Here is a 72,089-nt window from a genome sequence, read left to right on the forward strand (position 1 = left end):
TCTGGGGAATTCCTGGTCTGATTAGGAGAGACGGCATTCATCCTACTTTGGATGGTGCGGCTCTCTTATCCAGAAATCTGACCAAGATTGTTGGTGGAACAAATCCATGACAAACCAGAGGTCCTTCCAGGACAAACCAGAGGTCAGTCCATGACAAACCAGAGGTCATTCCAGGACAAACCAGAGGTCATTCCAGGACAAACCAGAGGTCATTCCAGGACAAACCAGAGGTCATTCCAGGACAAACCAGAGGTCATTCCAGGACGCAGAGCTGCAGTCTTACACACTTCTCTGCGCTTCCATTAGAGCAGTTACCCACCCATAGCTTAACCCCAAACCTCACTGAGACTGTGTCTGCCCCACCTAAATTAATGAAATCAAAAGTAAACAGAAGAGGAGTTAAACATCATAATCTAATACAATCTAACACTAGCACTGCAATAAAGCAACAAAACAGGAGAATTAAATGTGGACTCTTAAATATCAGATCTCTGTCATCTAAAGCTCTACTAGTAAATGATTTAATATCAGATAATCACATTGATTTATTTTGTCTTACTGAAACCTGGCTGTGTCAGGAAGAATATGTCAGCCTAAACGAATCCACTCCCCCGAGTCATATTAATACTCACATTCCTCGAGACACCGGCCGAGGAGGTGGAGTTGCAGCCATCTTCGACTCAAGCCTATTAATAAACCCTAAAACTAAACTAAATTATAACTCATTTGAAAGCCTTGTTCTTAGTCTTTCACACCCAACCTGGAAAGCACTACAGCCAATTCTCTTTGTTATAGTGTACCGCGCTCCAGGCCCATATTCTGAATTTCTATCTGAATTCTCAGAGTTTCTATCAAGCTTAGTCCTGAAAACAGATAAAGTCATTATAGTAGGTGATTTTAATATTCATGTGGACGTTGATAATGATAGCCTCAGTACTGCGTTTATCTCTTTATTAGATTCAATTGGTTTCTCGCAGAACGTGCATAAACCCACTCACCGCTTTAACCACACCCTCGACCTTGTTAAGTCATATGGCGTTGAAATTGAACATTTAATTGTTTTTCCACAGAACTCTCTTTTATCAGACCATTATTTAATCACTTTTGAATTCTTATTACTAGACTATACACCATCAGATAAAAGTGTGTACACTAGATGTCTATCCGATAGTGTTGTAGCTAAATTTAAGGAAGTGATTCCATCAGCATTAAATTCAATACCATGTCTCAATATAACAGAGGACTCGTATGCTAACTTTAGCCCTACCCAAATTGATCATCTTGTAGATAGTGCTACAGACTCACTGCGAATCACACTTGATTCTGTTGCCCCTCTAAAAAAGAAGTTAGTAAAACAAAGGAAGTCAGCTCCATGGTATAACCCTCAAACACGCAAATTAAAGCAAGCATCGAGGAAACTGGAAAGGATATGGCGTTCCACCAAACAGGAAGAATCTCATTTAGTCTGGCAAGATAGTCTTAAAACATATAGGAAGGCTCTCTGTGATGCCAGAGCAGCCCACTACTCATCATTAATAGAGAAAAATAAGAACAACCCTAGGTTTCTATTCAGCACTGTAGCCAGGCTGACAGAAAGTCACAGCTCTATTGAGCCATGTATTCCTACAACCCTCAGTAGTAGTGACTTCATGAGTTTCTTTAATGATAAAATCATAACTATTAGAGACTAAATTAATCACCTCCTACCGTCAACTGGTACCAATTTATCCTCAAACTTAGGAACCTTAGAAACAGCTGTACAACCTGATATATATTTAGACTGCTTTTCTCCTATCGATCTCCACAAATTAACCTCACTGATCTCCTCATCTAAATCATCTACCTGTCTCCTAGACCCTATTCCAACTAGACTGCTTAAAGACGTTTTACCTCTAGTTAGCACCTCTTTACTGGATATGATCAATGTGTCTTTACTAACAGGCTATGTACCACAGTCCTTTAAAGTATCTGTAATTAAACCTCTTCTTAAAAAGCCCACTCTTGATCCTGAGGTCCTAGCCAACTATAGACCTATATCTAACCTTCCCTTTACCTCCAAAATACTCGAGAAAGTAGTTGCCAGTCAGCTGTGTGACTTTCTACAGAACAATCATTTATTGGAGGATTATCAGTCAGGATTTAGAGTGCACCATAGCACAGAGACAGCACTAGTGAAAATTACAAATGACCTTCTAATGGCATCGGACAAAGGACTTGTCTCTGTACTTGTCTTGCTAGATCTCAGTGCTGCTTTCGACACCATTGACCATGACATCCTATTACAAAGACTGGAACATTTAATTGGCATTAAAGGAACTGCACTAAGTTGGTTTAAGTCCTATTTATCAGATCGATCTCAGTTTGTACATATCAACGATGAGTCCTCCATGCACGCCAAAGTTAGTCACGGAGTTCCACAGGGTTCTGTACTTGGACCAATTCTATTTACCTTATATATGCTTCCCTTAGGCAATGTTATTAGAAAACACTCCATAAACTTTCATTGTTATGCAGATGATACCCAATTATATCTATCGATCAAGCCAGACGAAACAAACCAGTTAACTAAACTTAAAGCATGCCTTAAGGACATAAAACCTGGATGACCTGCAATTTCCTGATGTTAAACTCAGACAAAACTGAAGTTATTGTACTTGGCCCTGAGCACCTCCGAAACAAATTATCTAATGATATAGTTACTTTAGATGGCATTGCCCTGGCCTCCAGCACCACCGTAAGGAATCTGGGAGTTGTCTTCGACCAGGATATGTCCTTTAACTCTCACATAAAACAAACCTCACGGACTGCCTTCTTTCATCTACGTAACATTGTGAAGATCAGACACATCCTGTCTCAAAACTGTTACCTCTAGACTCGATTACTGCAATTCCTTATTATCAGGCTGCTCCAATAAGTCTCTTAAGACTCTCCAGTTGATCCAGAATGCTGCAGCACGTGTACTGACTAGAACTAGAAAAAGAGATCATATTACGCCTGTATTAGCTTCTCTGCACTGGCTGCCTGTAAAATCCAGAATAGATTTTAAAATCGTCCTCCTCACCTACAAAGCGCTAAATGGTCAGGCCCCATCATATCTTAAAGAGCTCATAGTACCCTACTACCCCACTAGAGCACTGCGCTCACAGAATGCAGGGTTACTTGAGGTTCCTAGAGTCTCCAAAAGTAGAATGGGAGCCAGAGCCTTCAGCTATCAAGCTCCTCTTCTCTGGAACCAGCTCCCAGTTTCAGTCCGGGAGGCAGACACCGTCTCTACATTTAAGAGTAGGCTAAAGACTTTCCTCTTTGATAACGCTTATACTTAAGCTGCTATAGGCATAGACTGCCGGGGGACTTCCTATGACACACTGTCATAAGGAACTTCCTATGACACACTGAGCTCCCCTCTCCTTCTGTATATACTCATGTCCCATGTCCATGTTGTTACTAACTTCATTCCTTCCCGGGAGTCCTTGTGCCTCCTTGTCTCGCAGCTAACCGTGGAGCGGGGTCACACCTGGAGCGAGGTTATACCTGGAGCATGGGCACACTTGGAGCAGGGTTTCACCTGGATCTTGGTGGTCTCCGGTATTGTGGCTGCATCTGCTGCCGCGTCGGTGCCTGCTTGATACCAACTGCTACCATCCCTAATTAACTACGTCTGTACGAGGGACTACCAATGCTAACGAGGGATTTCCAACACCTAATGACAATGTGGCAGCCTGGAGAATAACACTTCTCAATCACTGCCAAAGACATCAAGAGCTCCCAGCAAGCATGCTGATGCTGCAGGAACCAACGCACGGGCATCGATCACAGGGACGTCCCACACCAACACACATGGACGTACTGAGGAGAGATGCTGGACAGTGCTGGCTTTCCGATAGTTGTATTATCACTCTTTCCATCCACCACTATTGGTTTTGTGTTATCAGCCCTACTTGTATTAGTTATTACAGCTGCTAGACTGCTATTGTGGCTGCTTCTAGATCTCTCTCTCTCTATCTCTCTCTCTATCTCTCTCTCTCTCTCTCTCTCTCTCTCTCTCACTCTCTTTCTATCTATCTATCCCCCCAGCCGGTCTCGGCAGATGGCCGCCCGCCCTGCGCCCGGTTCTGCTCCAGGTTTCTTCCCAGTAATCGGGGAGTTGTTCCTGGCCACAGTGCGCTTGGTGGATCCTGTTGGGTCTCTAAACTCTGGTGTACGGTCATAGACCTGCTCTATATATAAAGCGTCTTGAGATAACTTCTGTTGTGATTTGACGCTATACAAAAATAAATTGATTTGATTTGATTTGATTTGATCACCCATGAGCAGATGAGGGGTCATTGAATGTCGATTCAATGACCCCTTGAAAGGCTGGTATGGTCCCTGATGCTGACGATAACACGGGACTGGCCTATTAGATTCTTTGGTTCTGATAAGGTATAAAGCAACAGATGTTTCTGCAGCTAACAGAAGTGACTGCAGCACCACAACAGTTGGCACAGAGCTGTTTGTGACGTGATCATATTTCATTTACAGATTTAAAGGTCGGTAAACACTCATTTAGGGAGGGCAGTTAATGTTCAGTTTAGCCTGTTTGAGAGGTTTTTACAATTTGCACTCAGTTGTCATTTTTTGCCTTAAAGAATGTTGAATTCAACTTCATCAACTTTATCTTATTTCATTCTTGAAGCTTATGTGCATGTTGTAAATTTAAAGTACTTGTATTTTATGATAACTGCAGTGTTGTACATTGTTATTGTTATTGTCAACACATTTCTCATCGTGGTTATCTGTAGTAACAGAAGCTTACATGAACCTATGTACCTTTTCCTGTGCAGCCTGTTTGTAAATGAACTGTATGGTAGTACAGGGTTGTTTCCATTCCTTCTGGTTCAGATCCTCTCTGACATCCACACTGTTTCTGCTCTGCTCTGTTTCATACAGATCTTCTGTGTTTATTCATATGGAAATATAGAAATTTGTAGTTTAGCTGTCATGTCTTATGACAGATATCTTGCTATCTGTTATCCTCTACAATATAACACACGTATGACATTTAACAAGGCACTTTACTTTATTATTGTCGTCTGGTTTTACTGTTGTTTGAGATTCTTAATCACTTTATCCTTAAACATCCGTTTAACACTTTGTGGAAACATCATTAACAGTTTGTATTGTCAGAACTACCTTGTTGTTAAGTTGGCGTGTTCTGACATCAAAGTAAATAACTATTATGGACTTTTTAGCACTGTTGTCTCCATCTTAGTCCCTATGCTTCCAATCCTTTACTCTTACATGAAAATTCTCAAAGTGTGTTTTTCTGGTTCTAAACAGACCAGACAGAAAGCTGTCAGTACCTGCACACCTCACCTTGCTTCACTGCTCAACTACTCTTTTGGGTGTTTATTTCAAATAATTTAGGGTAGGTTTAATATGACCAGTGTACCCAGAGTGATGCAGATCATTCTGTCGCTATATTTTCTCATCATGCAGCCACTTATGAATCCTTTCATGTTTGGATTGCAAATATCAAAAATATGGAATACATGTAAACATGTCCTCTGATGTAAAATGTTGGCCTGTCGCAGAGATACTATGTGGATGTTATAACAAAAGTTTCAGTGAGTATTTTACAATATGTCGTTTTAAAGTGTTGATTTTGCAAAAAATAAAGCCCAACACGGATTATTTTGGCATATGATGAAATAAAATAGATCCAGCAGTGAATTTTAAAAACATGGAAAGTATGACATGAGCTCAAAGAGGACTCAGAGGGAAATATTGAGTAGTTGATTGTATTTCTTGTATTCATTTCAGACATCAACCTCTTATATTGTTATATTGATAACAAAACTCATGATTAGTGGCTAATTCACAGGAGGCCAAAGCAAAAGCACTGCGTAAACATAACAGGTTTTTCTGTGTTAGGCAGCCAGTTAGTGCTTTCATCATCACCCTTAACATAAGGATGGAATAGGCTGTTTCTGAAAGGTGAGCTGATTATTCAATTCAATTTATTTTTATATAGCGTCAAATCATAACAGAAGTTATCTCGAGGCGCTTTATATATAGAGCAGGTCTTAGACCATACAACATTATGTAACACAAACAACTTTTTTTATCAAACCTCTTACTGGGTAATGCAGGATGACAACCACTCCACCTGTCTTAATCTGTGAGTAAGCGGGGTTTCCTAGTCTTGTCTGCAGGGGCTGTGTTCTAGCAACTGCCTAGCAACTGTGGGACCTTCGCACAGCCGCCACCAAAGCTATAGCAGTTGTAACTTTGTACACCCAACAGAAAGTCCATCATCATATGGACATATGACCTGCCCTTGTTCGTCAATAGGCCGCAAGTATGCAACTGCCCTGTAAGCTCCTTCTGACGCATCACAGAATACATGGAGGTCCGTAGTCATTGCAGCAGGGTCGGTGTATGGTGGGTCGTAGCACCGAGGAATCTCCACTTCGTTCAGGTCACATAGCTCGACTTTCCATGTCTGCCATCTTTCCAGTAGGTCCTGCTGCTGGATAGGGTCATCCTAACCACGCTCAGTATTCCAAAACCTTGGTTGTGCATGGAAGTAGGTAACCCAATGGATCTTATTGGGATGCAAGCACCTTGTATATGTGTCTAAAGGTGGGCAGCGAAGATTCCTGGGTTCTACTACTGCCACTAATACTACTACTACTAATACTACTGGCGGTACTGGTACTGTTTCTAAAACTAACACTAACAGTGCTACCTTTGCGACTGCTGCTACTAATACTGGTATTTAACTAATAATACAACCTGACTACCATTACTGCCACTAATACTGCAGCTTGTACTACTATTACTGCTGTTAATAATATTAGCAATAACTATTCATTGTTAGACTGTGTGCATTTCAACTCTATTCAGGGCTTACACAGACATAAAATAAACTATAACTGCAAATTAAATGAAGCTCCCAAAGATCAAAGATTTCCTTTCATATTTATTTATTAACATTTTTGTTAACTTTTTTGATGATGATTTTGAACTTCCTCCGTCATCCGACAATTTTGAAATCAGGACATTAGTTCCTTTGACTGACTAAAGTGTGCAAAATAGCTCAAAGTGTGTTCGAGGGTTAATTACAGTATTCCCTGCTGACGTGACATGACTGAGGTGGGACTGTTGTGTTGACGTGTCCTTCTCATGGAGAGGTATAAACAGCAGACATCATTGCAGCCCGTTAGCTACTGCAGCAGTCTGAAACGCAGCAGGCGACACATTCTGGGCTATGTGTCTGAATGTTTCTGTGTCATTTAAAGAAATCAATTTAAATGTATTTATACATTCAGTGAGGCTTGGGGAGTAAATGGTAAGTATTTGCTTATTTAGTTGTTTCTTTGTTTTGTTTTTTGCGCTCGATCATTTTAAATGAAAACAATTGTGAAGCTCAGCAAATATGAAAATGTTGCTTGTGTCGTTCAGAACAAATGAGTTTTGAAAAATGAGAATAAACCTTTTTACAATTTGTTTTTGTCACCTAAAACTAGAATGATGATAAATTCAACTTTATCTTACTTCATTCTTAGCACTTATATACATGTTGGAACTTTGAGGTACTTGTATTTTATGATAACTGCAATGTTGTACGTTGTTATTGTTATTGTCAACATATTTCTCATTGTGGTTATCTGTAATAACAGAAGCTTACATGAACCTATGTACCTTTTCCTGTGCAGCCTGTTTGTAAATGAACTGAATGGTAGTACAGGGTTCTTTCCATTCCTTCTGGTTCAGATCCTCTCTGATATTCACACTGTTGCTGCTCCGCTCTGCTTCCTACAGATTTTCTGTTTGTATACATACGCACATGTAGAGTATCTAAACTTAGCCGTCATGTCTTATGACCGATATCTGGCCATCTGTTATCCTCTACAATATAACACACGTATGACGTTTAACAAGGCGGTTATCTTTATTGTTGTGTTATGGTTGTACTCTTTTGTGAAATTCTTAATCACTTTATTCTTAAACATCCGTTTGACAATGTGTGGAAACATCATTAACAGTTTGTATTGTCATAACTACCTTGTTGTTAAGTTGGCGTGTTCTGACACTCAAGTGAATAACTATTATGGACTTTTTGGTATTGTTCTCACCATCTTAGCCCCTCTGCTCCCAATCCTCTTCTCCTACATGAGGATCCTCAAAGTGTGTTTTTCTGGCTGTAAACAGACCAGACAGAAAGCTGTAAGTACCTGCACACCTCACCTCGCCTCTCTGCTCAACTTCTCCTTCGGTTGCTGCTTTGAAATACTTCAGAGTAGGTTTGATATGACCGGTGTACCCAGAGTGATGCGGATTATTCTGTCGCTGTATTTTCTCATCATACAGCCACTTCTGAATCCTTTCATGTTTGGATTGCAAATGACAAAAATACGGAATACATGTAAACATGTCCTCTGTTATAAAATGTTGGGCTGTCGCAGAGATACTACGTAGATGTAATAACAAAAGTGGCCTTGAAATGTTCTGATTAAAAAAACATGCCGCTGAATGGAAAAAATGTGACAGTGTTTATACTGGTGATTATAATGTATTATATACTGTATATCCACATGCCCAGTGGTCATGAATCCAGAGACAAGTTGTGTTTACACAGAGCAATATACATGTATACTTCTAATTAAAAGGGCAAACATCTTTAAAACACAAGAAATAAAATGTGTTAATTTAAACGATGCATGTATAATTATTTTAAAGCTGAATTGACTTCATCAAGTGAAAAAGATATTAAAGAAGGTGGTGCTTTTATACAGCTGGTGGTGACTTAGATTCACATAATCATTTTCAATGCTTTTGCTTTTGCAAATATAGTATATAAATTGATAGTATATAGGGTGCTCCAGAGAAGACGTATTTCTGTAGGTCAACCAGGAAGTGATCATCTCCCTGATTCCCTCCACTAACAGTCAATGCGATTGTATTTTGGATTATTGCAGAAATGATTCTCTGTGGTAAACACATGTTTATGATACTGGCACGTTTTATTCATCAAGATAATCTCCACTAATGAACACCAGATGTAAAACGCTAACGTTAGGCTTTAAGCCAACTCCACCACGGTCACATGAGCGTGAGTATAAACACAGCGAGGCTGTAAAGGAGGACGAGTCGGCGTGATGACGTTTAGTCGTCTCATTTAGACACTCGTTAACAAATCGTCTTTTTTAAGACACTTGAAGGCTTCACAATTTACCAGTGGTTTATTTCTGATGTATTTTATATCGTAGAACAAAATGTCTAACGCACATGTGTCCCACAATGCATCTCGATTTTGTTACCTGCGCACTGTAGCGTCTCAATATCAGCTGTTTCTGGCAGCGGCGCTCTAGCAGAGTGATGTGGTCGCCAAAATGTCCAAGAATAATGTTTGTGTGAATATATGTGTACAGGAAACAGCAGAACAATCAAGTGTGCACCCTTGGTCGCACTACTGAAGAACCGTTTAGGGGAGAGGGATATGTCGAGAGGTGTTTTAACTCCTTAGTGAATCAGGAAGGGAGCGGAGAAATGTTGGTGTGTGTGTGTGTGTGTGTGTGTGTGTGCGCGTGTGTTTGTGTGCGCTGCCCACCGTCAGTGACAGCTACTCCGTCACATTGTTGTACCATAGTTCTGCACCTCTCAACTGTGACCAAAAAGTTAAACAAAGTCAATGAAATAAATAGTGCTTGATAATATTTGTGTGATGGTAATAAAATAACTTTATTATTCACTTTGATGGATGAGTAATGATGAGGGTTTCTTAATCTCATAAATTCATGGGATTGGGATCTATGTTAGAATAACACATAGAAATGTGAGTGTGTGTGTGTGTATGCCCACATTCAGTATTTCTGTGTCTACGTACATGCATATATATCGATGCACATGCATGTGTTTTTGTTACTGAACTCATTTTTGAAATAAATTGTACAATAGTTGTACACTTGAATGTCTGCTTGCAATAATTTTTCCTAGACTTCTGCTTTCGGAGCTAGTTATTAATTAAGTTATTACTGACTCACTCACTCATCCATCTTCAACATCTTATCTGGGTCGGGTTGCGGGGGTGCAGCTCAAGCAGGGGACACCAAACTTCCCTTTCCCGGGCCACATTAACCAGCTCTGACTGGGGGATCCCGAGGCGTTCCCAGGCCAGTGTGGAGATATAATCTCTCCACCTAGTCCTGGGTCTTCCCCGTGGCTTCCTCCCAGCTGGTCGTTCCTGGAACACCTCCCAAGGGAGGCGTCCAGTGGGGGGAGGGAGCGGGGGGGGGCAAAGGAGCAGCGGCTCTACTCCGAGTCCCTCACGGATGACTGAGCTTCTCACCCTATCTCTAAAGGAGACGCCAGACACCCTCCTGAGGAAACCAGTATTATTACTAAAACAATATGTAATATGATAAAGAGTAGATATATTATATATTCTTACAGTTACAACCGGCACTTTGAGGGCAACCATAATGCTGATGTGGTCCGGGATGAAATTGAGTTTGACACCCCTGATCTAACGTATCTGACTAAAAACCCATTGACCTCCAGACGAGGGAACAGGAAGTGAGATCATGCTGACTCATTTCTGGGGTTTTAGGACTCATTACACTGCACCACTCTATTGATATCTGAGCCTTCGCACGGCGAATAAAGGCATCAACCAATCACGTTGTGCATTGTAAATTTACAAGAAAAGAATCTGAAATTTGTGAGAAAGAAAACGTGTATATTCTCTGTGATTATAAAGTTGTAGATTTGCAAGAACAAACTTGGAAATTTGCAAGAATATAAAGTCATAAATTTGCAAGAAAAAAATCATAAAGACAGAGCCGTTTATACGTCCACCACAGTACAGGCTTACAGCATACAGCTTAGTCCAAGAATAATGGGCTTATTAGAAGATAATAAAAGTGATGAATTACAGCCAATATCTCCATTATTAAAGCCGCACACAGCTAGCAGGAAGCTGGCGGAACCAGAGATGCTACCGCAGCGCCCTCTAGCGGCTGCTGTCAGAACAGCAGCAGAGTTCAGTCTCTTTACTTCTGAACTGTTTGGTGTCGCTGGTTGAACTGTTGTCATTCTGGGCTGTGATTGGCCGTCATGGCCAGGAAGATGACCTGGAGGTGTCTTGTTGGTATTCTGGTGTATTTAAAGAGTATAAAGCAGCAGCAGGCGACCAACACTGAACTGTGTGTGAGCTGCTTGTCAGATTCAAGGAAACGGGCTGATGAAGCAGCCGGAGATTTTACAGCGTCACTGTTTTTCAATATGAGGTCTTGAATCATGTTTATTGTGAGTATAAACAAGAGAAGCAAAGCTTTAAGAATTCCCGTTTTTAAAGAATGATGTTGAATTCAACGTCCTCAACTTTATCTTATTTCATTCTTGAAGCTTATGTGCACGTAGGGACTTTGAGATATTTCTATTTTATAATAACTGCAATGTTATACGTTGTTATTGTTATTGTCAACACATCTCTGGTGGTGGTTATCTGTAGTAACAGAAGCTTACATGAACCTATGTACCTTTTCCTGTGCAGCCTGTTTGTAAATGAACTGTATGGTAGTACAGGGTTGTTTCCATTCCTTCTGGTTCAGATCCTCTCTGACATTCACACTGTTGCTGCTCCGCTCTGCTTCCTGCAGATCTTCTGTCTGTACTCTTATGCAAATATAGAATTATGTAACTTAGCCGTCATGTCTTACGACCGATATCTGGCCATCTGTTGTCCTCTACAGTATAACACACGCTGGACATTTAACAAGGTGTTTATCTTTATTGTTGTTATATGGTTGTACTCTTTTGTCAGATGCATCATCAATATATCCTTAAACATCCGTTTGACTCTGTGTGGAAACGTCATCAACAGTCTGTATTGCAGAAACTACCTCATTATTAAACTGGCGTGTTCTGACACTCATGTGAATAACATCCACGGATTGTTCGGTGTTGTTCTCTCTATTCTAGTCCCTCTGCTTCCGATCCTGTTCTCCTACATGAGGATCCTCAGAGTGTGTTTCTCTGGTAGTAAACAGACCAGACAGAAAGCTGTCAGTACCTGCACACCTCACCTGGCCTCTCTGCTCAACTTCTCCTTCGGCTGTTTATTTGAGATACTTCAGAGCAGGTTTGATATGAGCGGCGTACCAAGAGCGATGCAGATCATTCTGTCGCTGTATTTTGTGATACTGCAACCGCTTCTGAATCCGATCATATACGGGATGCAAATGTCCAAAATACGAAATACATGTAAACGTCTCTTCTGTTGTAAAATGATGATTAGTCACAGAGAGCCGATGTTGACGTAAAGAGTCAGTAAATCATTTCTGACCTTCTGTCACTGGATCATCTGAATAATGTGGTTTATTCAAATCAAATTACAGTAATGAACTTTAACAAAATATGGCAAAAGTTAACCCCATAAAGGACAGGACTCAGTGGGAAATTATATATCTATATATATATATATATACAGTATATGTATAGTTTTAAATTGCACTTTATTTAAAGGGGATATATCCTTCTCATTTCCATGTTGTATTTGGGGTTTCTACCAGGACATGTTTACATGCTTTACTGTAAAAACAAATAAAATTTCTCATACTGAATATACTTGTATTCATCCTCTGTCTATTTTCTTTTAATTGGTGCACTTTACAAGTAGTCCAACAATGATGAGAACAAGAGGAGAAATACTCACGAAAAGAAGACAAGGTGGAGCTCAGACACGGACATGACACGGAACAAACCAAACCAACATAATAAATAAAAAATAAAAATAAAGGATGAAATAATATTAATAATAACTCTACTAAATAATTAATTCAATAAATTTAAAATAATAAAGAAAAAAATGATAATAATAATAATAATAATAATAATAATAAGAAGAAGAAGAAGAAGAAGAAAGGAATTAAAAATCAATCAATCAATGAGTAGTTAGATATTTAGAAGTGTCAGCTATTGTAGTATGGAGAGACCTGCAGGGCTGAGCACTGGCTATTAACCCTCTGAGAGCCTCAATAGAGCTGTTTAGTCTCTTTTAGGGGGGTCCAGGGGGTCTTTAGGGGGTCTTTAGGGGGTCCAGGGGGTCTTTAGGGGGAGATAGCAGGTCAACAGTAGATGTCACATAGAAGTGGTGAACATCATCTGAAAGCTGGAACCTGGAGATTAATCTGAGATGGAGCTCAGCACTGAGAGTCAAGTTGTTCTAGTCATAAATCTAGAAGTATATGATGGTCATCCCCATGCTCTATTATGTCTCATAATTTGTTGCAGCAGTTTTTGGGGTTGATTCCATTTGTTCCACAGATTTGGTGCTAAATTTAACCATTTTTTTTACAACTGGAGAATTGATAAAAAATAATCAGTAATCCCTCCAAAATACCACATTAAGACACCAAGACCTTGAGGAACACTATAGAAAAAGACATGCTGTGATTTGGGATTAAAAACTTTTGACATTTTTGAGATTTCTGCATTTTTTTCGGCGATAGGATGGCGAGCAGAAACCCCCTTATTGTCAATCTAGCTAGGTAAGCCATCCGTCCTCTGAATGCTCTAGGTCTCTAGTCTGATCCATCCGTCCTCTGAATGCTCTAGGTCTCTAGTTTGATCCATCCATCCTCTGAATGCTCTAGGTCTCTAGTTTGATCCATCCATCCTCTGAATGCTCTAGGTCTCTAGTCTGATCCATCCGTCCTCTGAATGCTCTAGGTCTCTAGTCTGATCCATCCATCCTCTGAATGCTCTAGGTCTCTAGTCTGATCCATCCATCCTCTGAATGCTCTAGGTCTCTAGTCTGATCCATCCATCCTCTGAATGCTCTAGGTCTCTAGTTTGATTTTTGGGACTTTTTTCCTACATTTTTGGGACTTTTTTTACGAACATTTTCGTACATTTTTCAGACTTTTTTTTTCTGCATTTTGTCGTACATTTTCCAGACTTTTTTTGGCCATATAAATTGGCCATTTTCAGACTTTTTTGACATTTTGGGGACTTTTTTTTTGGACATTTTTCAGACAAGCAGAATTTTGGAGCATTATTTAGCCTTTTGACAAGCTAGTTTACATGGTTGGTACCTAGTTTCATATGATATCTATAGCTTCACTTTTGCTTTAAAACTGAGGCTGCTAGAGCCTCTGAAAGACAGTAAAGTCTCAGAGGGTTCATATTTTAACCATCAGTAACAGTCTTTGGGTCCTCTGATGATGAGGTCAGTCTGCTGCTGTGCGCATAACCTGATGTGAACGTTATAAAGAAGCAGACGTTTCAGTTCGCTGTGATTTTGTGGTGACGGCAGATGAACGTTAAAGGTTCATACCATGTTTAATTTTCATATTACTTTGTATTAAGAGAATATTCAGTTTAAGGTATTTATCATGATTGCTTAATGAAAGAGAACTGAATACTATTCATGAAATCTTCTTCGTTGTAGTTAATATTAGTACAATTACCTGAAAGCAGCTTCATGATTCCTTTACCAGCCAACAAACTCTACTGTGGGAGCTACTCCCTAGTTAAACTGGCCTGTTCTGACACTACAGTTAACAACATCTATGGACTCATCCTCAGTTCTCTCGTAATCTCATCTGTTGGATCTCTGATCCTCTACACATATATAAAGATCCTTAAAGTGTGTTTCTCTGGCTGTAAACAGACCAGACAGAAAGCTGTCAGTACCTGCACACCTCACTTCTTTTTACTGCTCAACTTCTCCTTCAGTAGCTGCTTATGAAATCATACAAAACAGGTTCAACGTGAACAGTTTACCCAATATGTTGAGGATCTTTTTATTGTTATATTTTCTAACATGCCAGCTGCTCTTCAGCCCTGTGATATACGGCCTGAATCTGTCCAACATCCGTATCTTATTTAAAAGTCTGATTTCTGCTAGAATGTCATCAAACAGATGAGGAAGAAGAGAATCTTTGGTAACTCTTCGTTTTACAGGTCCACAAACTTCATAGTAATCAGGTGATAATTAACAAGTAACCTGTTTGAAATTTCTTTGGAATTACTGCCAAATTACCCCAATATTTACCTCAACACTTATCAAACATTACCCCAATATTTACCTCAACATTTATCAAACATTACCCCAATATTTACCTCAACATGTATCAAACATTACCCCAATATTTACCTCAACATTAATCAAACATTACCCCAACATTTACCTCAACATTTATCAAACATTACCCCAATATTTACCTCAACATTTATCAAACATTACCCCAATATTTACCTCATCATTTATCAAACATTACCCCAATATTTACCTCAACATTTATCAAACATTACCCCAATATTTACCTCAACATTTATCAAACATTACCCCAATATTTACCTCAACATTTATCAAACATTACCTCAATATTTACCTCAACATGTATCAAATATTACCCCAATATTTACCTCAACATGTATCAAATATTACCCCAATATTTACCTCAACATGTATCAAATATTACCCCAATATTTACCTCAACATGTATCAAATATTACCCCAATATTTACCTCAACATTAATCAAACATTACCCCAATATTTACCTCAACATGTATCAAATATTACCCCAATATTTACCTCAACATTAATCAAACATTACCCCAATATTTACCTCAACATGTATCAAACATTACCTCAATATTTACCTCAACATTAATCAAACATTACCCCAACATTTACCTCAACATTAATCAAACATTACCCCAATATTTACCTCAACATTTATCAAACATTACCCCAATATTTACCTCAACATTTATCAAACATTACCCCAATATTTACCTCAACATGTATCAAACATTACCCCAATATTTACCTCAACATTTATCAAACATTACCCCAATATTTACCTCAACATGTATCAAATATTACCCCAATATTTACCTCAACATGTATCAAAAATTACCCCAATATTTACCTCAACATGTATCAAACATTACCCCAATATTTACCTCAACATTTATCAAACATTACCCCAATATTTACCTCAACATGTATCAAATATTACCCCAATATTTACCTCAACATGTATCAAAAATTACCCCAATATTTACCTCAACATGTATCAAACATTACCCCAATATTTACCTCAACATTAATCAAACATTACCCCAATATTTACCTCAACATGTATCAAATATTACCCCAATATTTACCTCAACATTAATCAAACATTACCCCAATATTTACCTCAACATTAATCAAACATTTCCCCAATATTTACCTCAACATTTATCAAACATTACCCCAATATTTACCTCAACATTTATCAAACATTACCCCAATATTTACCTCAACATTAATCAAACATTACCCCAATATTTACCTCAACATTTACTTTGTTTGGCTGGTAATTTATTTAATACATCTCCAGGAAAAGAACAAAAAGGTGATTGATCTGCTTTATTTCAATGTCTGCTGATAAATAGATAATAATTGGTATAATAACTTATTTGAAATGTCATAAAACCTCCCTGAATTATGACATTAGCTACCAGGTTGTAGACAATAATTATAAATCATGTTTATAATAAAGTAATTTTAGATAAATGTTGAGGTAAATATTGGGCTAATTTGGCAGTAATTCCAAAGACATCAAACAGGTTACTTACTAATTATCACCTGATTACCATGCGGACCTGTAAAATGAAGAGTTACCAAAATACAAATAAAATAAAAAAAGAAATAGGCTGCAAGCAATAAGTACTTTTCTGGCTGAAATAAATAAATAGATATAAATTTCACTTATTGTTCAATGTTAGAACTGTAATGGTATCAAGTACTCATATCGGTACTCTGTATCGGCAAATACCCAAGTATAAGTACTTGTAATCCCTAATTACTGGTATATTTTCATATGTGTTTGCGGAGCTTAAATAACAGTTCATTAAATCTATATCTATTTTACATTTTGTTTAATAAAGTTATGAAAGCGATGTTTAAGTCAAGCCCGACACATAAAAGAATGATCCCAGTCAGTATCGGATCGGTACTCGGTATATATAAAATACACTACATCTGACCCTTCTGGTAACTCTTCATTTTACAGGTCTGCACATTTCATGGTAATCAGGTGATAATTAGTAAGTAACCTGTTTGAGATTTCTTTGGAATTATTGCCAAATTACCCCAATATTTACCTCAACATTTATCAAATATTACTTTATTATAAACATGATTTAATAATGATATCATCTAAAGGTTAAAATAGGGCCCTGAGGCTGAGGAGCAGCTGCTCTTCATCAGAGGTGGAAAACCAAAACTAAGAAATTTAAACAATTTATTATGTTAATTATTATCTATTTATCAGCAGACATGGAAATAAAGCAGTTCAATTCACTTTTTATTCTTTTCCTGGAAATGTATTAAATAATTTACCAGCAATTGGGAAATAACATAATATAATTATCAAATCATGTTTATAATAAAGTGTTTTTAATAAATGAGTAATTCCAAAGAAATTTCAGAAAGGGTTATTTGCTAATTATCACCTAATTACCATGAAATTTATGGCCCTGTAAAATGAAGTGTTACCTTATTTTGTTATTTGTGAGGAAACATCAGACTTGACTTAAAAATTGCTTTCATGACTTTGTAAAACACAATGTAACAAATAAATACATAGATAACATATCATAAATTTGATGAATTGTTATTCATTATTTAAATAATAAATCGTACACCAGTAACTTGGTAAAAAAAATTTAATTAACAGGAGCTACGATTCAAGTTTAAACCTTTTTGATGCAGCAAAAACTGGTCAAAACCTCAACAGGAATTAAAATTCCACTATATAAACCTAGAATTGAATTTAATGGATCGGCCTGATATCTGATCCAGTATCGGTATCGGTGCATCCCTAGTGTAGGCTTCACATTTTTGCAGTTGGAGGATGTAAGAACGACTTCAGGCCTTTAGACAACAACAAAGTTAAAATGTTAAAAAATAACCTGTTTTATAAGAATACTGCAATTACAGAACTTGGCAATTTGTCACTAAAAAGATTCAAACCTTCAAACCAACATTTGTTCAGAAATTTATTTTTCACTATTCACATTACAAACACAGACAAAGCATCAGATTTATTTCATGCTACTGAAGCCGAGGATATAAACTACATCTTACCGAAGACCAGACTTTTACATATGATGCGTATTTTTGTCAGGTTCAGTCCGTATATTAGAGGGTTGAAGAGCGGCTGGCAGGTGAGGAAGTACAAGGATAAAAAAATGCGCAACATAACGGGTGCACCGTTCATGTTTAACCTGCCTTGAATTACTTCAAAGAAACAGCCGAAGGAGAAGTTGAGCAGAGAAGCGAGGTGAGGTGTGCAGGTACTGAAGGCTTTCTGTCTGGTCTGTTTACTACCTGAATAACACACTTTAAGGATCCTCATGTACGAGTAACATATCAGAACGGCCAGAACGATTAACACAGTGAACACATAACTGAGTCCATAGATGTTGTTGACTGTGGTGTCAGAACAGGAGAGCTTCACTATGGAGTAGTTATCACAGTACAACCTGTTGATGATGTTCCCGCACAGCTGTAGAGAGGTGCTCAGCGACATCATCACAATAATATTCAGAAGAGGGAATAACCACGTTAGAGCGATCAGCATGGCCACCTTGTTATGTGTCATACGTGTGTTATACTGCAGAGGACAACAGATGGCCAGATATCTGTCGTAAGACATGACGGCTAGATTATAAAACTGCACATTTGCGTAAATATACAAACAGAAAATCTGCAGGAAGCAGAGCGGAGCAGCAACAGTGTGAATGTCAGAGATGATCTGAACCAGAAGGAATGGAAACAACCCTGTACTACCATTCAGTTCATTTACAAACAGGCTGCACAGAAAAAGGTACATAGGTTCATATAAGCTTCTGTTACTACAGATAACCACCACCATAAAAAGATTAGCACAGACAATTAACACGTAAAAAGACATGATGATAATAAAAAATAAGTATTTAAACAGCCCGATGTCAAAGTAGGCGGTGAAAGTGAAATATGAAACCTGAGTAGAATTTATCATCATCCTTCATCAAGTCAGCAGGATGAACACTAACAGTTAACAGTTAACAGTTAACAGTATTCAGTTAACAGTTAACAGTTAACAGTTAACAGTTAACAGTATTCAGTTAACAGTTAACAGTTAACAGTTAACAGTATTCAGTTAACAGTTAACAGTTAACAGTTAACAGTATTCAGTATTCAGTATTCAGTTAACAGTTAACAGTATTCAGTTAACAGTTAACAGTATTCAGTTAACAGTTAACAGTTAACAGTATTCAGTTAACAGTTAACAGTTAACAGTTAACAGTATTCAGTCAACAGTTAACAGTTAACAGTATTCAGTTAACAGTTAACAGTTAACAGTATTCAGTCAACAGTTAACAGTTAACAGTATTCAGTCAACAGTTAACAGTTAACAGTATTCAGTTAACAGTTAACAGTATTCAGTATTCAGTATTCAGTTAACAGTTAACAGTATTCAGTTAACAGTTAACAGTTAACAGTTAACAGTATTCAGTATTCAGTATTCAGTTAACAGTTAACAGTATTCAGTATTCAGTATTCAGTTAACAGTTAACAGTATTCAGTTAACAGTTAACAGTTAACAGTTAACAGTTAACAGTTAACAGTATTCAGTCAACAGTTAACAGTTAACAGTATTCAGTTAACAGTATTCAGTTAACAGTTAACAGTTAACAGTTAACAGTTAACAGTATTCAGTATTCAGTATTCAGTTAACAGTTAACAGTTAACAGTTAACAGTTAACAGTTAACAGTATTCAGTCAACAGTTAACAGTTAACAGTATTCAGTTAACAGTTAACAGTTAACAGTATTCAGTCAACAGTTAACAGTTAACAGTATTCAGTTAACAGTATTCAGTTAACAGTTAACAGTTAACAGTATTCAGTATTCAGTTAACAGTTAACAGTTAACAGTTAACAGTTAACAGTATTCAGTATTCAGTATTCAGTTAACAGTTAACAGTATTCAGTTAACAGTTAACAGTTAACAGTTAACAGTTAACAGTTAACAGTATTCAGTCAACAGTTAACAGTTAACAGTATTCAGTTAACAGTTAACAGTTAACAGTATTCAGTCAACAGTTAACAGTTAACAGTATTCAGTTAACAGTATTCAGTTAACAGTTAACAGTTAACAGTATTCAGTATTCAGTTAACAGTTAACAGTTAACAGTTAACAGTTAACAGTATTCAGTATTCAGTATTCAGTTAACAGTTAACAGTATTCAGTTAACAGTTAACAGTTAACAGTTAACAGTTAACAGTTAACAGTATTCAGTCAACAGTTAACAGTTAACAGTTAACAGTTAACAGTTAACAGTTAACAGTATTCAGTTAACAGTTAACAGTTAACAGTATTCAGTTAACAGTTAACAGTTAACAGTATTCAGTCAACAGTTAACAGTTAACAGTATTCAGTTAACAGTATTCAGTTAACAGTTAACAGTTAACAGTTAACAGTTAACAGTATTCAGTCAACAGTTAACAGTTAACAGTATTCAGTTAACAGTTAACAGTTAACAGTTAACAGTTAACTGTATTCAGTCAACAGTTAACAGTTAACAGTATTCAGTATTCAGTTAACAGTTAACAGTTAACAGTATTCAGTTAACAGTTAACAGTTAACAGTTAACAGTTAACAGTATTCAGTCAACAGTTAACAGTTAACAGTATTCAGTATTCAGTTAACAGTTAACAGTTAACAGTATTCAGTTAACAGTTAACAGTTAACAGTATTCAGACAACAGTATTCAGTTATCAGTTAACAGTTAACAGTTAACAGTTAACAGTTAACAGTTAACAGTATTCAGACAACAGTTAACAGTTAACAGTATTCAGCCTGCAAACATCAACTCAGACAACAACACACAGGTGACAGATCCTCCACACTCACCACCTTCTCCCTGTCACTATAATGTTTAGGTTATAGATCATTACTCCGCTGAGTGGCTGCAGTCAGACTGATCTAAATCGAAACTTTGCTTCTTTTAATCTCTTCCAGTCAGACGACGCGACGTCATCACAGCCTCATCTATCAGCCCGTTAACAACATGACATGTTACAACACCACGTAATGATTCTTTACCGTTACAAATCCAATTTTTCATTAGTCCATCAATAGGACATTTATTTTTATAACTGAATAATCATTTAAGTCGTAACTGTTAAAACTCTGCTAACTAACCGGAGGTTCAGAGTTCACCTTGGACAGAATAAGAGTGCATGGAGAAAACAGTCAAACGGGCTCCCACAAGGGTCAGTCCACGCCCCAACCCTGTTTAACCTTTACACAAATGACCTACCCACCACTAAATCCCGTAAATTCATCTACGCTGATGACATCTGTCTGGCAACCCAAGCGCCAGACTTTGACTCTCTGGAATAGGTGCTCACGGAAGACCTCGCGAAGCTGGACCAGTACTGCAAAACCTGGCGCCTAAAACCAAGTCCCGCTAAAACAGTCTCCAGTGTATTCCACCTCAACAACGCAAAAGCTGCTTCAGAGCTAAATATCCAACTCAGCGGACTTAAGCTGAAGCACGCCCTCAACCCAACTTACCTGGGAGTGACCCTTGACAGGACCCTATCCTTCAAGGAACACCTGAAAGGAACGGCAGCTAAGGTGAAGACTAGAAACAACCTGCTCTGTAAGCTCGCTGGCTAAAAATGGGGGGCAGCAGCCTCCACACTGCGCACCTCGGCACTGGCCCTTGCTTACTCTGCAGCAGAATACTGTGCCCCTGTTTGGTCCAGGTCACCCCATACACACCATGTGGACACCCAGCTCAACACAACCATGCGAATCATAAGCGGGACTATTCGTTCAACACCACTCCCCTGGCTCCCTGTCCTATCCAATATAACCCCCCCACATATCCGGCGAGTAGCATCTACTCAAAGGATGCTTCAAAAGGTCGAAGACTCTCCCCATCTACCAATCCATGCAGACATCTTCAACCCACCCACTGCCCGTCTTCCATCTAGACGACCGATATGGAAGAATACCCCACCAGCCGACTTCACCACCCAATCAGCTTGGGAAAAGGAATGGGAGCCCAAGGATGTCCCAAACAAACATCTGGTGTCAGACCCCACCCAACAGGTCCCTGGCACCAACCTGCCAAGGATACAGTGGTCAACTCTTAATAGATTCAGGTCCGGACATGGCCCCTGCTTGGCCAGCCTTCACAAATGGGGCAGCAGCCCAAGCCCATTGTGTGCCTTTGGAGAGGTGCAAACATTGGAACACATCATTGAAGCTTGCCCGCTCCACAGTCTAAAAGGAGGGTTAGTCACCCTCCATACAGCAGACCAGGAGGCAACTGCATGGCTCAAGGACTTTGCATTCGCTAAATAAATAAATAAAATTTAAGTCGATATTATTAATAAAGTTATACCATTGGCAGAGCATTTTGGCAAATTTTTCTTGGGCGCTACCCACATAATTAGCTGTGCAGCTCATCCCACAAATGCATGATCCTTACAAGTTGGACATCATTGCAAAGGTAAATAAACAGGCTTTCCAACGATGTAAAATACAATGACCATTAGCATTGTAACAACAGAGAAATAATCCACCAAACACAAGTTTAATAACTTTGTTTTTCCAGTATATTTATTTATTAAATAGAACCTTTTATACAAACAACTAAAATGTAATGTGGTTCACAAAAGATGACAAATACATATAAAAATACATGCAACAAATAGAACAACCTTTGTATACATTTTCCATATCATGATTGATAATTGATATCAATATAGTGATAGTGATTTCTGCAGAGCCTCATAGAACCAGGGTTACAACATGTCAGCAATGTCTCTTCATGTGGTGCTGAGATTTTGTGAACGTGACTTTTACTGCGTACTGTATAGTATATACAGTAGTAATAGTATATAGTACTATTTTTTGTTGAAGTGAATCAGTGGTGAATCATGTTCTCAGTGTTGAATGGTGAATGTGAATTTATTATTTAATTCACATGTTCTTTCATTTTGTAACATTATAAAACTTAAACAGCAGATTAAAGTTCCGTAGACCCGAGGCTCATTGATGCATGTGGGGGGTGGGGGGGGCGAAGGCTGGCCCGTGTTGTCCAATACGATCCAATAGAAGAGCTACTGGAGATCAAACTGCTGAAAAAATGAATGATGGTTCTGATAGAAAGGTGTCAGAGCACACAGTGAGGAGCAGTTTGTGCGTACGGGGACCGGTCAGGGTGACCTGATGACCTCATGTTATGGCTGATTGGTGTATGGGTGTATATACAGTATATATATATATATATATATACTGTATATACACACATATGTATATACATACATATGTATATATATATATATGTATATACACACATATGTATATACATACATATGTATATATATACTGTATATACACACATATGTATATACATACATATGTATATATATATATATACTGTATATACACACATATGTATATACATACATATGTATATATATGTGTATATAAATATGTGTATATATATATGTAAACATATGCGTATATACATATATATGTATATACATATGTATATACATATATATGTATAGTGTATATACACTGTGTATATACATTATATAGATATGTAAACATATATTTAATGTATATACACAGTGTGTGTGTGTGTGTGCATATATAAATATATATATATGTATATATATATGTGTGTATATATATGTGTATATATATATATATATATACACATATATGTGTATATATATATGTGTATGTATCCAAGGTGTTGATTATCTCATCACTACTGAGGATTGCTGATACAAGATTCCGCTCATAGTCTGAAAATCTGAACAGATAATGACCCTAAAACACAAGACGGCAGCAGAGCCTGGATCACGTCACATTTCATTCCATATTCTCAAGATTTCACATTATATATATATAATAATTTCCTAAATGGCATGCCATAATATATATATGTGTGTGCGTGTGTTTAAAATAGATCTGTTTATATTGTAGTGTCATTGTTCTGTGTTATTGTTAATACTGTACTGTTCAAATTTCACAAATTTTCTACGTTTTGTTACTGTACATTAACAGGTAAATAACAGGTTTATTGTAATAAATACAGTACTGTAGGTTATACAGTAGCACACAATATATAACATTTTATTATACAGTATGCCAAAAAATACCACTATAATACTGTACTTCATCATGGTGAAATTAACAGTAGGTTGTATTAAAAATGACATGAAATTCGACCATGGTATGAAATACAGCATCTACTGGATAAGGGTTGACAGTAAGTTTCTGTTAATTTGACAAAAAAAAAAATCTCATAGTGCATGTTTGTTTGTTTTTTTATTTTAAAAACTTTGAATATTTACATGTAATAAATGTATAGACGTTGTTGTTGACACTCTGTTTGTTTGTTTTTTAATGCCGAGAGCTCACATTTTAAAAGATAAGAGTTTTACACATCATGCGTATTTTGGTTAAATTCAGTCCGTACAGTAGAGGGTTGAAGAGCGGCTGGCAGGTCAGCCAGTACAACGATAAAATGATCCTCAACATGTTGGGGAGATTGTTCATATTAAATCTGCTCTGTATTATTTCAAAGAAAGCCCCGAAGGAGAAGTTCAGCAGGGAAGCCAGGTGAGGTGTGCAGGTACTGACAGCTTTCTGTCTGGTCTGTTTACTACCAGAAAAACACACTTTAAAGATCTTCATATACGTGTAAAAGATTAAAAGTACAACACAAATTGTTGCAGCTGTGTAAATCATCCCATAGATGTTATTAACTGTAGTGTCAGAACAGGCCAGTTTAACTATAGAGTAGTTGTCACAGTAGACTTTGTTGATGACGTTGCCACACAGCTGTAAAGAGCCGCTGAGTGATATCAACACACCGATTGCAATAAAAGGGTATAACCACGTTAGAGCTATGAGTATGGCTGTCTTGTTGTAGGTCATATGCACATTATACTGTAGAGGATAACAGATAGCCAGATAGCGGTCATAAGACATGACGGCTAAGTTACAAAACTCTACATTTGCGTACGTATAAACACAGAATATCTGTGTGAAGCAGAGCGGAGCAGCAACAGTGTGAATGTCAGAGAGGATCTGAACCAGAAGGAATGGAAACAACCCTGTACTACCATACAGTTCATTTACAAACAGGCTGCACAGGAAAAGGTACATAGGTTCATGTAAGCTTCTGTTACTACAGATAACCACGATGAGCAAAAGATTAGCACAAATAATTAACACATACAAAGACATAACAATAATGAAGTATAAGTACTCAAAAGGCCTGGTGTCAAAGAAGGGAGAAAGTGTGAAATATGAAAACTTTGTAGAGTTCATGACGATCCTCCTGTTGGCTCACAGAATAAATACACCTCCTCACACAGGATGTTAAAACGTGTTAAATGTCTAATTAAACGGATTTAGCAGCAGCAACACAATAAAACAGGGTTTAGTAGTTCAGAAAAGTGGAAACACATTCTGTAAACCCAATATTCTCTCACTGAAAATCGACATGAAACTCAGGTTAGAAGTTACCGAACACTGTTTCAGACAATGTTTGAGTTCATCTGCTGCTTCAGCTCCCTCCTCTCCGAGCTGAAACTCTGCTGCTGTTGCTTCTTTTAACCTTTTCAAGTCAGGAGAAGCCCACAGCAGCACACTGACGTCATCACCACAGAACACTCTGAGTATTAATGATTTATGATTATCAGGAAAGAAAAATCTCTAAATCTCAACAAGTTAAAAGTAAATTAAATATCTGGATGACGTTGACAGAGTAGTGGGGATATTAAAAAGATTCAGAGGGCCGTTCTGAGTCGGTCAGCTGTTGTGAAGAAGTAGACGTTCATATACTCTGATATTTATTTACAATATATACTATAGCTACACAGGACCTACTGCGGGACCCTGAGCATTCTTTTCTTAAACCTAACTTGTTTTATTTAAAAAAGACAGGAGCGGAAGTTGACTGGACATTTGTAGGAAATCACAAGAAAAATACGTTGTTGATAGTCGTGCTGAACGTCACGCAAACAAAGGGAAATATGCGTTTAAATTTCGTGACGATTTCACGACCCACGTGAGACTGTGTTGATTTATCCGGTAAATACATGGTACATAGTAGTATATTATTGGGTAATTACCTGTAATTACCACTGGTAAATAATTAGGTCAATAAAAAGAAACTACAGATGAAAATCTTTATTATGTCCCATCAACTCTAATAAGTAGATATGACCAGTTTATGTTGGTAATAACTTTCTAGGAAACTAGACAAGGTTTATGTTGGTAACAGTCCACGTTCAATTATGTTCATTCTAAAAATTTGCAAAAGCAGCATATTTGTCCACTCCCATGTTGATAAGAGGATACAATATTTGACAAATTTCCCTTTTAAGGTACATTTAGAACAGATAAATAATGTGTGATTAATTTGCGATTAAAATGTATTTTAATTGATTGACAGCCCTATCAAATATATATTATAATGCAACCATAAAATGTGAAAAGTAAAAGCATTTCAGGCACAACAAGTCACATTTTACCAAACAGAACACTTTTACATGTGATGCGTATTTTGGTTATTTTCAGTCCGTACAGAACAGGGTTAAAGAGCGGTTGACATGTCAGCCAGTATAACGATAAAATAATGCGCAACATATTCGGTACATATTTCATATTAAATCTGTTCTGTATTATTTCAAAGAAGCAGCCGAAGGAGAAGTTGAGCAGAGAAGCGAGGTGAGGTGTGCAGGTACTGACAGCTTTCTGTCTGGTCTGTTTACAGCCAGAGAAACACACTCTGAGGATCTTTATATACGTGTAAAAGATTAAAAGTACAAGAATAACTGTTGTAAAAGTGTAAACAATCCCATAGATGTTATTGACTCTGGTGTCAGAACAGGCCAGTTTAACTATAGAGTAGTTGTCACAGTAGACTTTGGTAATAATGTTCCCACACAGCTGGAGAGGGACGCTCAGAGATATCAAAATATAAATAGCAATAAAAGGGTATAACCACGTTAGAGCAATAAACGAGATAACCTTGTTATGTGTCATACGTGTGTTATATTGTAGAGGACAACAGATGGCCAGATATCGGTCATAAGACATGACGGCTAAGTTACTAAATTGTATACTTGCGTACGTATAAACGCAGAAGATCTGCAGGAAGCAGAGCGGAGCAGCAACAGTGTGAATGTCAGAGAGGATCTGAACCAGAAGGAATGGAAACAACCCTGTACTACCATACAGTTCATTTACAAACAGGCTGCACAGGAAAAGGTACATAGGTTCATGTAAGCTTCTGTTACTACAGATAACCACGATGAGCAACACATTGGCACTAATGATCAACACATACAAACACATGATAATAATGAAGTAGAGATATTTAAACAGCCCGGTGTCAAAGTAGGCGGTTAGTGAGAAATATGGAACCTGAGTAGAGTTCATCATGACGGATGAACTAGTTGTTAAACTGACTTTACAATTTTATAAACCTCTTGAACCCCACAGATCTGATCAGACAAAACCAACCTGTGTTTTGCAGACAAATATGAATCTGGCGTGCAGGTCTGAAATAAGAACACTATTAATGATAAATGTGTTCATTCTTACACTTACCGAACACTGTTTCAGACAATGTTTGAGTTCATCTGCTGCTTCGGCTCCCTCCCCTCCGAGCTGAAACTCTGCTTCTGTTGCTTCTTTTAACCTTTTCAAGTCAGGAGATGCCCACACCAGCAGACTGACGTCATCACCACAGAACACTCTGAGTATTAATGATTTATGATTATCAGGAAAGAAAAATATCTCTAAATCTCAACAAGTAAAACTTAAATTAAATGTCTGGATGAAGTTGACAAAATAATGGTAATATTAAAAAAGATTACCCACGATCTTTTCCTAAAGCTAACTAAGTCGTTTTTGTTCCGTACTTAAGTCACGCCACTTCCGGCGTTATTTTGACCCAAACCACAATGAGAATTATTATTTTTTTAAAACAATGAGCTCAAATCTCTGAACAATTAGTTTGATGTTCACAACAGATTCTAATTTCTCATTCATTCAAGCAGATTGCACGTGTTTTAAATGTGTTTTGTTTAAGAGTCGGTACAATTGTTGACAGTTTGCACAACAACCACTCTCACGTGGATTATTGAGTTGATTCTCAGTGAAACTCTTCACAATTTCTAAACATTCTTTCATCGTTTTAAACATCACATGCAAAATGATCCATTCAATTATCGAAATCTGTCAGACATAAACGTATATTCCATAAATATTTTTTTTTACTGAACTAGAATATCAAACATGATGCCCTCTACACTATGTATGTACTCTGTTTCCTCCCACAGTCTAAAGACATGCAGGTTAGCGTGGGCTTACTCCGGGTACTCAGGTTTCCTCCCACAGTCTAAAGACATGCAGGTTAGCGTGGGCTTACTCCGGGTACTCAGGTTTCCTCCCACAGTCTAAAGACTTGCAGGTTAGTGTGGGCTTACTCCGGGTACTCAGGTTTCCTCCCACAGTCTAAAGACTTGCAGGTTAGCGTGGGCTTACTCCGGGTACTCAGGTTTCCTCCCACAGTCTAAAGACTTGCAGGTTAGCGTGGGCTTACTCCGGGTACTCAGGTTTCCTCCCACAGTCTAAAGACATGCAGGTTAGCGTGGGCTTACTCCGGGTACTCAGGTTTCCTCCCACAGTCTAAAGACATGCAGGTTAGCGTGGGCTTACTCCGGGTACTCAGGTTTCCTCCCACAGTCTAAAGACATGCAGGTTAGCGTGGGCTTACTCCGGGTACTCAGGTTTCCTCCCACAGTCTAAAGACTTGCAGGTTAGTGTGGGCTTACTCCGGGTACTCAGGTTTCCTCTCACAGTCTAAAGACATGCAGGTTAGCGTGGGCTTACTCCGGGTACTCAGGTTTCCTCCCACAGTCTAAAGACATGCAGGTTAGCGTGGGCTTACTCCGGGTACTCAGGTTTCCTCTCACAGTCTAAAGACATGCAGGTTAGCGTGGTTTTTCTTCGGGTACTCAGGTTTCCTCCCACAGTTCAAAGACATGCAGGTAAGAGTGGGTTTGCTCCGGATTCTCAGGTTTCTTCCCACAGTCCAAGGACATGCAAGTTAGTGTTGGTTTACTCCGGGTTCTCAGGTTTCCTCTCACAGTCTAAAGACATGCAGGTTAGCGTGTTTTTTCTCCAGGTACTCAGGTTTCCTCCCACAGTCTAAAGACATGCAGGTTAGCACGGGTTTACCCCAGGTTCTCCGGTTTCCTCCCATAGTCCAAAGACATGCAGGTTAGGTATTTATAAATATAACTACTGATGTGACTACGAGGCCTGTCAACATTAACGCCATAATAACGCGTTACCACAAAATAATTTTAACGCCACTAATTTCTTTAACGCGTTAACACATTCGATCTTTCGGAGGTTGTAGCGGCTCAGTCGTAAAGCTAGAGTGAAGATCCCGGTATCATAGTAAACTAGGGAACCTGATGAATCCATCGGTACCAACCAGGTCAGACTAGCTGGTCATGAAGGAGGTTAAATAACGCTCCAAAGTTATGCATAATTAATTTATGATTAATCATGATTAAATGTTTTAATCTATTGACACATTAATTAATTAATTAATTAATTAATTTTTCAATGATCTTTCTACTTTGTGTGAAACTAAATTTTGCCTTTATTCAGGCATCATTTAGAAATCTGTGGTAACCAACTGGTGTGGGCGTCTCCTGACTTTAAAAGGTTAAAAGAAGCAGAAGCAGAGCTCAGATCAGTTAGGACGGACTCTCAGTCTGACTACAGGTAAACAGATTAATGATAGGAGTTACACAATGCCACCAACTGTCTCCCACACTGTCTAACCTCAGTGTTAAAGACTTTAAATAAGAGAATGGTGAGTTTGGGTAAATGATCTTTACTGTATGACGGCTGAATGTTATCAGTGTGTTTAACCCTTTAAAACAACATGTGGACCTCAGTGGAGTTAGTGTGTCCTGTGAACAGTGTTGGGACTTCTTTATGAAGTAAACAGAGATGATGATGATGAACTCTACTCAGGTTTCATATTTCTCACTAACTGCCTACTTTGACACCGGAGATTTAACATACTTATATTTCATTATTATCATGTGTTTGTATGTGTTGATCATTAGTGCCAATGTGTTGTTGGTGGTGGTTATCTGTAGTAACAGAAGCTTACATGAACCTATGTACCTTTTCCTGTGCAGCCTGTTTGTAAATGAACTGTATGGTAGTACAGGGTTGTTTCCATTCCTTCTGGTTCAGATCCTCTCTGACATTCACACTGTTGCTGCTCCGCTCTGCTTCCTGCAGATCTTCTGTTTGTATTCTTACGGAGGTGTTGAGTATCTAAACTTAGCTGTCATGTCTTACGACCGATATCTGGCTATCTGTTATCCTCTACAGTATAACACACGTATGACCTCTAACAAGATCGCCGCGCTGATAGCTGTAACGTGGTTTTGTCCGTTACTACTGTGTCTCGTGATGGCGTCCTTGAGTTCCTCTCTCCGGCTGTGTGGGAACATTATTAACAAAGTCTACTGTGATAACTACTCCATAGTTAAACTGGCCTGTTCTGACACTACAGTTAATAACATTTATGGACTCATTGTTTCTACACTCTCCATCTTTTGTCCTCTGATTCTGATCTTCTACACATATATAAAGATCCTCAGAGTGTGTTTCTCTGGCTGTAAACAGACCAGACAGAAAGCTGTCAGTACCTGCACACCTCACCTGGCTTCTCTGCTCAACTTCTCATGTGGAGCTTGTTTTGAGATATTACAGAGCAGATTTAATATGAACAATCTACCCAACATGTTGAGGATCTTTTTATCGTTGTACTGGCTGACCTGCCAGCCGCTCTTCAACCCTCTACTGTACGGACTGAACATGTCCAAAATACGCATCATATGTAGAAATCGGCTCTTTGATAAAATGTAGGTCTCTTATGTGACACCTCATCTTACAGGTCGGCACATTTCATAGTAATCAGGTGATAATTAGAAAGTAACCTGTTTGAAAATTCTTTGAAATTACCTCGACATTATTTACTAATCATATTCTGCTATTTCCCAGAGCAGGTGATAAACTGTTCGTGGTTGTGCTGTGAGCTGTTAACCCTCAGAGTCTGATTCTGTTCAGCATCACAAGCAGCAGCTTCCAGCCCCCCCACACTGTGTCCATGTAAAACACTGGAGGCCTCATTATAATCTATTAAACTGGTAGAATTACATAAAATACATAACCAGCTAATTATCAACTGCTTATTGGGAAATAAAATATAATTCTACAATTATTTTGATGTAATTTCCAAGAGATCTCAAAGAAGTTATGAACTATTATTATATTATAAACTAAACTATTATTATTATTATTATTATTATTATTATTATTATTATTATTATTATTATTATCTACTCACCAGTAAACAGTTTGTAATCCTGTTTATTAATTAACTTTGATTTACTGTCCTGGTGATGTGTTAAGGAAACTAACAGAGATTTATTACCTGCTTTGGGAAATAACAGAATATAATTAATATATAATATTGGGGTAATGTTTGATAAATGTTGAGGTAAATATTGGGGTAATTTGGCAGTAATTCTAAAGAAATCTCAATCCAGTTACTTACTAATCATCAATGATTACCAAGAGATGTGCCGACCTGTAAGATGAAGTGTTTCTGGACCTCAGATATTAAAAATGTATTTGTGGTTGTTAATGTCTAAAGTGTTTTTAAGAGCCTTAACATGCAGCTGCTGTCTGCTGATTATATTATTATTATTATTATTATTATTATTATTATTATTATTATTATTATTATTATTATTATTATTATTATTATTTTATCTTCATGACCATTTCACATGAATGCACAGCTTCTTATCATACTGGTATGAGATGCATTTACACAAAGAAACCTGACATACAGGAATATAAACACATGAAGAGTGTCTGATTTGATCAGCTGCAAATGAATCATATATGATAATGTCAACATGTTCTTTAAAATGTGTATTAAGCCTCATGTTGAATACCTTTATAAAATTAATAATAACAATTATTCTGTGGAGTTTTGATGGATTTTATTTGCCACTAACTGACTGATATTTATGATGAATCCTGTTAAACTCAGTTCTAGTCCAGAGATCTCCGTCAACTTCAACAACTCACAAGTTATTGATTCCTAACGTGAGAAATGTTCATGTGATAATCCCACAGGGGTTTAACATTAACAGGGTTTTTTATCTTATAACCATATATATTTTAATAAGCACCTTTAAAAAAATAAAGAAATCTGTCTGACGTCTGATCTGATCACCCAGAACACCCCTTGGAAATCATCAAGACTCAGTTTTCTGCAACATTTAGGAAGATTTAGCGCCTATTTGGCAACCATTTAAAAAAAATGTATACGTAGCAACGGTCCGTTATACGTAGCGACGGTCTGTTATACGTAGCAACGTTCCGTTATACGTAGCGACGGTCCGTTATACATAGCGACGGTCCGTTATACGTAGCAACGATCCGTTATACGTAGCAACGGTCCGTTATACGTAGCAACGGTCCGTTATACGTAGCAACGTTCCGTTATACGTAGCAGCGGTCTGTTATACTTAACAACGGTAGGTTATACATAGCAACGGTCTGTTATACGTAACAACGGTCCGTTATACGTAGCAGCGGTCTGTTATACTTAACAACGGCATGTTATACATAGCAACGTTCTGTTATACATAGCAACGGTCTGTTATACGTAGCGACGGTCCGTTATACGTAGCAGCGGTCTGTTATACTTAACAACGGCATGTTATACTTAACAACGGTCCGTTATATGTAGCAACGGTCTGTTTTTTCAAAGAAATTTCAAATGCGTTACTTGCTAATTATCACCTAATTACTTTGAAAATATCAGACCTGTAAAATGAGGTGTTACCTTTCACAGTGATGCTTCCGAGCGACGTCAGTGGGTCGTCTCAAGGTGAGGTCATGTGACTTGAAAAGGTTAAAAGAAGCAGAAGCAGCGTTTCAGCTCAGTTCGGAGGGACTCAGTCTGACTGCAGCAGGTAAATGTGAGGATGTCATCAACTAACTGTGGCTTCTAATCTGAACATTATAAAGACTTTAAGGAAGGGAATGATACATCATCTGTTCTGCGTCGTTACACTGAATTTTGTTTATGTGAGGATGATGATGATAAACTCTACTCAGGTTTCATATTTCACACTAACCGCCTACTTTCACACCGGGATGTTTAAATATCTCTATTTCATTATTATCATGTGTTTATATGTGTTGATCATTAGTGCCAATGTGTTGCTGGTGGTGGTTATCTGTAGTAACAGAAGCTTACATGAACCTATGTACCTTTTCATGTGCAGCCTGTTTGTAAATGAACTGTATGGTAGTACAGGGTTGTTTCCATTCCTTCTGGTTCAGATCCTCTCTGACGTTCACACTGTTGCTGCTCCGCTCTGCTTCCTGCAGATCTTCATCGTGTATTCTTATGTTTGTGTGGAATTATTGAACTTAGCCGCCATGTCTTATGACCGATATCTGGCTATCTGTTATCCTCTACAGTATAACACACGGATGCCATTTAATAAGATTGCTTTTCTTATTGCTCTAGCATGGTTTTATGCTTCTGTTGCATGTTTTGTTCCAATAACTCTGAGTGTCCATTTACAGCTGTGTGGGAACGTCATTAACAAAGTCTACTGTGATAACTACTCCATCGTTAAACTGGCATGCTCTGACACTACCGTCAATAATATTTATGGACTTATTGGTACTTTTGCTGTAATCGTATGTCCTCTATCTCTGATCCTTTACACCTACATGAGGATCCTCAGAGTGTGTTTCTCTGGCTGTAAACAGACCAGACAGAAAGCTGTCAGTACCTGCACACCTCACCTCGCCTCTCTGCTCAACTTCTCCTTCGGGGCTTTCTTTGAAATAATACAAAGCAGATTTAATATGAATGGTTTACCGTTTATGATCCGTATAGTTTTATCTCTATACTTTCTAACATGCCAGCCGCTCTTTACCCCTTTATTATACGGCCTGAACATGTCCAACATCCGTGTCATATGTAAAAAGCAATTTTTTTCTAAAATATAGTCCGCTGACGGTCATCCCAGAGATTTGCTGTTTTGATTTGTTGTGCTTTACAAATACTGTGCATTTAGCCATAGGATGGAGAATAATGTAAAATGACATGTTGTGAACTGCTGAAACTGTTTTGCCTCTACAAATACAGGGACCATATAGATTTACATAATGTCGATATTAGGGATGCAATGACCCAAATTTTTCAGTCCCGATAGCTTGGCTTTGAGTATCACCCGATACCGAGTACTGATCTGATACCAGTATTTAATTAATAAACTGTATGCCTCACTGTGACTGGGATCATTCTGTTATGTCAAAGGCAACATCAGGCTGGACTTAAACTTTACTTTCCTAACATTGTAAAACAAAATGTGACCAATGGATACATACATTTATTTGTTATTTAGTATTGAAATAATAAATTGCACTGCAGCAACTGCTAAAGATTTGAACAGGAATTAAAATTACAGCACATAATGTATATAGTATATAAACATAAAGTTGAATTGAATAGATCGGCCCCGTTGTCACCGATATCCGATCCAGTATCGGTATCGGTGCATCCCGAGTCAATATTAAAAATAATCATGAAGTACAGTTTTTGAAAGCAGCTTGCATCACATTGTGTCAGATTGAGAAATGACTTGTATAAGTTTAATAGAAGAGGGTAAACAAAATGCTTTATTGTTAATCAGCAGAACTTTGGGTAACACTTCATTTTACAGATCCGCAAATTTCATAGTAATTAGGTGATAGTTAGCAAGTCTCCACAGATGTAACCTGGTAGCTGATGTCATGAATCAGTTATTATTATCTATTCATCAGCAGACATGCAAATAAAGCAGATCAATTGTCTTTGTATTCTTTTCCTGTAAATGTATTAAATAAATGATCAGTTATTGGGAAATAGCGGAATATAATTATTAGATAATGTTTATAATAAAGTAATTTTCGATTAAATATTGGGGTATTAATTGGCAGTAATTCCAAAGAAATCTCAAACAGGTTACTTGCTAATTATCACCTGATTACCATGAAATTTGCGGACCTGTAAAATGAAGTGTTTCTGGACTTTGTCAAGTCCAGTTTGTGTGATTCTTTATTAGCTTTGAAAGAAACAACTTTCACCCAATAAACACTTTAATAATGCCGTAAACTTTCATTTCTTCCCTTATGAAAAAGTAGTTAACTTCAAGTTTATTTTATCAAGTGAACTGAAGTAAAGTTCACGTTTATTTCCCAAGTATACTTTATGTAGGCTAATAAGTATACTACTATCAATGTACTAGTAGTATACTTGTTAGTGTACTACTTCAATACTTATTGGAACTTAATTGGCCCACTTTAGTTTATAAAAGTATACTTTTAAGTGTACTTTAAGTGTAAGAATAGTAAACTTTAATAACACAACTAGTTTACATCTAAGTTGTATTTTGTACTGCAACTATACTATGAAGTGAACTATATTACAAGTGAACTTATAGGTATACTGTTAGTTTACTAGTTATATACTTGTAACTCACTTTTTAGTTTATGAAAGTACACTTTATACACTCAGTAAATTACTAGTTTAATAGATTTTACTGCAAGTAAACTTGTAAGTTTTTTTTAACTTATAGTACTTCACTAATGATTTATGCATTACATACATTGAAGTGGGATTAAAAAATATATATATTTTTTTTTTTCTCACATTCCTCCACGGTGAACGGAGAATGCAAAAACGTAGAAATTTCATGATGAATTGAAGTAAACTCATATCAAAACATACGTTTACAAACGCTCACACACTCTAATAGGCTACTCTATCAAAAAGTAGGTATAAGCCAAGTATACTTAGATTTTCCTGTATACTTGTCAGTATAAGCCAAGTTTACTTAAGTATATTTTTGTTAAGTATATCTCTGATAAGTATATCAAAAGTAAACTGAAAGCATACTCTCTTATTTGAAGTTTAAAAGGAGTATACTTTTTGCACGCTTGAATAAACTTCTTTTTGGTAAGGGTTTCTTCTGGGAGGTTTGAGTACAACAACAACAGCAGGGACAAACCAAGAAGACCTGAACATTTCAGCCTTTGTTAAGTGTTTCTGAGGACCAGTCCTCTCCTCTAACACCACATTATCTGTCATTTGATATCTATGAGCCTCACCTCCTGACAGATGGTGGTTGTTAGCTTGTTCTAAAGCTGATGAGAGGGAACAATGATGTTTTATAGCTCTCTCTTAAAACAGTACATTCAACAGTCCTCACATACATGCACAACCTCCATGGAAATAAGAAAGATTTCTTAAAAAGTAGTCAAAGGGGAGTATCAATAAATAAAAGTGACATATCAATAATAATAATAATAATAAAAAGGGATGTCAATCAATGACATGCCATAACAGTTTTACTCGCCAAAATTTAGTTTAAGTTTGGAGCGTTATTTAACCTCCTTTGCGACAAGCTAAGCAAGCGTTAAAACGATTTTATATTATCGCGTTAACTTTGATGTCCTAAAAAAAGATTAAAGTAAGTAGCATATCCAGCATGATGTTAATTTAGTAAATTATGGTCCCATTTAGAGTCTAATAGACCATAAAGCAGGGGATGCTTTAGGGCGGGGCTACCTTGTGATTGACAGGTCGCTACCACGGCGTTGTCAGTGTTTTCATCTTAAAACTTTCACACTTTCACAGTGTGTTTTCACTTCATCAGAGTTAATTAAAACGGTTTTGGTTGCCAAAAAATGTCTTATTCAGCATTCAGCTGTACTTAGCTCCACCCTCTCAAGTCATTTCTGGTTGCAAATAACCAAATTGGTGACGGCCAAAAACCAAGATGGCGACGGCCAAAATTCTGACCTTAAGGCTTCAAAACGGTAGTCTACAAACCAATGGGTGACGTCCCGGTGACTACGTCCAATTCTATACAGTCTCTCATCGTTACCCGCACCTAATCCTCCTACCACATCACCCCCATTCTCATCCGATGCAATCCTGAACACTACAAACAGGTGTAGGTAAATGGTGGATTAATGGATGGATAACAGAAATTGATTGAACCATGTCTATGTAGGATGTTGCAGGAAGCTATTCTGTTTCTTCATTTTTACTAAACTTTCTTTCAAAAATTGAAAACAGCAGGCTCTCTACAAGCTTTACTTTTTTCTTGCTGACATTAAGCCAACATGAGTATCAACCAATGGGACCTTTCATAATGAGGTCACTCTGCTGCTGTGTGTGTCCTCTCTCTCTTGAAAAGTTTAAAAGTGGTTGAAGCAGAGTTTCTGCTCAGTAAGGAGGGGCTCATGACTGCAGCAGGATAAATGCTCAAATTCACTCGTCGAAAGCGTCGCTATTTGTCAAAACATATTAATTTTGAAGAGTAAATGGTCCATTTAGGGGTGTATTTTACGGTTGTGTCCATGATAATGAATCTGTTTAGTGTTACTACTCTGACTTCTGTTTTTGTGTGTTTGATATTTCAGTTGTACATTGTGGCAAAATGCAAGTTTAAACCAGTTCAATTTTTACAGATCGAACAGAAGAGAATGCAATAATTGTTGTGGTGATCCAAAAGGTAGATTATGATAAACACTACACAGGTTTTACATTTCACACTTAGTGCCTACTTTAACACAGGGCTTTTCAAATACTTACATTTTATAATTATTATGTCTCTATATGTTTTTATTATTAGTGCTAATCTTTTGCTCATCGTGGTTATCTGTAGTAACAGAAGCTTACATGAACCTATGTACCTTTTCCTGTGCAGCCTGTTTGTAAATGAACTGTATGGTAGTACAGGGTTGTTTCCATTCCTTCTTGTTCAGATCCTCTCTGAAGTTCACACTGTTGCTGCTCCACTTTGTTTCCTGCAGAATTTCCTTTTATTTTTTTATGGAGGTGTAGAGTTGTTAAACTTAGCCGTCATGTCTTATGACAGATATCTTGCTATCTGTTATCCTCTACAATATAACATGCGTATGACATCTAACAAGATTGCCATGCTTATTGCTGTAGCATGGCTATACCCTTTCCTTACATGTGTTGTCATGATACTTTTGAGCTCCTCTTTACAGCTGTGTGGGAACATCATTAACAAAGTTTACTGTGTCAACTACTCTCTTGTAAAGCTGGCATGCTCTGATGCCCATGTTGTTAATACATATGGGCTCATTGCATCATTTGGTACAATCTTTGTTCCTCTAATTTTAATTCTTTACACTTACATGAAGATTTTTAAAGTGTGTTTTTCTGGATCTAAACAGACCAGACAGAAAGCTGTCAGTACCTGCACACCTCACCTTGCTTCCATCTTTAACTTTTCTTTTGGAGCTGGTTTTGAAATATTACAGAACAGGTTCAACATGAACGGTGTACCCAATATGTTCCGCATTTTTTTATCATTATACTTTCTTACATGCCAGCCTCTTTTCAATCCTGTAATGTACGGCCTGAATCTGTCCAAAATCCGTGTCACATGTAAAAGTCTGATTTCAAATTTGCGGCGTTAATATTAACAATTATCCAACAGTCTGTTTTCTTTCACTCAGATCTCTATCATAAGACAGTTAGATGCACAGATCGCAAGGTTCTCCAAAGGCCTGTGGAAGAAAGTGTGGACTCGTAATACTGTTTGGCAAAATAATTTTGGTAAAGTTATAAATATAAAGTTTTATAAAGATAAATAAAAAATAAAAAACAAAATAAATAAAAATAAATATTTTATGCTAAATGCAGTACCTGTGAGGGTTTCTGATCAATATCTGTCATTGTTTTGTGTTGTTAATTGATTTCCAATAATAAATATATACATACATTTGCATAAAGCAGCGTATTTGTCCACTCCCATGTTGATCCGATTATTAAATACTTGACAAATGTCCCTTTAAGGTTAATTTTGAACAGATAAAAAAATGTGATTAATCATGACTAAATATTTTAATCGGTTGACAGCCCTACCAAACATATAATTTTATGCAAACATAAAATGTGAAAAGTTAAAGCATTTCAGGCACAGTGTAACAAGTTATATTCTACCAAACATAACACTTTTACATGTAATGCGGATTTTGTTTTTTTTTCAGTCCAAAAATGTGAGATTAATCATGATAACATATTTGAATGTATTAACAGATTACAGTCAGGATCAGTTTTATTTGTCGAGTACATACATACAAGGAATTTCACTCTGGTTTTTATGCATCTTTTTAAACGTACTTACACAGAAATAGAAATGACAGATAGGGCAAGGACAACTGGACAAAAGGTTTTCACCCAGGAGACCAGAGTTCGCATCCCATGTGAAACTAACAATGTGTAGTTGTCTTTGTGTTCGTAGTTATTTTAATGCAAAAACACAATGTTTTTCCCAAAAGTAACTAACTACGTTTTTTTTACCTAAACCCAAAGAAGTTGTAGTTTTGTCGCCTTATCCTAAAGAAGTTGTAGTTTTGTCGCCTTATCCTAAAGAAGTTGTAGTTTTGTTGTCTAAACCTAAAGAAGTTGTAGTTTAACAGATTAGATAACTTATATAACTATATATATAAACTATATTTTAACTAATATTTAATACTCATATGATACCAGTATCTTCACTATAGCTTTAAAACTGAGCCCACTACATCCTAAAAAATCACAAGGTGCGTTAAAGAAATTAGTAACGTTAAAACGAATTTGCCTTTTTTTACAATTTACGTTTGGAGCTTTATTTCACCTCCTTCACTACGAGCTAGTGTGACATGGTTGGTACCGATGGATTGGACTATGGATGAGCTCGCTAAAACCTCTTGAACAACACAACATGTAATGTGTGAAAGAAATTAGTTGCGTTAATATGAATTTGCATTAACGCGATATTATCACCTTAACTTTGTCATCCATAGTGCAAATATATATGTGTGTGCAGACAAACGAGTCTAGTCGTGCAAATCCAAAGGCCTTAGTATCGTACTGGATCATTAATTGTCTAAAACACTTAAGTTTTGTTTTTGTTTTTAAGTTTCTGACAGATTTGTATCTGTCGTTTATGTAATATACATAATGTAGTATGATATGGGTATTCCTGTATTTAAGGAGGAAGAACAGGTTGAAAAGTTGAGTTAATGTACTTTATTTGTCACATTATACAAAAGTGGGTAACACTTCATTTTACAGGTCCGCAAATTTCATGGTAATTAGGTGATAATTAGCAAGTAACCTCTTTGAAATTTCTTTGGAATTACTGCTAAATTACACCAGTATTTACCTCAACATTTATCAAACATTACTTTATTATAAACATGATTTAATAATAAAATTCCACTATTTCCCAATACTTGGTCATTTATTTAATACCTTTTCAGGAAAAGAATACAAAGTTAATTGATCTGCTTTATTTCCATGTCTGCTGATAAATAGATGATGATTAATGTCTTAATAAACTCCCTGAATCATGACATCAGCTACCAGGTTACATTTGATAGATGTTGAGGTAAATATTGGTGTAATTTGGCAGTAATTCCAAAAAAAATTCAAATAGGTTACTTGCTAATTATCACCTGATTACCATGACAGTTGCGGACCTGTAAAATGGAGTGTTACCAAAAAGTGCACAGTTCTACAATAAAATAAACTGATTAAATTGATTCAAATAAGAAACCCGGTTAGACAACTTAATATTAATAGTCTGCATTTGATATCAGACTTTTACATATGGCATGGATTTTGGACATTTTCAGGCCGTAGAGTACAGGGTTAAAGAGAGGCTGCCTAGTATAAGTTTTGTTGCCTAGACCTATATAAGTTGTAGTTTTGTTGTCTAAACCTAAAGAAGTTGTAGTTTTGTTGTTTAAACCTAAAAAAGTTGTAGTTGTGTTGCCTAAAACTAAATAAGTTGTAGTTTCGTTGCCTAAAACTAAAGAAGTTGTAGTTTTGGGCGCCTGGGTTAGCTCAGTTGGTAGAGCGGGCGCCCATGTAACAAGGCTTGGTCCTGACCGCGGCGGCCCGGGTTCGAATCCGGCCTGTGGCCCTTTCCGCATCCACTCTCTTTCTCCCCCCTTTCCAAGACTCTATCCACTGTCCTCTCAATAAAAATGGAAAATGCCCCCAAAAAAATAACTTAAAAAAAAAAAAAAAGAAGTTGTAGTTTTGTTGTCTAAACCTATATAAGTTGTAGTTTTGTTGTCTAAACCTAAAGAAGTTGTAGTTTTGTTGTTTAAACCTAAAAAAGTTGTAGTTGTGTTGCCTAAAACTAAATAAGTTGTAGTTTTGTTGCCTAAAACTAAAGAAGTTGTAGTTTTGTTGTCTAAACCTATATAAGTTGTAGTTTTGTTGTCTAAACCTATATAAGTTGTAGTTTTGTTGTCTAAACCTAAAGAAGTTGTAGTTTTGTTGTTTAAACCTAAAAAAGTTGTAGTTGTGTTGCCTAAAACTAAATAAGTTGTAGTTTTGTTGCCTAAAACTAAAGAAGTTGTAGTTTTGTTGTCTAAACCTATATAAGTTGTAGTTTTGTTGTCTAAACCTATATAAGTTGTAGTTTTGTTGCCTAAAACTAAAGAAGTTGTAGTTTTGTTGTCTAAACCTATATAAGTTGTAGTTTTGTTGCCTAAAACTAAAGAAGTTGTAGTTTTGTTGTCTAAACCTATATAAGTTGTAGTTTTGTTGTCTAAACCTATATAAGTTGTAGTTTTGTTGCCTAAAACTAAAGAAGTTGTAGTTTTGTTGTCTAAACCTATATAAGTTGTAGTTTTGTTGCCTAAAACTAAAGAAGTTGTAGTTTTGTTGTCTAAACCTATATAAGTTGTAGTTTTGTTGCCTAAAACTAAAGAAGCTGTAGTTTTGTTTGTCTAAACCTAAAGAACTTGTAGTTTTGTTGTCTAAACCTAAAGAAGTTGTAGTTTTGTTGCCTAAAACTAAAGAAGTTGTAGTTTTGTTGTTTAAACCTAAAAAAGTTGTAGTTGTGTTGCCTAAAACTAAAAAAGTTGTAGTTTTGTTGCCTAAAACTAAAGAAGTTGTAGTTTTGTTGTCTAAACCTATATAAGTTGTAGTTTTGTTGTCTAAACCTATATAAGTTGTAGTTTTGTTGCCTAAAACTAAAGAAGTTATAGTTTTGTTGTCTAAACCTATATAAGTTGTAGTTTTGTTGCCTAAACCTAAAAAAGTTGTAGTTGTGTTGCCTAAAACTAAATAAGTTGTAGTTTTGTTGCCTAAAACTAAAGAAGTTGTAGTTTTGTTGTCTAAACCTATATAAGTTGTAGTTTTGTTGCCTAAAACTAAAGAAGTTGTAGTTTTGTTGTCTAAACCTATATAAGTTGTAGTTTTGTTGCCTAAAACTAAAGAAGTTGTAGTTTTGTTGTCTAAACCTATATAAGTTGTAGTTTTGTTGCCTAAAACTAAAGAAGCTGTAGTTTTGTTGTCTAAACCTAAAGAACTTGTAGTTTTGTTGTCTAAACCTAAAGAAGTTGTAGTTTTGTTGCCTAAACCTAAAGAACTTGTAGTTTTGTTGCCTAAAACTAAAGAAGTTGTAGTTTTGTTGTTTAAACCTAAAAAAGTTTTAGTTGTGTTGCCTAAAACTAAAGAAGTTGTAGTTTTGTTGTCTAAACCTATATAAGTTGTAGTTTTGTTGCCTAAAACTAAAGAAGTTGTAGTTTTGTTGTCTAAACCTATATAAGTTGTAGTTTTGTTGTCTAAACCTATATAAGTTGTAGTTTTGTTGCCTAAAACTAAAGAACTTGTAGTTTTGTTGCCTAAAACTAAAGAAGTTGTAGTTTTGTTGTTTAAACCTAAAAAAGTTTTAGTTGTGTTGCCTAAAACTAAAGAAGCTGTAGTTTTGTTGTCTAAACCTAAAGAAGTTGTAGTTTTGTTGCCTAAACCTAAAGAAGTTATAGTTTTGTTGTCTAAACCTAAAGAAAGCTTTTTGTTTGTGTTCAAAACGTGAAGTTTCATTCAGTTTAACATGTTCGAACGTTTTGCTCGTAAGTTTCACTTTTACAATGTAGTAGGTGTAGTAATCAGAATCAGAATCAGAATCAGAATAGTGTTTATTGCCAGGTGTAAGAGGTATACACTAGGAATTTTCTTTGATTTTGTTGGTGCAAGTCAGACAGTATAATAACAAAAAAGGGCCGCAGGCCAGATTCGAACCCAGGCCGCCGCGGTCAGGACCAAGCCTTGTTACATGGGCGCCCGCTCTACCAACTGAGCTAACCCAGGCGCCCAAAACTACAACTTCTTTAGTTTTAGGCAACGAAACTACAACTTATATAGGTTTAGACAACACAACTACAACTTCTTTAGTTTTAGGCAACAAAACTACAACTTCTTTAGTTTTAGGCAACGAAACTACAACTTATATAGGTTTAGACAACACAACTACAACTTCTTTAGGTTTAAACAACAAAACTACAACGTCTTTAGGTTTAGGCAACACAACTACAACTTCTTTAGGTTTAGGCAACAAAACTCCAACTTTAGGCAACAAAACTAGAACTTCTTTATGTTTAGACAACAAAACTTCAACTTCTTTAGGTTTAGACAACAAAACTAGAACTTATTTAGGTTTAGACAACAAAACTACAACTTCTTTATGTTTAGGCAGCAAAACTACAATTTCTTTAGGTTCAAGTAACAAAACTACAACTTCATTAGGTTAAGGCAACAAAACTACAACTTCTTTAGGTTTAGGAAACAAAACTACAACTTCTTTAGATTTAGGCAACAAAACTTACTTAGTTAAGTTTGGGAAATACATCGTGTTTTTTTGTTAAAATAACTATGAACACAACAACAACTACATATTGTTGGTTTCACATGAGATGTGAACTCCGGTCTCCTGGGTGAAAACCTTTTGTCCAGTGTTGTTGTCCTTGTCCCTATCTGTTATTTCTATTTTAAGTACATAAAATGATGCATAAAAACCAGAGTGATTACAAGTAATTCCTTGTATGTATGTACTCAACAAATAAAACTGATCCTGACTCGAATCTGTTAATCCATTAAAATATGCAATCGTGATTAATCTCACATTTTTGGACTGAAAATAACCAAAATCTGTCCAGAGTTTTTAGAGTTTGTTTGTTTAAGGACTCAAGAGGTCTTATAGCGACTATGGTGCTTCTAGCGACTGATAACGCCTACTTAATAGCCTGATGACAGTCGAATCGAGTGTTCTGCTGCTGCGGCCCTCCTCTGTCTTGAAACTATAAAATAATGGAAGCAGAGTTTCAGTTCAGTTAGGAGGACTCACAGTATGACTACAGCAGGACAACAGGTGAATGCTTAATAAAGCCACACAATGTCACATATGTTTTATTAGTAATATGTAACATGTGCATTATATTGAACATAATGGTACATTTGGGGCGGTTTGTTAAAACGTTTTCAATGACAATGAATCTGTTCAGTATTACTACACTGACTTATAGTCCAGTTGAACAACCCAGTCCTAGTTTAACTATTATTGTTACAAATGTATAACAAAAGTTAATTATTTGTGGGTGTGCACAATGAAATAGTTATAAACCAAAGTGAGGATGAACTCTACTCAGGTTACATATTTCACACTTGCTGCCTATTTTGATACGGGGGGGTTTAAATACTTATATTTCATAGTTATTATGTCTTTATATTTGTTAATAGTTAGTGCTAATGTGTTGCTCATTGTGGTTATCTGTAGTAACAGAAGCTTACATGAACCTATGTACCTTTTCCTGTGCAGCCTGTTTGTAAATGAACTGTATGGTAGTACAGGGTTGTTTCCATTCCTTCTGGTTCAGATCCTCTCTGACATTCACACTGTTGCTGCTCCGCTCTGCTTCCTGCAGGTTTATTGTGTGCATTCTTACGGAGCTGTTGAATATTTAAACTTAGCCGTCATGTCTTATGACCGATATCTGGCTATCTGTTATCCTCTACAATATAACGCCCGTATGACACGGGACAAGATTGCAGCTCTTATTGCTGTAACGTGGTTATATCCTTGTTGTGCGATGGTGGTTTCGCTGACTTTGAGTTCTCCTTTGCAGCTCTGTGGGAACATCATCCACAAAGTTTACTGTGATACCCACTCTGTTTTGAAGCTGGCCTGTTCTGATACCAATGTAATCAACATCTATGGACTCATTGCCACTTTTAGCACAATCTCTGTTTCTTTACTTGTAATCCTTTACACGTATATAAAGATCCTTAAAGTGTGTTTTTCTGGTTGTAAACAGACCAGACAGAAAGCTGTCAGTACCTGCACACCTCACCTCGCTTCCCTCTTGAACTTTTCTATTGGAGCTAGCTTTGAAATAATACAGAGCAGGTTCAATATGAGCAGTGTACCCAATGTATTGCGAATTTTTCTATCATTGTACTTTCTTACATGCCAGCCTCTCTTTAACCCTGTACTCTACGGCCTGAAAATGTCCAAAATCCATGCCATATGTAAAAGTCTGATATCAAATGCAGACTATTAATATTAAGTTGTCTAACCGGGTTTCTTATTTGAATCAATTTAATCAGTTTATTTTATTGTAGAACTGTGCACTTTTTGGTAACACTCCATTTTACAGGTCCGCAACTGTCATGGTAATCAGGTGATAATTAGCAAGTAACCTATTTGAATTTTTTTTGGAATTACTGCCAAATTACACCAATATTTACCTCAACATCTATCAAATGTAACCTGGTAGCTGATGTCATGATTCAGGGAGTTTATTAAGACATTAATCATCATCTATTTATCAGCAGACATGGAAATAAAGCAGATCAATTAACTTTGTATTCTTTTCCTGAAAAGGTATTAAATAAATGACCAAGTATTGGGAAATAGTGGAATTTTATTATTAAATCATGTTTATAATAAAGTAATGTTTGATAAATGTTGAGGTAAATACTGGTGTAATTTAGCAGTAATTCCAAAGAAATTTCAAAGAGGTTACTTGCTAATTATCACCTAATTACCATGAAATTTGCGGACCTGTAAAATGAAGTGTTACCCACTTTTGTATAATGTGACAAATAAAGTACATTAACTCAACTTTTCAACCTGTTCTTCCTCCTTGAATACAGGAACGTAACATCCACAAATCTGTTGATGAAGTCTTACAACGTTTTTTGAAACCAGTATGTGCACGATGTCATGTCAGATTGAGAAATTCAGACGTCAAATTAAATTTACAATTATACCCATATCATACTACATTATGTATATTACATAAACGACAGATACAAATCTGTCAGAAACTTAAAAACAAAAACAAAACTTAAGTGTTTTAGGCAGTTAACAATCCAGTACGATACTAAGGCCTTTGGTTTTGCACGACTAGACTCGTTTGTCTGCACACACATATATATTTGCACTATGGATGACAAAGTTAAGGTGATAATATCGCGTTAATGCAAATTCATATTAACGCAACTAATTTCTTTCACACATTACATGTTGTGTTGTTCAAGAGGTTGTAGCGAGCTCATCCATAGTCCAATCCGTCGGTACCAACCATGTCACACTAGCTCGTAGTGAAGGAGGTGAAATAAAGCTCCAAATGTAAATTGTAAAAAAAGGCAAATTTGTTTTCAAATCAAATCAAATCAATTTATTTTTGTATAGCGTCAAATCACAACAGAAGTTATCTCAAGACGCTTTATATATAGAGCAGGTCTATGACCGTACACCAGAGTTTAGAGACCCAACAGGATCCACCAAGCGCACTGAGGCCAGGAAACACTCCCCGATTACTGGGAAGAAACCTGGAGCAGAACCGGGCTCAGGGCGGGCGGCCATCTGCCGAGACCGGCTGGGGGGATAGATAGAGAGAGAAAGAGAGAGAGAGAGAGAGAGAGAGAGAGAGAGAGAGAGAGAGAGAGAGAGAAGCAGCCACAATAGTAGCCTAGCAGCTGTAATAGATAACAAGTAGGACTGATAACACAAAACCAATAGTGGTGGATGGAAAGAGTGATAATACAACTATCGGAGTTGATATCATTGGGTCGTCCTCAGACGGGCTTTCAAGTGGAGCTTCCAGCTGTCTCAGTCCACCATACATCTGGCTAGCTCGCCAGCACTGTCCAGCATCTCTCCTCAGTACGTCCATGTGTGTTGGTGTGGGACGTCCCTGCGATCGATGCCCGTGCGTTGGTTCCTGCAGCATCAGCATGCTTGCTGGGAGCTCTTGATGTCTTTGGCAGTGACTGAGAAGTGTCACTGCGTCCAGTTTTAACGTCACTAATTTCTTTAACGCAACTTGTGATTTAGGTTGTAGCGGGCTCAGTTTTAAAGCTATAGTGAAGATACTGGTATCATATGAGTATCAAATATTTGTAAAATATCCCAAAAAATATAAGTAAATAATAATTAAAAAAAAGTTAGTAAAATATTTCCGAAAAAACAGTTAAAATATCCCCAAAAAATGTGTAAAATAGCAGTAACATATTAGTGGCCTCAGTTTTAAAGCTAGAGTGAAGATACTGGTATCACAGTAAACTAAAGAACCTGATGAATCCATCGGTACCAACCATGTCAGACTAGCTGGTCATGAGGAGGTTAAATAACGCTCCAAACTTACACTAAATTTTGGTGAGGAAAAACGGTCATGTCCATTTTCAAAGGGGTCCCCTTGACCTCTGACCTCTAGATATGTGAATGTAAATGGGTTGTGCAAACTGGTGCAGTTTGGGTCGAGTCATACAATAGTTGTCATTGTTTTGTGTTGTTAATTGATATACAATAATAAATATATACATTAATTTGCATAAAGCAGCATACGTCCACTCCCATGTTGATAAGAGGATTAAATACTTGAAAAATCTCCCTTTGAGGTTCATTTAGAACTGATAAAAATGTGCGATTAATTTGCAAATTATTCGCGATTAAATATTTTAATCGATTTGCAGCCCTAATTTGCTCCAATGTTTGCACAAATCACAACCATGTGACCTAAGCTCATATAATGTATACAGTGTATATAGCTGTTGAATGTCATTTAAAAGAAAAAAGTATTCTGTTGTTATTTAATTTTAAACCTTTTTTGATGTTTCCTACCTCTTCAGCCTGTTTCTTTTGCTGGTGTAACATTCGAATTTACCAATTTACTTATAAATATGATGACCGGACAACATGTGCAACACATTCAAGTTCTTTATTGTCACATGCAAAATAATAATTACAGCCGCAAGCGGCAGTTCGCGGGTTCAGGCTTGCAACAAGCTTTCTGCAACTTTTAAAAAGCTTGGTCCAATAATGATCCACAGAAAATTTGGTAGAAATTGGATCCATGGTTTAGGAGGAGAAATCAAAAATGTGTAATTCAAAAAATTCGAAATGGTGGAAAATGTAGTTGGCAGACGTCAGCGGTCCACAGGGCTTTTTTATAGAGCACATTCAGCTGGACAAGTGTGTCAAATTTCAAATCAATCAGACTTTAGGATTGAGGGGCCGGCCTTTAAACTTTTCACTCCTTTAGCTGTCAGTTATAGCGCCACCATGTGGCCAATTGATATCATATTTTATGTGAAGCATTAGGACATCATGGCCATTTATGGTACCAAGTTTCATGACTCTAGCTTGTTACAGCACAAAGCAAATAGAGCAAAGTCATAATATAGCATAAAATGCTAAATAGGCCACGCCCACATGCACCGATCAAAATGACTCTTCAGATCTTGATGAATACTTGCCCCTAGAGCATGTGCACCAAATTTGGTGAAATTCTGTTGACCAGGTTTTGGTATTTGTGGCGCCCCCTATATGGGTTGAGCTAAAACAGCTTTGGTACGCCTATTCCCAAACACGTACTGAAGATATCTACCAAGATTCATGATGATTGGACTAATGGTCAATGAATTAAGGCCAATTTCTTGCTAAGCTCCGCCCATTGCAAAGTTTGTTGGTCAACAGCTTCAAAACGCAATAAGATATCAACAAGCTTTATGCAACTTTTGATGAGCTTGGTCCAATAATGATCCACAGAAAATTTGGTAGCAATCGTCAATACAGTAAATTGAGCTCACTGCCCCTTTAATTTGTCCCTTTTTCTAGTTTAGAGATAGTTTAGTACTGACAATCCACCAGGTTGGATGTGTTGCTTAGGTTCTGTTTACACCGGTCTGTTAGTTACCATCTGATTTCAAACTACCACGCGTGCATGAACGTGGCCGTGCGTAAACGTGCGCTACACTTAAGGGTCCTGGTTTGAGGGTTTGTAAATATGGTCACCCTAACATCACCTAACATCACCTAACATAACCTAACATCACCTAACATCACCTAACATCACTTAACATCACCTAACATAACCTAACATCACCTAACATCACCTAACATAACCTAACATCACCTAACATCACCTAACATCACTTAACATCACCTAACATAACCTAACATCACTTAACATCACCTAACATAACCTAACATCACCTAACATAACCTAACATCACCTAACATAACCTAACATCACCTAACATCACCTAACATCACTTAACATCACCTAACATAACCTAACATCACCTAACATCACCTAACATCACCTAACATCACCTAACATCACCTAACATCACCCAACATTACCTAAAATCATCTAACATCACCTAACATCACCTAACATCACCCAACATCACCTAACATAACCTAACATCACCTAGCATCACCTAAAATCACTTAACATCACCTAACATCACCCAACATCACCTTACATCACCTAGCATCACCTAACATCACTTAACATCACCTAACATCACCTAACATCACCTAACATCACCTAACATAACCTAACATAACCTAACATCATCTAACATCACCTAACATCACTAACATCACCTAACATCACCTAACATAACCTAACATCACCCAACATCACCCAACATCACCTAAAATCATCTAACATCACCTAGCATCACTTAAAATCACCTAACATCACCTAACATAACCTAACATAACCTAACATCACCTAACATCACTAACATCACCTAACACCACCTAACATCACCTAACATCACTAACATCACCTAACATCACCTAACATAACCTAACATTACCTAACATCACCTAACATCACCTAACATCACCTAACATCACCTAACATCACCTAACATCACTAACATCACCTAACATCACCTAACATTACCTAACATCACCTAACATCACCTAACATCACCTAGCATCACCTAACATCACTTAACATCACCTAACATCACCTAACATCACCTAACATCACCTAACATCACCTAACATCACCTAACATCACTAACATCACCTAACATCACCTAACATAACCTAACATTACCTAACATCACCTAACATCACCTAGCGTCACCTAGCATCACCTAACATCACTTAACATCACCTAACATCACCTAACATCACTTAACATAACCTAACATCACCTAACATCATCTAACATCACCTAACATCACCCAACATCACCCAACATCACCTAAAATCACCTTACATCACCTAGCATCACCTAACATCACTTAACATCACCTAACATCACCTAACATCACCTAACATAACCTAACATAACCTAACATCATCTAACATAACCTAACATCACCTAACATCACCTAACATCACCTAACATCACCTAACATCACCTAACATAACCTAACATCACCTAACATCACCTAACATCACCTAACATAACCTAACATCACCTAACATAACCTAACATAACCTAACATCACCTAACATCACTAATATCACCTAACATCACTAACATCACCTAACATCACCTAACATAACCTAACATCACCTAACATCACCTAACATCACCTAACATAACCTAACATCACCTAACATAACCTAACATAACCTAACATTACCTAACATCACCTAACATCACCTAGCGTCACCTAGCATCACCTAACATCACTTAACATCACCTAACATCACCTAACATCACTTAACATAACCCAACATCACCCAACATCACCTAAAATCACCTTACATCACCTAGCATCACCTAACATCACTTAACATCACCTAACATCACCTAACATCACCTAACATCACCTAACATAACCTAACATAACCTAACATCATCTAACATCACCTAACATCACTAACATCACCTAACATCACCTAACATAACCTAACATCACCCAACATCACCCAACATCACCTAAAATCATCTAACATCACCTAGCATCACTTAACATCACCTAACATCACCTAACATAACCTAACATCACCTAACATAACCTAACATAACCTAACATCACCTAACATCACTAACATCACCTAACACCACCTAACATCACCTAACATCACCTAACATAACCTAACATCACCTAACATCACTAACATCACCTAACATCACCTAACATCACCTAACATAACCTAACATTACCTAACATCACCTAACATCACCTAGCGTCACCTAGCATCACCTAACATCACTTAACATCACCTAACATCACCTAACATCACTTAACATAACCTAACATCACCTAACATCATCTAACATCACCTAACATAACCTAACATCACCTAACATAACCTAACATAACCTAACATCACCTAACATCACTAACATCACCTAACATCACTAACATCACCTAACATCACCTAACATAACCTAACATTACCTAACATCACCTAACATCACCTAGCGTCACCTAGCATCACCTAACATCACTTAACATCACCTAACATCACCTAACATCACTTAACATAACCTAACATCACCTAACATCATCTAACATCACCTAACATCACCCAACATCACCCAACATCACCTAAAATCACCTTACATCACCTAGCATCACCTAACATCACTTAACATCACCTAACATCACCTAACATCACCTAACATCACCTAACATAACCTAACATCACCTAACATCACCTAACATAACCTAACATCACTAACATCACCTAACATCACCTAACATCACCTAGCATCACTTAGCATCACCTAACATCACCTAACATCACCTAACATAACCTAACATAACCTAACATCACCTAACATCACTAACATCACCTAACATCACCTAACATCACCTAGCATCACTTAGCATCACCTAACATCACCTAACATCACCTAACATCACCTAAATGAAAGTTAGTAGCCGGCAGATTCGAGGTTGTTTAGGTTCGTAATAAAAAGGGTGCTGATCAGCTGATTCCACCACTTCAGACAAGGAACTAAACTACTAGTCACATAATTATAATAACAAGAAAAGATTACAGCTGCAAGTGGCAGTTCGTGTGTTCAAGCCTTTTTTCGCTCAAACGGCTTGAACCCTAAATACAGTTTTCACCTGCCAAAAACTGATTGCAGCTCCTACCTTGTGACTGGAAGTTTTTTTTCTGACTCAGAAAGGTTCGATTTAATTCATGAGGATTATATCTGACAGATTATAGCCCACTCAGTCCTTTTTACCTGCTGAAATTCCTTTAAAGGACCATTACAACCCATAAAATACAGTTTTCACCTGCCAAAAACTGATTGCAGCTCCTACCTGGTGACTGAAAGTTTTTTTCTGACTCAGAATGGTTTTATTTAATTCATGAGGATTATATCGGGGCTTGAACCCTAATTACAGAGAAGCAGTCATTGACAATGAAAATCTGAGATCTCAGACTCCCTCCAACAATGATCATTAGATATATAAAAAAAAGGAAGTCAGCTCCGTGGTAAAACACACAAACCTGCAAATTAAAGCAGAACTTTTAAGGATATGGCGTTCCACCAAACAGGAAGAATCTCGTTTAGTCTGGCAAGATAGTCTTAAAACATTACGGAAGGCTCTCCGTGATGCCACAGCAGCTTATTACTCATCATTAATAGAGAAACATCAGAACAATCCCAGGTTTGCTTTCAGCAGTGTAGCAGAGAGCCACAGCTCTATGGAGTCATGTATTCCTACAACCCTCAGTAATAGAGACTTCATGAGCTTCTTTAAGGGGTCTACGCCATTTTTTCATTTCATCATTCTAACCAACACACATCAAAAGATATTTAAATTCTTTTACAGAGAAGTCCTGGCGTTTTTCTGTCCATTTCTCTACTAAAAGTTAGCTCACAGAAGACTTTCATAGTTGGATTTATAACTTTTATTAAGTCTCTGAAAAAAACACTGTTGTTCCAAGCTTGATTACAAACTGTCTGAAAATAATTCGATCGACCCCGAAACCTCATTAGAAAGTTACAGTGTTGACGAAGCAGCTGCAAGTTAAAGTTAGTCTCTACACCGCAGCGTTCCAGAGATACTCTAAAAAGAGTAACTAAAGTACTTTTCTGATGTGTACGACAGTGTTGACCCCCGAGGGTTAATGATAAAATCCTAACTATTAGAGTCTAAATAAATCACCTCCTTCCCTCAGCTGGTACCGATTTGAACTGCATCTCAAATTAATCTTCAGGTTCACAGCTTTCAGATGATGTACACTATTTCTATGTGACATCTACTGTTAACCTGCTATCTCCCCCTAAAGACCCCCTGGACCCCCCTAAAAAACACTAAAACGGCTCTGTTGTGGCTCTCAGAGGGTTAATAGCCTACATTTGACATCAGACTTTTACCTACTACACGGATTTTGGACATTTTCAGGCCGTAGAGTACAGGGTTGAAAAGAGGCGGGCATGTAAGAAAGTATAACGATAGAAATATTCGCACCATGTTGGGTACATTGTTCATATCGAACCTGCTCTGTAACAATTCAAAGCTAGCTCCGACAGAAAAGTTGAAGAGGGAAGCGAGGTGAGGTGTGCAGGTACTGACAGCTTTCTGTCTGGTCTGTTTACAGCCAGAGAAACACACGATCAGGATCTTTATATACGTGTAAAGAATAAACATTAAAGCTCCGAAGATTGTGCCGAAAGATGCAATGAGCCCGTATGCATTAACTACGTGGGCCTCTGAGCAGGCCAGCTTCACAACAGAGTGACTATCACAGTAAACTTTGTAAATGATGTTCCCGCACAGCTGCGAATGGGAATTCAAATATATGATGAAAATACATGCAAGCAAAGGGTACAGCCATGTTAGAGCAATAAGAGTGGCAATCTTGTTATGAGTCATACGTGTGTTATACTGTAGAGGACAACAGATAGCCAGATATCGGTCATAAGACATGACCGCTAAGTTTAGATACTCAACAGCTCCGTAAGTGTGTAAAGAATACATCTGCAGGAAGCAGAGCGGAGCAGCAACAGTGTGAATGTCAGAGAGGATCTGAACCAGAAGGAATGGAAACAACCCTGTACTACCATACAGTTCATTTACAAACAGGCTGCACAGGAAAAGGTACATAGGTTCATGTAAGCTTCTGTTATTACAGATAACCACAATGAGCAACACATTAGCACAGACAATAAAAACATACAAACACACGACAATCATGAAGTAAAAGTACTTAAAAGTTCCGGTGTGAAAGTAGGCATCAAGAGTGAAATATGAAACCTGAGTAGAGTTTATCATCATCCTTTTTTAGGTTCACAACTATTCTACTGCGCACGTCAAGCTATAACTAACTTTTGTTATAGATCTGTACAAATTTAAGTGGCTTCAACTTGGACTCGTTTGGCACAATTTGCAACTTAAACTCAAAGCACACGTGAATAGAAGTCAGTGTAGTTATGCTAAACAGATTCATTATAATGGAAACAATTGTCAAAAACATTCCTACATTTTCTTTTCAAAGTCAGAGTAATGTTATTAATCTACAAAACAAAGTCGGCGACATTGTGTGAATTTGAGCATTCACCTGCTGCCCCGTTGTATTCATACAGAGTCCCTCCGTACTGAGCTGAAGCCCTGCTTCCACCTCTTATAAAACGTTTAAAGACAGAGAACACCCACAGCAGCTATGTGAACTCAATACCAAAGTTTAATTGAGGCGGGGGGGGTACACCCTTGACAGGTCTCCAGACTATCACAGGACTGACACATAGAGACAGACAAACCATTCACACTCACATTCACACCTACGTGACATTTAGAGTCAACAATGAACCTGCATTTCTTTGTACTGTGGGAGGAAACCTGAGCACCCGGGGTAAACGCACGCTAACCTGCATGTCTTTGGACAGCGGGAGGAAACCGGAGCACACGGAGTAAACCCACGCTAACCTGCATGTCTTTGGACTGTGGAAGGACCTGGAGCACCCGGAGTAAACCCACTACAACCTGCATGTCTTTGGACTGTGGGAGGAAACCGGAGCACCCGGAGTAAACCCACTCTAACCTGCATGTCTTTGGACTGTGGGAGGAAACCGGAACACACGGAGTAAACCCACTCTAACCTTCAGGTCTTTGGACAGTGGGAGGAAACCAGAGCACCCGAAATAAACCCACGCTAACCTGCATGTGTTTGGACTGTCGGAGGAAACCGGAGCACCTGGAGTAAACCCACGCTAACCTGCATGTCTTTGGACAGTGGGAGGAAACCGGAGCACCCGGAGCAAACCCATACTAGCCTGCATTTCTTTGGACTGTGGGAGGAAACCAGAGCACCCGGAGTAAACCCACGCTAACCTGCATGTCTTTGGACTGTGGGAGGAAACCTGAGAACCCGGAGTAAACCCACGCTAACCTGCATGTCTTTGGACTGTGGGAGGAAACCTGAGAACCCGGAGCAAACCCACACTAACCTGCATGTCTTTGGACTGTGGGAGGAAACCTGAGAACCCGGAGCAAACCCACACTAACTTGCATGTCTTTGGACTGTGTCGTCATGCGCAGTAGTGTCTGCTCGGTCACATGACTCGGTCACGGGGTCAAGCTGCATCATGCTGTCGTCACGGCTTGTTCACATTAATGTAGCGTACACGAGTTTTCCTCTCCGGGAACCATCACCTTAACGTGGTGGAGAGGTTTGTGTGTCCCTATGACCCTGAGGGCTGTGTTGTCTGGAGCCTCGTGCTCCTGGTAGGGTCTCCCATGGCAAATTGGTCTCAGGTGAGGGGCCGGACTAAGAATGGTTCACAAAACCCCAATGACGACACGAGGCAGAGGAGGAGTTACCCGGCCCGGAGGAAGCCCGGGGCCCACGTCTGGAGCCAGGCCCAGACGGAGGGCCCGTCAGCGAGCGCCTGCTGGCCGGGCTTGCCACGGAGCCCGGCCGGGGATACCCCGAAGAAGCAACGTGGCACCCCCCTCCTCTCCATCCTGTGGGCTCACCACCTGCGGGAAGAACCGCTTGGGTCGGGTGCGCTGCCACACGGGTGGCAGTGAAGGCCAGGGACCTCGACGGACTGGACCCGGGCGGCAGAGGCTGGCTCTGGGGACGTGGAACGTCACCTCTCTGTGGGGGAAGGAGCCGGAGCTTGTGCGGGAGGTGGAGCGCTACCAGTTGGATCTGGTAGGGCTTACCTCTACGCACAGCCTCGGTTCTGGAACCGTACTCTTGGATAGGGGTTGGACTCTATTCTTCTCTGGAGTTGCCCATGGTGTGAGGCGCTGGGCGGGTGTGGGGATACTCACAAATCCCCGGCTGAGTGCCGCTATGTTGGAGTTTACCCCGGTGGACGAGAGGGTCGCCTCCCTACGCCTTTGGGTTATGGGGGGGAAAACTCTGACTGTTGTTTGTGCGTATGCACCAAACAGCAGTTCGGAGTATTCGGCCTTCTTGGAGACCCTGAATGGAGTCCTGTATGGGGCTCCAGTAGGGGACTCCATAGTTCTGCTGGGAGACTTCAACGTGCACGTGGGCAACGATGGAGACACTGGGAGTGGCGTGATTGGGAGGAATGGCCTCCCTGATCTAAACCCGAGTGGTCGTTTGTTATTGGACTTCTGTGCTAGTCATGGACTGTCCATAACGAACACCATGTTCGAACATAAGGATGCTCATAAGTGTACGTGGTACCAGAGCACCCTAGGCCGAAGGTCGATGATCGATTTTGTAATCGTATCGTCTGATCTGAGGCCTCATGTTTTGGACACTCGGGTGAAGAGAGGGGCGGAGCTGTCAACTGATCACCATCTGGTGATGAGTTGGGTCAGAGGGTGGGGGAAGACTCTGGACAGACCTGGTAAGCCCAAACGCGTAGTGAGGGTGAACTGGGAACGTCTGGAGGAGGCCCCTGTCCAAGAGATCTTCAACTCCCACCTCCGGCGGAGCTTTTCTGGCATCCCTGTGGAGGTTGGGGGCATTGAACCCGAGTGGGCGATGTTCAAAGCTTCCATTGCTGAAGCTGCGGCGGTGAGCTGTGGTTTTAAGGTCTTAGGTGCCTCAAGGGGCGGCAACCCTCGAAGGTAGTCAAACAACTCCACAGTGGCAAAGCCCCGGGGATTGATGAGATCCGCCCAGAAATGCTGAAGGCTCTGGGTGGGGAGGGGCTGTCTTGGATGACACGTCTCTTCAACACTGCGTGGAAGTCGGTGACAGTGCCTAAGGAGTGGCAGACCGGGGTGGTGAGGATCTCATCGCTGCTTTTTGCAGATGATGTGGTCCTGTTGGCATCATCGGTCTGCGACCTCCAGCACTCACTGGATCGGTTCGCAGCCGAGTGTGATGCAGTCGGGATGAGAATCAGCACCTCTAAATCTGAGGCCATGGTTCTCAGCAGGAAACCGATGGATTGCCTACTCCGGGTAGGGAATGAGTCCTTACCCCAAGTGAAGGAGTTCAAGTATCTCGGGGTCTTGTTCGCGAGTGAGGGGACGATGGAACGTGAGATTGGTCGGAGAATCGGAGCAGCAGGGGCGGTATTGCATTCGCTTTACCGCACCGTTGTGACGAAAAGAGAGCTGAGCCAGAAGGCAAAGCTCTCGATCTACCGTTCAATCTTCGTTCCTACTCTCACCTATGGTCATGAGTGTTGGGTCATGACTGAAAGAACGAGGTCGCGGGTGCAAGCGGCCGAAATGTGTTTCCTCAGGAGGGTGGCTGGCGTCTCCCTTAGAGATAGGGTAAGAAGCTCAGTCATCCGTGAGGGACTCGGAGTAGAGTCCTTGCTCCTTTGCGTCGAAAGGAGCCAGTTGAGGTGGTTCGGGCATCTAGCACGGATGCCTCCTGGGCGCCTCCCTTGGGAGGTGTTCCAGGCACGACCAGCTGGGAGGAGACCACGGGGAAGACCCAGGACTAGGTGGAGAGATTATATCTCTACTCTGGCCTGGGAACGCCTCGGGATCCCCCAGTCAGAGCTGGTTAACGTGGACTAGGAAAGGGAAGTTTGGGGTCCCCTGCTGGAGCTGTTGCCCCCGCGACCCGATCCCGGATAAGCGGTTGAAGATGGATGGATGAAGATGGATGGATGGAGTTTACCGCGCGTTCATGAGCTTGCTTGCTCGTAGCCAGCTGGTAGCCAGCTGGTAGCCAGCTGGTAGCTAACTGGTAGCTAGCAGTCCGGTAGACCGATACTGCTGTAGTAGCCTAGCCTGCTAACTGCAGCAGCTCGTGTTTGTTCAGGAGACAGCGGCGCTGCGATGGTAATTTAATAATCAACCGTTAGCTTGTTTGTGAACGGAGATGTTAATTAACGTACGTTACATTAACTTTTTTTACCGTGCACTTTAACCTTTGGCTGCATTATTTGTTTTATGATATCGCACATGCGGACTGACTATATCTATTTATTATGCATTTACTTATTTTTATAATCATTGTCTTTTATATTGTTTTAGATTGTCTCCTTACTTTTACTGCCCTTTAAGAACAGTTTGCAGATACGACACGACACTGGTCACTAACCTTATAGCTGTCGCTTGTATAATGCCCTATATATATATTTATAGACCGTCTTTTAAAGCATCGGGGATGTGACGGGGAGTTGCAAACTCAAATTCGTTGTACCTGTACAATGACAATAAAGGAAATAAATAATACACATGCTTTAATAAAAAAATTAAATACTTTTAACCTGCATACTGTATGTCATTCTAATACATTTTCACCTGTATAAAATGTATAATATACTGACTAGTAAATGTTACCATTTACTATTACTGAATGTCATTTGCTTCATTATAAGTTGTCTTTCAATCAAATATTAAAATATAAGTGAAAAAAAACTTTTCACAAAACATAACAGACATGACCACAAAATAACATAGTGACCAGAAACGGTCCAGACATATACTGGGTTTGGACCGAGTCTTGTTTAAATCAGGACTATCAGAGTGTTCATACTGGGGAGTTGATTCACCTCAAAATAAATGATCCTCTGAGTTACAGACGTCTCTTTCCCAATGGAAGTCTATGGGAAAAGTCTTGTTGGGCCAAATGGCATCACGTGACGGACACGGAGATTGTAGTAACGCCGTTTGGCCACTACGAAAGTCGGGATCAACGACGGGCACTCTTCCTGGAGGCTTGGGCCTAACTTACAGCGTCCTGATATTTATATCTATATCTATATCTATTCATAACATATAAACCTACAACTTTGAATAATGTGTTGCTTTTAGCACTAAATGAACAGTTGTTATGCTGAACTGCGGCGCTACATCATGTCCCTGTATTCTGATGGACAGCATGTCCCTGTATTCTGATGTACAGCATATCCCTGTATTCTGATGGACATCATGTCCCTGTATACTGACGGACATCATGCCCTTGTATTCTGATGGACATCGTGTCCCTGTATTCTGATAGACATCATGTCCCTGTATTCTGATAGACATCATGTCCCTGTATTCTGATGGACATCATGTCCCTGTATTCTGATGGACATCGTGTCCCTGTATTCTGATAGACATCATGTCCCTGTATTCTGATGGACATCATGCCCTTGTATTCTGATGGACATCGTGTCCCTGTATTCTGATAGACATCATGTCCCTGTATTCTGATGGACATCATGTCCCTGTATTCTGATGGACATCATGTCCCTGTATTCTGATGGACAGCATGTCCCTGTATTCTGATGTACAGCATATCCCTGTATTCTGATGGACATCATGTCCCTGTATACTGACGGACATCATGCCCTTGTATTCTGATGGACATCGTGTCCCTGTATTCTGATGGACATCATGTCCCTGTATTCTGATAGACATCATGTCCCTGTATTCTGATGGACATCATGTCCCTGTATTCTGATAGACATCATGTCCCTGTATTCTGATGGACATCATGCCCTTGTATTCTGATGGACATCATGTCCCTGTATTCTGATGGACATCATGTCCCTGTATTCTGATGGACATCATGTCCCTGTATTCTGATGGACATCATGTCCCTGTATTCTGATGGACATCATGTCCCTGTATTCTGATGGACATCATGTCCCTGTATTCTGATGGACATCATGTCCCTGTATTCTGATGGACATCATGTCCCTGTATTCTGATGGACATCATGTCCCTGTATTCACACAAAGCAAAGCAGGTTGTAAATAGAGTAAATGTGTTTTATTTCTTCCCATTGAATCTATATCAGAAACCACAGAGGTATGATTACATTAAATGTAATTTGTGTCAGAGACGTATTAACGTGATTAATTTCACACGTTTACATGCGACACGTATTTTGGCCAGTTTGAGGCCGTACATTACAGGGTTGAACAGCGGCGGGCATGTTAGAAAGTATAAAGATAAAAAGATCCTCAACATGTTGGGGAGATTGTTCATATTAAATCTGCTCTGTAATATCTCAAAAGAAGCTCCGAAGGAGAAGTTGAGCAGAGAAGCCAGGTGAGGTGTGCAGGTACTGACAGCTTTCTGTCTGGTCTGTTTACTACCAGAATAACACACTTTAAGGATCTTTATATACGAGTACAAGATCAGAATCAGAGGACAAAAGATGGCGAGTGAAGAAACAATGAGTCCATAAATGTTATTAACTGTAGTGTCATAACAGGCCAGTTTAACTATGGAGTGGTTATCACAGTAGACTTTGTTAATGACGTTCCCACACAGCTGTAAAGGGACTATCAAAGTCAGTATAACAAAATTCACAAGAAATGTGAGCAACCATATTACAGCAATAAGCACAACCACCTTGTTCCAGGTCATACGTGTGTTATACTGTAGAGGATAACAGATGGCCAGATATCGGTCATAAGACATGATGGTCAAGTTTAAAAACTCTATATTTCCATAAGAATACACAAAGAAGATCTGTGTGAAGCAGAGCAGAGCAGCAACAGTGTGAATGTCAGAGAGGATCTGAACCAGAAGGAATGGAAACAACCCTGTACTACCATACAGTTCATTTACAAACAGGCTGCACAGGAAAAGGTACATAGGTTCATGTAAGCTTCTGTTACTACAGATAACCACGATGAGCAACACATTAGCACTAACTATGAAAACATATAAAGACATAACAATCATGAAATATAAGTATTTAAACCCCCCCGTATCGAAATAGGCAGCCAGTGTGAAATATGAAACCTGAGTAGAATTCATCCTGACTTTGGTTTATAACTATTTCATTGTGCACACCAACAAATAATTCACTTTTGTTATGCATTTGCAAAGATAATAGTTAAACTAGGAATGGGTTATTCAACTGGACTATAAGTCAGTGTAGTAATACTGAACTGATTCATTGTCATGGAAAACGTTTTAACAAACCACCCCAAATGTACCATTATGTTCAATATAATGCACATGTTACATATTACTAATAAAACATGTGACATTGTGTGGCGTTATGAAGCATTCACCTGTTATCCTGCTACAGTCATACTGTGAGTCCTCCTAACTGAACTGAAACTCTGCTCATACAGATAACCACAACCAGTAACACATTGGCACTAATGATTAACATATATAAAGACATAACAATAATGAAGTATAAGTATTTAAAGCGCTCTGTGTCAACGTAGGCAGAAATATGAAACCTGAGTAGAGTTTAACATGAGTCTCCTTTTTGTTCATAAAAAGCACCAAAGATTACATTTTGGTATAGATATCTAGATATTTAGCACACTCAAACAGAAGTCAAGGTGATGGTAACGTAATAATCAGTGTTAAATTCATTATCCTGTAAACTGTCTAACACATATCCCGACTGTACCGTTTGCTTGTATGATGGTTAGTTAGTTATAACGACACATAGCTGATGACATCGGCTGAGTCGCTCTCAACGGAGATAAAACTCTGCTACCTCGTCTTTTAAGCCTTTCATGGTGGACGCCCTCACCTCCTTATCTGAGGTCACTGATTCATACTGATGTTGAACTAATGTCAGGAAAAAGGAAAACTTTGTAGACCACCTATTGTTTCAGGATTTACAAACATCCCGACCAACTTTACTGTCTTTTTAGAGTCTCTAGTAGGTTCAGTTTTAGGGCTAGAGACACAGATATCATGTTAAACTAGAAAAACGAAGGAATCCATCGGTACCAACCAGGTCATGCTAGTGTGGGTTTGCTCCAGGTGCTCTGGTTTCCTCCCCCAGTTAGCGTGGGTTTGCTTCGGGTGCTCCGGTTTCCTCCCACAGTTAGCGCGGGTTTGCTTTGGGTGCGCCGGTTTCCTCCCACAGTTAGCGTGGGTTTGCTCGGGGTGCTCCGGTTTCCTCCCACAGTCCAAAGACTTGCAGGTTAGCGTGGGTTTACTCTGGGTGCTCCGGTTTCCTACCACAGTTAGCGTGGGTTTGCTCCGGGTGCTCCGGTTTCCTCCCACAGTTAGCGTGGGTTCGCTCCGGGTGTTACGGTTTCCTACCACAGTTAGCGTGGATTTGCTCCGGGTGCTCCGGTTTCCTCCCACAGTTAGCGTGGGTTTGCTCCGGGTGTTCCGGTTTCTTCCCACTGTCCAAAGACATGCAGGTTGGCGTGGCTTTACTCCGGGTGCTACGGTTTCCTACCACAGTTAGCGTGGGTTTGCTCCGGGTGCTCTGGTTTCCTCCCATAGTTAGCGTGGGTTTGCTCCGAGTGCTCCGGTTTCCTCCCACTGTCCAAAGATATGCAGTTTAGCAAGGGTTTACTCCAGGTGCTCCGGTTTCCTCCCACAGTTAGCGTGGGTTTGCTCCGGCTGTTCCGGTTTCTTCCCACTGTCCAAAGACATGCAGGTTGGCGTGGCTTTACTCCGGGTGCTACGGTTTCCTACCACAGTTAGCGTGGGTTTGCTCCGGGTGCTCTGGTTTCCTCCCACAGTTAGCGTGGGTTTACTCCAGGTGCTCCGGTTTCCTCCCACAGTTAGCCGGGCGGCTGTAGCTCAGTTTGTAGAACGGGCCGTCCTTTAATCACAAGGTTGGCGGTTCGATCCCCGGCTCCTACAGACTGCATGTCGAAGTGTCCTTGAGCGAGACACTAAACCCAAAGTTGCTCCACGGGTGCCCACTGCTCCTAAATGCTGGTTAAAAGCAGATGTCCACTTTCATGTATGTACCTGTATGTATATGGCAAATAAATGTTTCCTCTTCTTTTGTAGGGAAGGAGATTAAATAACGCTTTTTTAGAGTGATATCACAGAATTTATTTCTAATCCGCTTTTGACCAATTTAATTTTTTCCAGCATTTAAAAGAAGAAAGTTTGATGACAGCTGATGACTGGCGTCAGGCTTAATGGAGATGTAAAGTCGAGTATCATCTGCATAGAAACGGGGAACCTAGTTTGTAACTATTGATTAATGTGCCAAGAGGGCTACATGTAAATTGAGAAAAGAATAGGACCGAGCACAGATCCCTGATGCACACCATTACGGACCTTCTTGTGGTTCAAGGAAATAGTTATTGTGTGAAACAAAGTGGGATCTGTCAGATAAGTATGATCTAAACCAGCAGAGAGCAGTGTCAGTGTCTGCATGTGTCTCCTCCTATGAATCAAAGACAAGCAGGTTTGGTAAATTGATTACTCTAATAGCCCATAGGTGTGAATATGAGTGTGAATGGTTTTGGTCTGTTGATATGTCAGCCCTGTGATGGATTAGTCTGGTCTAAACGGGTATAGATGGCTTAAAGAAACTAACGCAATTCAATGAAACACATTCTTTTAGGGGGCGGCACGTGGTGCAGCGGTTAGATTGGTCGCCTCACAGCAAGTGGGTCGCAAGTTCCTTCTGTGAGGAGGTTGCATCTTCTCCCTGTGTAAGCGTGGGGGTTTTCTCCGGGTGCTCCGGTTTCCTCCGACAGTCCAAAGACATGCAGGTTAGCGTGGGTTTACTCCGGGGGCTCCGGTTTCCTCTGACAGTCCAAAGACAACGTGGGTTTACTGGAGCAAACCCACGCTAACTGTGGGAGGAAACCGGAGCACCTGGAGCAAACCCACGCTAGCATGACCAGGTTGGTACCGATGGATTCCTTCGCTTTTCTAGTTCAACATCATATCTGTGTCTCTAGCCCTAAAACTGAACCTACTAGAGACTCTAGAAAGACAGTAAAGTCGGTCGGGATGTTTGTAAATCCTGAAACAATAGGTGGTCTACAAAGTTTTCCTTTTTCCTGACATTAGTTCAACATCAGTATGAATCAGTGACCTCAGATAAGGAGGTGAGGGCGTCCACCATGAAAGGCTTAAAAGAGGAAGTAGCAGAGTTTTATCTCCATTGAGAGCGACTCAGCCGATGTCATCAGCTAGGAAACGGTACAGTCGGGATATGTGTTAGACAGTTTACAGGATAATTAATTTAACACTGATTATTACGTTACCATCAAGTTGACTTCTGTTTGTGTGTGCTAAATATCTAGATATAGATAGCTATAACAAAATGTAATCTTTGGTGGTTTTTATGAACAAAAAGGAGACTCATGTTAAACTCTACACAGGTTTCGCATTTCACACTGGCTGCCTATTTCGATACGGGGGGGTTTAAATACTTATATTTCATGATTGTTATGTCTTTATATGTTTTCATAGTTAGTGCTAATGTGTTGCTCATCGTGGTTATCTGTAGTAACAGAAGCTTACATGAACCTATGTACCTTTTCCTGTGCAGCCTGTTTGTAAATGAACTGTATGGTAGTACAGGGTTGTTTCCATTCCTTCTGGTTCAGATCCTCTCTGACATTCACACTGTTGCTGCTCCGCTCTGCTTCCTGCAGATCTTCTTTGTGTATTCTTATGGAAGTATAGAGTTTTTAAACTTGACCATCATGTCTTATGACCGATATCTGGCCATCTGTTATCCTCTACAGTATAACACACGTATGACCTGGAACAAGGTGGTTGTGCTTATTGCTGTAATATGGTTGCTCACATTTCTTGTGAATTTTGCTACGCTGACTTTGATAGTCCCTTTACAGCTGTGTGGGAACGTCATTAACAAAGTCTACTGTGATAACCACTCCATAGTTAAACTGGCCTGTTATGACACTACAGTTAATAACATTTATGGACTCATTGTTTCTTCACTCGCCATCTTTTGTCCTCTGATTCTGATCTTGTACTCGTATATAAAGATCCTTAAAGTGTGTTATTCTGGTAGTAAACAGACCAGACAGAAAGCTGTCAGTACCTGCACACCTCACCTGGCTTCTCTGCTCAACTTCTCCTTCGGAGCTTCTTTTGAGATATTACAGAGCAGATTTAATATGAACAATCTCCCCAACATGTTGAGGATCTTTTTATCTTTATACTTTCTAACATGCCCGCCGCTGTTCAACCCTGTAATGTACGGCCTCAAACTGGCCAAAATACGTGTCGCATGTAAACGTGTGAAATTAATCACGTTAATACGTCTCTGACACAAATTACATTTAATGTAATCATACCTCTGTGGTTTCTGATATAGATTCAATGGGAAGAAATAAAACACATTTACTCTATTTACAACCTGCTTTGCTTTGTGTGAATACAGGGACATGATGTCCATCAGAATACAGGGACATGATGTCCATCAGAATACAGGGACATGATGTCCATCAGAATACAGGGACATGATGTCCATCAGAATACAGGGACATGATGTCCATCAGAATACAGGGACATGATGTCCATCAGAATACAGGGACATGATGTCCATCAGAATACAGGGACATGATGTCCATCAGAATACAGGGACATGATGTCCATCAGAATACAGGGACATGATGTCCATCAGAATACAGGGACATGCTGTCCATCAGAATACAGGGACATGATGTCCATCAGAATACAGGGACATGATGTCCATCAGAATACAGGGACATGATGTCCATCAGAATACAGGGACATGATGTCTATCAGAATACAGGGACATGATGTCCATCAGAATACAGGGACATGATGTCCATCAGAATACAGGGACATGATGTCCATCAGAATACAGGGACATGATGTCCATCAGAATACAGGGACATGATGTCCATCAGTATACAGGGACATGCTGTCCATCAGAATACAGGGACATGATGTCCATCAGAATACAGGGACATGATGTCCATCAGAATACAGGGACATGATGTCCATCAGAATACAGGGACATGATGTCCATCAGAATACAGGGACATGATGTCCATCAGAATACAGGGACATGATGTCCATCAGAATACAGGGACATGCTGTCCATCAGAATACAGGGACATGATGTCCATCAGAATACAGGGACATGATGTCCATCAGAATACAGGGACATGATGTCCATCAGAATACAGGGACATGATGTCCATCAGAATACAGGGACATGATGTCCATCAGTATACAAGGACATGATGTCCATCAGAAGCGCCGCAGTTCAGCATAACAGCTGTGCATTTAGTGATAAAAGCAACACATTATTCAAAGTTGTAGGTTTATATGTTATGAATAGATATAGATATAGATATAGATATAGATATAGATATAGATATAGATATAAATATATAGATATAGATATAGATGTCAGGACGCTGTAAGTTAGGCCCAAGCCTCCAGGAAGAGCGCCGGTCGTTGATCCCGACTTCCGTAGTGGCCAAACGACGGTACTACAACCTCCATGTCCGTCACGTGATGCACTTGGGCCCAACAAGACTTTTCCCATAGACTTCCATTGGGAAAGAGACGTCTGTAACTCAGAGGATCATTTATTTTGAGGTGAATCAACTCCCCAGTACGAACACTCTGATAGTCCTGATTTAAATCATTACGTTTTTAAAGTAGTAAAACGCACTAATAGCTGAATTTTCCATCATCAGACCCACGGTGCCGCACCGCCCTGCACGCTCATGTGACATCTCTGGTTCAGCCAGCTTCCTGCTAGCTGTATGCGGCTGTAATAATGGAGATATTGCTGTAATTCATCCCTTTCATTGTCTTATAATACGCCCATGGGCTGTATGCAGTAGGCCTCTACCGTGAATGTATTCATGCATTCTGTTTAGATTAGATTAGATAAGATTTCCTTTATTGTCATTGTACAGGTACAACAAATTTGAGTTTGCAACTCCCCGTCACATCCCCGATGCTTTAAAAGACGGTCTATAGATATATATATAGGGTATTATACAAGCGACAGCTATAAGGTTAGTGACCAGTGTCGTGTCGTATCTGCAAACTGTTCTTAAAGGGCAGTAAAAGTAAGGAGACAATCTAAAACAATATAAAAGACAATGATTATAAAAATAAGTAAATGCATAATAAATAGATATAGTCAGTCCGCATGTGCGATATCATAAAACAAATAATGCAGCCAAAGGTTAAAGTGCACGGTAAAAAAAGTTAATGTAACGTACGTTAATTAACATCTCCGTTCACAAACAAGCTAACGGTTGATTATTAAATTACCATCGCAGCGCCGCTGTCTCCTGAACAAACACGAGCTGCTGCAGTTAGCAGGCTAGGCTACTACAGCAGTATCGGTCTACCGGACTGCTAGCTACCGCTAGCTACCAGCAAGGCCTATGGAAAGGAGGCTGGGTCACGGGCGGACATGGGTCTTGGGGTACGGGGTATGATCCGCCATGATTCTCCAAGATACGCCATGATCCGCCAAGATCCACCATGATCCTCCATGATCCGCCAAGATCCACCATGATCCTCCATGATCCTCCATGATCCGCCAAGATCCGCCATGATCCGCCAAGGTCCGCCATGATCCGCCAAGATCCGCCATGATCCGCCAAGGTCCGCCAAGGTCCGCCATGATCCGCCAAGGTCCGCCAAGGTCCGCCATGATCCGCCAAGATCCGCCATGATCCGCCAAGGTCCGCCAAGGTCCGCCATGATCCGCCAAGGTCCGCCATGATCCGCCATGATCCGCCAAGATCCGCCATGATCCGCCATGGTCCGCCAAGGTCCGCCAAGGTCAGCCATGATCCTCCATGATCCTCCATGATCCGCCAAGATCCGCCATGATCCGCCAAGGTCCGCCATGATCCGCCAAGATCCGCCATGATCCGCCAAGGTCCGCCAAGGTCCGCCATGATCCGCCAAGGTCCGCCAAGGTCCGCCATGATCCGCCAAGATCCGCCATGATCCGCCAAGGTCCGCCAAGGTCCGCCATGATCCGCCAAGGTCCGCCATGATCCGCCAAGGTCCGCCAAGGTCAGCCATGATCCTCCATGATCCTCCATGATCCGCCAAGATCCGCCATGATCCGCCAAGGTCCGCCAAGGTCCGCCATGATCCGCCAAGGTCCGCCAAGGTCCGCCATGATCCGCCAAGATCCGCCATGATCCGCCAAGGTCCGCCAAGGTCCGCCATGATCCGCCAAGGTCCGCCATGATCCGCCATGATCCGCCAAGATCCGCCATGATCCGCCATGATCCGCCATGGTCCGCCAAGGTCCGCCAAGGTCAGCCATGATCCGCCAAGGTCCGCCATGATCCGCCATGATTCTCCAAGATACGCCATGATCCGCCAAGATCCACCATGATCCTCCATGATCCGCCAAGATCCACCATGATCCTCCATGATCCACCATGATCCGCCAAGATCCACCATGATCCTCCATGATCCGCCAAGATCCGCCAAGATCCGCCATGATCCGCCAAGATCCGCCATGATCCTCCATGATCCGCCAAGATCCGCCATGATCCGCCAAGATCCGCCATGATCCGCCAAGATCCGCCATGATCCGCCAAGATCCGCCATGATCCGCCATGATCCGCCATGATCCGCCAAGATCCGCCATGATCCGCCAAGATCCGCCATGATCCGCCAAGGTCCGCCATGATCCGCCATGATCCGCCAAGATCCGCCAAATTCCGCCAAGATCCGCCATGATCCGCCAAGGTCCGCCATGATCCGCCATGATCCGCCAAGATCCGCCAAATTCCGCCATGATCCGCCAAGATCCGCCATGATCCTCCAAGATCCGCCATGATCCGCCAAGATCCGCCATGATCCGCCAAGATCCGCCAAATTCCGCCATGATCCGCCAAGATCCGCCATGATCCTCCATGGTCATGTTAATGCTGGTTCTGATAGAATGGTGTCAGAACACACAGTGAGGAGCAGACCTCCACGGGTCAGGAGGACCTGCTCAATATTAGGCAGCTGGTCATCATGGTATGGCTGATCGGTGTACGTATAGACCAGCGGTCAGCAACCTGCGTCTCTTCAGCTCCTCTCCAGCGGCTCCCTGTGGAAGTTTAAACACGGAAATGAATAACTGTTCTTTGTTTACATTTTTATTTGTATTCATTCGATCATTGTTGTAGGTCTATGGTACGACGGTACTACGGAGTATTAGGGCCACATTGAGGACAACAGATAAATCTGAGATTTAGAGAATAAAGTCATCAGTTTATAAAGTAGTAATTTTACGTTATTTTTTCTTTTATTCTCATAATATTCTGACTTTATTGTGTAAATCTCAGATGTTTTTTCCCTCAATGTGGCCCTAATACTCCGTAGTACATTGTCTCTTTGGCCCTCACTGCATTAGAGTGATATACTATATTGTTAGACTATGAACTGTGTTACCTTCATCACCATGATAACATGTTTTGCGGCTCCAGACAGATTTATTTGTGTTTTTTTGGCCTAAAATGGCTCTTTAGATAGTGAAGGTTGCTGACCTCTGACCCCTGACCCCTGGTATATGCAGTATACGGTACATATTGATGATTAGTAGATGTTGAAAGCAGCAGTAGACTAAACATGAAGGAGAGTAAATGTTTAATGTGATGGATTATTTAGACCAGCGGCCCCCAGTGCTGTAACTCACAGCTCAAATCACCTCTCAGCTGCGTGGACAAGGCTGCCACTGAAGAGCCCAGAACAGGGAATCTGTCTCTGACATAATGGATGTCGGGGAGGCACCTAGATCAGATCTATGGTATATGTTGATTAGTGGATATTTTGACAGAGACCAGTAAAAAAGGAGAATACGAAGATGGCGTAGAGGTGGGATGAGTTCTTTGATCTAGTATATAGGGCTGTGATGTGGAGCCCGCGAACAGTCGCGTCTGGAACGGCTCGGGTTTGGTTGTGTTTTTGTCTGCTGATTTGAAACACAATAAAACTCTGCTTCTTGCATCATACTTGTACAGCATCAAGAGATTCATCTGAGTAACCTGGGTTGACTTTCTGACACCGTTAAAATTGAACATTGAAGAACATTGAACTGAGGTCTCAGCCATTCCAGGCCCAAGGCTTGAGATTTCCAGACTCAACAAATCCAGTTATTAGATATGAAACATAAACTCTGTAACAGCTGCAGATGTCTCACATTAGTTTGCTGTGACCGTCTGAACTTTCTAACCTCTGAGGGACAGCTTCGTCTCGGCGGCGCCAGAGAAACAACACTACTACTGTGGTCACTACACAGGAGCACAAACAGCCCCACGGCGTCCTCCCATCATGCAGTGGGTGAGCGCTAATTGGGCTGTTAGTGTAGCTGGTTAGATCCTCCAGAGGGTCCAAGTGTCCACAGTGTCCCTCTGGGGTCTCCGGCCTGGTGTTGTTCTAGATGGAAATAGCTGCCGGAGCTCCGCCGGGACTCGTTACCGGCTAATGATCCAGAAGTCCCACCTCAGAGTCCCCACTGTCCTCTCTCTGTCCTCTCTCTGTCCTCTCTCTGTCCTCTCTGTCCTCTCTGTCCTCTCTGTCCACCACTAACACGTCTCTGAGCTGATGTAATGTCGTCCCGCTGAGGTCCAGCTGGTGTTGAGTTTGTTTCTTGACACGGAGACACAGAGACACGGAGACAGAGACACAGAGACACAGAGACACGGAGACAGAGACACAGAGACACGGAGACACGGAGACACGGAGACACAGAGACACGGAGACACGGAGACACGGAGACAGAGACACAGAGACACAGAGACACGGAGACAGAGACACAGAGACACGGAGACACGGAGACACGGAGACAGAGACACAGAGACACGGAGACACGGAGACACGGAGACACGGAGACAGAGACACAGAGACACGGAGACACGGAGACAGAGACACAGAGACACGGAGACACGGAGACACGGAGACACGGAGACACGGAGACAGAGACACAGAGACACAGAGACACGGAGACAGAGACACAGAGACACAGAGACACGGAGACAGAGACACAGAGATACGGAGACACGGAGACACGGAGACAGAGACACAGAGACACAGAGACACGGAGACAGAGACACAGAGACACAGAGACACGGAGACACGGAGACAGAGACACACAGACACGGAGACAGAGACACAGAGACACGGAGACACGGAGACACGGAGACACGGAGACACGGAGACAGAGACACAGAGACACAGAGACACAGAGACACGGAGACACGGAGACAGAGACACAGAGACACACAGACACGGAGACAGAGACACAGAGACACAGAGACACAGAGACACGGAGACACGGAGAAGCTGAAATATTCACAACAAATGAGTATTTAGTGATAAAAGCAACACGTTGGTCCCAGATGGAGCTTTATATGTTATGAATAGATATAGATATAGACATAGACATAGATATAGATATAGATATAGACATAGACATAGATATAGATATAGATATAGATATAGACATAGACAGAGACATAGACATAGATATAGATATAGATATAGACATAGACAGAGACATAGATATAGATATAGATATAGACATAGATATAGATATATAGATATAGATATAAATATAGATATAGATATAGATATAGATATATAGATATAGATGTAGACGTAGACATAGATATAGATATAGATGTAGATGTAGACATAGATATAGACATAGACATA

At 39.5% G+C, this 72,089-nt stretch overlaps 12 protein-coding genes and 1 pseudogene across 12 annotated transcripts; 8 read left to right on the forward strand and 5 right to left on the reverse strand.

The window, feature by feature from the left end:
* Positions 1-4,629: 4,629 nt before the first annotated feature.
* On the forward strand, positions 4,630-5,550 carry LOC141770717 (olfactory receptor 11A1-like; annotated as a pseudogene).
* A 1,962-nt stretch (positions 5,551-7,512) lies between these two features.
* Positions 7,513-8,463, forward strand: LOC141770879 (olfactory receptor 11A1-like). The gene has a single exon (XM_074640726.1). The coding sequence runs from the start codon at positions 7,513-7,515 to the stop codon at positions 8,461-8,463; it is 951 nt and encodes a 316-aa protein (XP_074496827.1).
* Positions 8,464-11,210: 2,747 nt separating this feature from the next.
* On the forward strand, positions 11,211-12,425 carry LOC141770718 (olfactory receptor 11A1-like). Its single transcript, XM_074640563.1, has one exon. It carries the CDS (start codon positions 11,343-11,345, stop codon positions 12,306-12,308), a length of 966 nt encoding a protein of 321 aa, XP_074496664.1. The 5' UTR covers positions 11,211-11,342; the 3' UTR covers positions 12,309-12,425.
* Positions 12,426-18,123: 5,698 nt separating this feature from the next.
* On the reverse strand, positions 18,124-19,053 carry LOC141770719 (olfactory receptor 6E1-like). The gene has a single exon (XM_074640565.1). The coding sequence runs from the start codon at positions 19,051-19,053 to the stop codon at positions 18,124-18,126; it is 930 nt and encodes a 309-aa protein (XP_074496666.1).
* A 5,437-nt stretch (positions 19,054-24,490) lies between these two features.
* Positions 24,491-25,402, reverse strand: LOC141770720 (olfactory receptor 11A1-like). The gene has a single exon (XM_074640566.1). It carries the CDS (start codon positions 25,400-25,402, stop codon positions 24,491-24,493), a length of 912 nt encoding a protein of 303 aa, XP_074496667.1.
* A 1,197-nt stretch (positions 25,403-26,599) lies between these two features.
* Positions 26,600-27,523, reverse strand: LOC141770721 (olfactory receptor 11A1-like). The gene has a single exon (XM_074640567.1). It carries the CDS (start codon positions 27,521-27,523, stop codon positions 26,600-26,602), a length of 924 nt encoding a protein of 307 aa, XP_074496668.1.
* A 2,592-nt stretch (positions 27,524-30,115) lies between these two features.
* Positions 30,116-31,048, forward strand: LOC141770722 (olfactory receptor 11A1-like). The gene has a single exon (XM_074640568.1). The coding sequence runs from the start codon at positions 30,116-30,118 to the stop codon at positions 31,046-31,048; it is 933 nt and encodes a 310-aa protein (XP_074496669.1).
* Positions 31,049-33,295: 2,247 nt separating this feature from the next.
* LOC141770880 (olfactory receptor 11A1-like) lies at positions 33,296-34,228 on the forward strand. Its single transcript, XM_074640728.1, has one exon. The coding sequence runs from the start codon at positions 33,296-33,298 to the stop codon at positions 34,226-34,228; it is 933 nt and encodes a 310-aa protein (XP_074496829.1).
* A 3,561-nt stretch (positions 34,229-37,789) lies between these two features.
* Positions 37,790-38,719, forward strand: LOC141770881 (olfactory receptor 10A6-like). The gene has a single exon (XM_074640729.1). The coding sequence runs from the start codon at positions 37,790-37,792 to the stop codon at positions 38,717-38,719; it is 930 nt and encodes a 309-aa protein (XP_074496830.1).
* A 5,997-nt stretch (positions 38,720-44,716) lies between these two features.
* On the forward strand, positions 44,717-45,643 carry LOC141770882 (olfactory receptor 11A1-like). Its single transcript, XM_074640730.1, has one exon. It carries the CDS (start codon positions 44,717-44,719, stop codon positions 45,641-45,643), a length of 927 nt encoding a protein of 308 aa, XP_074496831.1.
* Positions 45,644-53,663: 8,020 nt separating this feature from the next.
* Positions 53,664-54,596, reverse strand: LOC141770883 (olfactory receptor 6N1-like). Its single transcript, XM_074640732.1, has one exon. It carries the CDS (start codon positions 54,594-54,596, stop codon positions 53,664-53,666), a length of 933 nt encoding a protein of 310 aa, XP_074496833.1.
* Positions 54,597-60,536: 5,940 nt separating this feature from the next.
* LOC141770884 (olfactory receptor 11A1-like) lies at positions 60,537-61,469 on the reverse strand. Its single transcript, XM_074640733.1, has one exon. It carries the CDS (start codon positions 61,467-61,469, stop codon positions 60,537-60,539), a length of 933 nt encoding a protein of 310 aa, XP_074496834.1.
* A 3,284-nt stretch (positions 61,470-64,753) lies between these two features.
* On the forward strand, positions 64,754-65,689 carry LOC141770885 (olfactory receptor 11A1-like). Its single transcript, XM_074640734.1, has one exon. The coding sequence runs from the start codon at positions 64,754-64,756 to the stop codon at positions 65,687-65,689; it is 936 nt and encodes a 311-aa protein (XP_074496835.1).
* Positions 65,690-72,089: the final 6,400 nt, after the last annotated feature.

This window comes from Sebastes fasciatus, chromosome 7 (genome assembly GCF_043250625.1).
Source record: "Sebastes fasciatus isolate fSebFas1 chromosome 7, fSebFas1.pri, whole genome shotgun sequence".
In the NCBI taxonomy this organism is placed as follows: Eukaryota; Metazoa; Chordata; class Actinopteri; order Perciformes; family Sebastidae; genus Sebastes; species Sebastes fasciatus.

Coding starts and splice junctions, on each gene's coding strand:
- LOC141770879 (XM_074640726.1), top strand. CDS start 7,513: ATGATGATAAATTCAACTTTATCTTACTTCATTCTTAGCACTTATATA.
- LOC141770718 (XM_074640563.1), top strand. CDS start 11,343: ATGATGTTGAATTCAACGTCCTCAACTTTATCTTATTTCATTCTTGAA.
- LOC141770719 (XM_074640565.1), bottom strand. CDS start 19,053: ATGATGATAAATTCTACTCAGGTTTCATATTTCACTTTCACCGCCTAC.
- LOC141770720 (XM_074640566.1), bottom strand. CDS start 25,402: ATGAACTCTACAAAGTTTTCATATTTCACACTTTCTCCCTTCTTTGAC.
- LOC141770721 (XM_074640567.1), bottom strand. CDS start 27,523: ATGATGAACTCTACTCAGGTTCCATATTTCTCACTAACCGCCTACTTT.
- LOC141770722 (XM_074640568.1), top strand. CDS start 30,116: ATGATGATGATGAACTCTACTCAGGTTTCATATTTCTCACTAACTGCC.
- LOC141770880 (XM_074640728.1), top strand. CDS start 33,296: ATGATGATGATAAACTCTACTCAGGTTTCATATTTCACACTAACCGCC.
- LOC141770881 (XM_074640729.1), top strand. CDS start 37,790: ATGATAAACACTACACAGGTTTTACATTTCACACTTAGTGCCTACTTT.
- LOC141770882 (XM_074640730.1), top strand. CDS start 44,717: ATGAACTCTACTCAGGTTACATATTTCACACTTGCTGCCTATTTTGAT.
- LOC141770883 (XM_074640732.1), bottom strand. CDS start 54,596: ATGATGATAAACTCTACTCAGGTTTCATATTTCACTCTTGATGCCTAC.
- LOC141770884 (XM_074640733.1), bottom strand. CDS start 61,469: ATGAATTCTACTCAGGTTTCATATTTCACACTGGCTGCCTATTTCGAT.
- LOC141770885 (XM_074640734.1), top strand. CDS start 64,754: ATGTTAAACTCTACACAGGTTTCGCATTTCACACTGGCTGCCTATTTC.